Source organism: Saccopteryx bilineata, chromosome X, assembly GCF_036850765.1.
Source record: "Saccopteryx bilineata isolate mSacBil1 chromosome X, mSacBil1_pri_phased_curated, whole genome shotgun sequence".
Taxonomy (NCBI): Eukaryota; Metazoa; Chordata; class Mammalia; order Chiroptera; family Emballonuridae; genus Saccopteryx; species Saccopteryx bilineata.
In genome coordinates, this window is record NC_089502.1 from 97,386,250 (window position 1) to 97,458,338 (window position 72,089).

Here is a 72,089-nt window from a genome sequence, read left to right on the forward strand (position 1 = left end):
TAGAGCCATGATAATCAAACAGCATGATATTGGCATAAAAACAGACATAGCAACCATTGGAACAGATATGAGAGCCCAGAAATAAAACCCCATGTTCATTGCAGCATTGTTCACAGTGGCCAGGACATGGAAACAACCAAAAAGCCCATCAATAGATGACTGGATAAAGAAGATGTGGCACATATACACTATGGAATACTACTCAGCCATAAGAAATGATGACATTGGATCATTTACAGCAAAATGGTGGGATCTTGATAACATGATACAAAGTGAAATATGTAAATCAGAAAAAACCAGGAACTGCATTATTCCATACGTAGGTGGGACATAAAAGTGAAATTGAGAGACATTGATAAGAGTGTGGTGGTTACGGGGGGAGGGGGGAAAGGGAGAGGGAAAGGGGAAGGGGGAGGGGCACAAAGAAAACTAGATAGAAGGTGACAGAGGACAATCTGACTTTGGGTGATGGGTATGCAACATAATTGAACGACAAGATAACCTGGACTTGTTATCTTTGAATATATGTATCCTGATTTATTGATGTTGCCTCATTAAAAAAATAAAATTAAAAACAAAACAAAAAAACCCACATATATATGGACTCATCTTCAACAATGGAGCCAAAAACACGCAGTGGAGGAAAGAAAGCGTCTTCAATAAATGGTACTGGGAAAATTGGAAAACCACATGGCAAAGAAAAAAACTTGACTCTTGTCTCCCTGCACAAAAACTATTTGAAAATGGATCAAAGACCTAAATATAAGACCTGAAACTATAAATTACATAGAAGAAAACATAGATACTGAACTCATGGATCTTGACCATGGAGAATAATTTATGAATTTGAATCCAAAGACAAGGGAAGTAAAGGCAAAAATAAATGAATGAGACTATATCAAACTAAAAAGACTTCTGCATGGCAAAAGAAACTGACAACAAAACAAATAGGAAGCCAATTAAATAAGAGATGATATTTGTAAACAACAGCTTTTAAAGGGGTTAATTCCAAAATATATAATGAATCCACAAAGCTCAGCAACAATCAAACAATCCAATTTAAAAATGTGGAGAGGACCTGAACAGACACTTCTCCCAAGAAGAAATACAAATGGCCAATAGATATATGAAAAGATTCTCATCTTTATTAGCTATTAGAGAAATGCAAATCAAAACTATGATGAGATACCACCTCACACCTGTTAGATTGCCTATTATCAACAAAACAAATACAGTAATAACAAGTGTTGGAGAGGCTGTGGAGAAAAAGGAACCCTCATTCACTGCTGGTGGGAATGCAAATTAGTACAACCATTATGGAAGAAACTTTGGTGGTTCCTCAAAAAATTAAGAATAGAATTACCATATGACCCAGCAATTCCTCTACTGGGTATCTACCCCAAAAATTCAAAAATATTGTTATGTAAAGACACATGTACCCCCATGTTTATTCACAGTGGCCATGACATGTAAACAACCAAAATGTCCCTCAATAGAGGATTGGATAAAGAAGATATGGTACATATATACAATAGATTACTATTCAGCCATGAGAAATGATGACATATGACATTTACAACAATATGCCCGGACCTTGAGAACATTATACTGAGTGAAATAAGTAAATCAGAAAAAGCAAAGAACTATATGATTTCACACATAAGTGGGATATAAAACTGAGAATTATGGACATAGATAAAAGTGAAGTGTTTACCAGGGGCAAGGGAACATGGGGTAGGGGGTTGGGGTAAAGGTATAAAGAGGGACAAATATAGGGTGACAAAAACTGATTAGACTTTGGGTGATGTGTATACAACATAATCCACAGTTCAAATGCTATAGAGATGTTTACCTGAAACCTATGTACTCTTATTGATCAATGTCATCCTGTTAAAGTTAATTTTCTAAATAAAATTAAAAAAGAAAAATCAGCTTTACAGATAGGTGTTTGTTCTTTATGATCAAACGTTAACATTTTGCTTCCTTTTCTTGTGACTTGATAACATGGACACACATTCTTTTTCAAGCTCAGTTTGGACCAGCTTTTTTTCTAGGTTAAACTTTTAGGAAGATAAAGCCTTTAGGAAACCCTCTTCTACAATTAGGCAGTAGTATATTTGGGTGGTATTCTCAAATATCATCCTACCTTAAGGAAACTGAGGTTTTAGAAAATATTAAGCAAATGAAAGTATTTGTTTTAGATTAATATCTTATTGCTGTTGGGAAGACATGCAAACATTCTTAATTAGAACCCTAATGAAAATTACATGACTTTTATATGACTTATGCTAAATCTTACCACTGAAAAACTTTTCTAGAGACAATTGCAAATTAAAAAAAATATATCAAATGGTAAGCCCTTAACTGTTTTCTGAAAGACACTGTAGTCTAAGTGAAAACTTGATGCCCTCCCACCCCTCACAGAATTTGTTTTCCTTTTTTCAGTGAAAGGAGAGGAGGCATAGAAAGACTTCTTCATGTGCCCTGTGATCCACCATGCAAGCCCTCTAGGGGGCGGTGCTCTTCCTATTTGGGGCATTGCTCCATTGCTCTACAACCAAGCTCTTCTTAGCGCCTGAAGTGAAGGCAATAGAGCCATCTTCAGCACCTTGGTACAACTCACTCCAACCAAGCCATGGCTGCAGGAAGGGGAGAGAGAGAGAAGCAAGAGGGGGAAGGGTGGAGAAGCACATGGGCACTCCTCCTGTGAGCCCTGATCTGGAATTGAACCAGAGATAACCACATGCCAGACCGATGATCTACCACTAAGCCAACTAGCCAGGGCCCACAGAATTCTTACAGTGGAAAAAAATGTTTGAAGAATTTAAGTTGATTTAAAATATATTGAGAAATATTAACAGAGTCTCAAGAATCTACTGTTATGGAGATAAAATGCCAATTTATGTAATTCAAAATAGCTGATATGCCTGTATCCTTGATATTTGTTTCTGAAATATGCTATATATAATACATCATATAAAGCATTGTTGAAAAAAGTCAAACTTGAATATGGTAAAGTCTAGTTCAAAAATATTTTTCAGGATATACAGAGGACAAGAGAACATGTTAAATGGCAAATTAATTGCAAGAGAAAGATTTCTACATTTAAAAAGGCTTAAAAGCTGAATAACTAATTATTAATACAATGTGTGGACCTCATTTAGATCCTGATTAAAACAAACAAATAATTTGTACTATTCATGAGAAAATTGTAAAACTAAACACTTTAAGGAAATACGATGACATTAAGGAATTTTATTACCTTTTTAAAGTATAGTAATAATGGTATTATCGCTATATATACCTTTTTAACTCCTTACCCTTTAGAGGTACATGCTGAAGTAGTGATGGATTAAATAATACTATATAACATTTGAGATTTGTTTTAAAAATTATGGAAAGGAGATAAGTAGATGAGAACATAAATGAAACAAGATTGGCCATGAACTGCTAGTTGTTGAAGTTGATTGATTAGTATGTAAGGGGATTCATTACATTAGTCTGCCTTTTTTATATGTTTGGAATTCTCCATAATAAAGATTTTTAAAATAAATACTAAACTATATTCTATGATACTTTACACATCTAATTTTCATTTTTTAATCACCATTCATTAGGCTAAAACTTAAATGGTATCAGTAGGATAAAACTTAAATAGGATCATTTTCTTTTTCTTTTTTTTTTCTTTGTATTTTTCTGAAGCTAGAAACGGGGAGAGACAGTCAGACAGACTCCCGCATGCACCTGACCAGGATCCACCCGGCACGCCCACCAGGGGCGATGCTCTGCCCACCAGGGGACGATGCTCAGCCCCTCCGGGGCGTCGCTCTGCCGAGACCAGAGCCACTCTAGCGCCTGGGGCAGCGGCCAAGGAGCCATCCCCAGCGCCTGGCTATCTTTGCTCCAATGGAGCCTTGGCTGTGGGAGGGGAAGAGAGAGACAGAGAAGAAGGAGGGGGTGGGGGTGGAGAAGCAAATGAGCACTTCTCCTATGTGCCCTGGCCGGAAATCGAACCCGGGTCCCCCGCACGCCAGGCTGACGCTCTACCGCTGAGCCAACTGGCCAGGGCAATAGGATCATTTTCTACGGAAGTAGACAGTTGTTATGACTTTTGAGTAACAAGTGACACCAAAGTGTACTGGGGAAAAGCCTGCTTTTTCTTTTTCTTTTTTATTGTTGTTTTGAGGGGGATTTATTTGTTCTGACTGGAATAAAAACTCTTCTGTAGGTAAAAATCATATCTGGCCTTTTTCACTCCACTCCTAGAAATACCTAATGTTTTCAAATGTGCTTTATATTTTCTAATTTAATCTTTTCAAAAACAGATAGACTACTAAAGAGACCACAGAGGAGTGTCTCAAGGGAATTAGATGGGGAAGGAATAGCAAGAGGGCTTCTAATGTGCTTCAGATAAAACAACCTGAAAGAAAAATCCAGGCCTGACCAAGCAGTGGTGCAGTGGATAGAGCATTGAACTGGATGCAGAGGACCGAGGTTCAAAAACCCAAGGTAGCCAGCTTGAGTATGAGCTTATCTGGTTTGAGCAAGGCTCACCAGCTTGAGCCCAAGGTCGCTGGCTCGAGCAAGGGGTCACTTGGTCTGCTGTAGCCCCCCAGTCAAGGCACATAATAGAAAGCAATGAGCAGTTAAGGTGCCGCAACAAAGAATTGATGCTTCTCATCTCTCTCCCTTCCTGTCTGTCTGTCTCTATCTGTACCTTTCTCTGTCTCTGACACACACACACACACACACACACACACACACACACACACACAATCCAGGACAAGAAGCTGGACTGAAAACTATTACCCTCTGTTTAACACCAAAACCCAGGGTGGTTCCATTTTTCTTGTCAGCCTCCTCCTCCTTTTCCAGTTCACCCCATTTTTCTACCTCCTTTGGTGAGGAAAAGGAAGGAGCTAAGCATATTGAGTAAGCAAGGAAATTAAGCCTTTGAGAGCAAATCTGCCTGACTCTGATATAACAAGGGGAGAAACATGAGATAAAGTTATTCTTGCCTAAAGCCCAACATTCAGAAGTGGCTACTGGTGTCCAGAAAACAGAAGCAAAGGGTAACCACTAAAGTTGTAACTGAGGGTCCAGAAGAGAGGAAGAGAGGGAAAACATTTGGAACTAAGGGGCTGGATGAAAGGCATTTCCTGACAGCTTCTGCTAACAATAGCAAGGGTTTAACTTTTTCTCTTTTTTCTCTTGAGATAAGGAAGAAGAAAAGACTCCCCCAGAAGAAAGAAGCCAACACTGGCCCCCTGCCTTACCTCCCTCTGTGGCCCACATTTTAAAGCAGTGGTTCTCATACTTGGTGCATCTGCAGAGCTTGTCAAAACCTGCTGGGCCTAAAACCAGGGTATCTGACTCAGTAGGCCTGGATGTGACCCAAGAATTTGCATTTCTAACAAGTTCCTAGGAAATGCTGCTGCTGGCCTCAGCCACTAAGAATAGCTGCTCTGCAGGAGAGCTGATAAAAGACACAAGGAGGCCCCCAGTGGGTCAATGTGAGGCTGAGAGGCTTTCACTTGGGGCCCAGTTATGGGGTTTCCAAGTCCTGGGGTGGTTAGTGATAGTGGACCAGCAGCAAAGTGAAGCAAAATAGAATTTCATGGAATTTTGGTTTCCAAATGCTAACACCAAGTAAATGCTTTAAATTAAATTGGTGGATTGCTTCTTCTTTTTCTTTTCTTTTTTAGTGTATGATAATAAACATTTCTTGAGCATTTGTTATATGTCAGTACCTACTTCAGGCTCTTTAATATTAATTTTCATAGCAACAACTTCGTAAGGTAACATGATTACACCAGTTTTATAGATGAGGAAACTAGTTAATTAATCAATTGAGAGGTTAACTGAACTGCAACAAATGACTACGAAAACACTACTACTACTTGTCAGATGGTAAAAATCCTTACATGAGATGAGTAGAGAGCATTGGGTACACTGTCTTTCCAAGAGTGCTCTGGGGGACTGGGTTCAAGGAATGCGTGGTTTTCCAAAGCACAACCAGGATTAGGATTGCGATGACTAATGTGTCACTGGATGGTTTGTTATTTGCACAAAAAAGAGCCAGAAACAGAATTGTGACTTCTATGACACTGCAGAGAGGCTCTGGGCACAGGGGTTCATAAAAACTGTGGGCGTTAAAAAAGATAATACCTTTCCTTTCACCTTCTAAGTTCTTCCAGTGAGGATAATAATCAAATTGACAGAGACAAATTAACAGGGAAAAATTTAAAAATTAATACATGTGCATGGGAATTCACAAAAGCATAAAAAGTCCAAAGAGAGTGAGGCAAAATTGGATAGATTAGATATAGATAGATAGATAGATAGATAGATAGATAGATAGATGATAGATAGATAGATGCATATATATATATATATATATATATATATATATATATAAAATTTTGGACAAAGAAGAAAGGGGTGAGAAGGTCTGAGATTTCAAACCAAGTAGGCAATTTAATGCAGCTGAAGAAGAGGAAAATATACATAACAGGTAAATTTTTCTAGGCAACCTAGAAACAATGGGACAGGGTGGGAAGGAGGCCTAGTAAACAGGTTCCTGCTTGAAGTCATCCTACCTAAGGCTAAGGTGATTATGCTAACGTTCCTTTCTGAAGCAGATTTTTCTCTCTGAATCTCTTGGACAGGAAAGGGGAAAGGGTCAAATGTTCTTTCTGAGTCTTTTTTTAATAACCAACTTAAAAATCAATATCCCAAAAGGCAAAATTTGGTCCTGGCCAGTTGGCTCAATGGATAGTGTTGACCTGACATGCGGACATCCTGGGTTCAATCCCCTATCAGGGCACACATGAGAAGCGATCATCTGCTTCTCTTCCCCTCCCTCTCCTCCTTCTCTCTCTCTCTGCCTCTCAAAGCCTCAGGTGCTGAGGATAACTTGGTTGATTTGAGCACTGGCCCCTGACAGTGGTTACTGGGTATATCCCTATCAGGACACAGGCAGGAGTCTAACTCACGATCTTCCCTCCTCTCACTTAAAAAAAAAAGGCAGAACTTTTGGTTTTCTTCAAAACACTGCTCAAGAACTGAATGCTTCCTCTGCTCTTGCTTTCTCTTGCTCTTTGGTGCAAATTTCTTGAAGATACCAGAAAAGAGGGTAAAGGGAACCAAAATTCCTCCACCCTGAAACTGCCCTTTTGATTTTAAGCTGTTTTTTACGAAATAAGACTTACAGGGAAACTTTGAGTCTTCCTTCCTTTCCTACCCAAGATATTCAGGCAGAGAAATCTGCTCCAAGAAGGGAATCTTAGGATGGTCTCCTTGGCTTAATTTGAATTAACTCCAGTAAATAGGAGGGCTTTAGGAAGGGACTTGTGAGCTAGATAACCCCTCTGATCCACTGTTTCTGAGTTGCCTAGCAAGGAACTATTCCTCAATTACAATACCTGTATATCACCCATTTTCACTTCTGAAATCTAATACCACACACCCTCTTTCTCTTTTGTCCAAAATGTCTGGAGAGTGTCTAATCTTCTGCTAGTTTTGGAGAAAGGAGAGAAAGTAAGCTTGTCAGAGGTACTCATTCCATTTCCCGCTTGCTCCATAGCTGGTGATTGGAAGTCACTCTGCAGTAATGTTTTTTTTTTTTAATGTTTTATATACCCAATGTTGCCTTTCTTTGGCATTTTCACGCCTTTGTGAATTCCTCATGCACATATATTAATCTTTAATTTTATCTGTGAATCTATCTCTGTTAATTTGATTATTAGCCCAGGTAGAAAAATTTAGAATGTGGGAGGAAAAGTATTAAATTTTTTACCACCCACAAGAGTCTATCTTTTTTAGCATGTTGATTTCTGGAGAAAATACAAAATCCAAAACATTCTATCAATCAGTGGCCTCTAGCTAAAATAATCCCATAAAAGCCTGTATCCTGTGCTGCAACCAACACAAGCATAAATCACACTTTAATGTGATGCTGAGGAAGAAAAGCAAAGGTCCACCATTTCAAATAGTGATGTTCACTTTCTTCATTATTCATTGGCATGAATAAACTTAAAACTCATACTTTAGCTGACTGAAAGGTTACATTTGTTCTCCAAACAGCTAGTTTCTACATGTTCTATCAGATTTATTTGGAGTTTTGGTTTGTTCTGTTATTACTTTGATTCAAGTTATGTAATAATCATGCTCAGTCTGAGAGAAAGATGTAAGGAAATGCAAACCTTTCTAATCTAGGAAAGCAAATGTCATCAAGAACATAAAGGGAAATAATTAAATCTCAACATTTTCTCAAGCAAGGGTAATGCAGCAGGTTTAAAGTACTTCTTTGAGCATACACATAAACAATGTTTTATAACTCTGAATAAGACACAGATATTTTGCATTTTCAGCCACGACAACCTGCTTTAACATTATAGAGTTTCATGACTCATTGGTGAAACTGATATTTCTTGGAGCCTGGCATATGTCCACCCCATTCCAACCAGCATCTGCTCCTCAGATTGAGTCTGAAGTTGAGGCATCCATGCACCAGCTGCTAAATCTGCACCTGAGAATGGTGCTGGGAACCCATCTGCCCTTTATCTCTGGACCCACTCCTTTGAGAGGTAGTGCTGTCTCTGGTTTTCATTCATTGTGATGTTTCTTGGCTCAAAAAAAAAACTAACTAGATTAAGCATCTTGGAGGTAAAAAGTGATCAAATGTCAGCTATTTCATGTGGTTTAACCTAATAAAATGGAAGAGTGGGCTTTAGTTATCTAAGAAAAGGGAATTTGGGAAGAAGGGTGTTGGAAATATGGAGCAGATATTTCAATAAGAGGACTTTGGGATATTCCAGGATATGCAGCAAGGCTCCAGGTCACAAATTACACTAGCCCGTTGCATTTTTACTTTACAAACAGAGGAAGTGCTCTGACTCAGCCATTTCACATTTGCAATTGCCCCTATTCCAAAAGTAACTGTAATCCAAAAAGGTAAAATCCCTCCCAGTTTTTCTTTCTATGATGGGTTAACCAGCAGCACCCACTGCTAAGAAAACCCCTGAGCTATCACATGAATTTTGGTCTCTGGCCTCTGGGGAGAAAAGCAGAATGAAGGCTCTGATGATACATTCCCTCTGAGCCTGGCAATTTGTCAAAACATTGTCACAGTCACAAGGAAAGAGCAGTGCCTTCTTGCAGGCTCTTTTACATTATTACTTGAGAGTAGGATAATGTGTGGGCTTTTCATGGCAACGGCAATGTATACTGCTTACAAAAATTAGGGGGTATTTCAAAATGAATATGAAGCATGTAAGGCCAGTAGTTGCAGCAGTCGAGGCCTTGCACATGCAGGTTCTCATTAGATTAGGACAGATGGTAAAGAAAGAGTGGAGCCAAAAAATGGTGGGCCATGTCTTTATTAAAGTTTCACACCGGCCGACAAGCGAACACATTGGGGTCCCAAGCCACTGACTCGTTCTCCGGTTCCACAACCAGGAGAATCTTCTCCAGTTTCTCCTAGAATCAAAGGCCTCACCAGTTTTAGCAGAGCTCGTAAAGCCTCTCAGCTCTTGTTCCCCATCTGCACACCTTCTCTTTCCCTGCCAATATGGCTTCTCTGCACAAACTGGCTTTTTCCTCAGCACTCTGCATTCTCTTCATTCTTACTTTGCAAACATGGCTTCTCTCTCTTTCTCTGCCAACATGGTTTCTTTTTCAGCACTCTTTATCTTCTTCTCTCTTGCTCTCTCTTCTCAAAACTTTCTGGCATGAAAACCTCTCCTCCAGCAAACATTAGCAAAACAATGGCCCTTCCCAATCAAGAAAGTAATTTGCAATTTCACAGACCACATATACCTGATGCTGCCCATTCCCCAAAGCAAACTATAAGCAAGCAAATATTAAAATCATATTTTACAAACTTATTTGACTAACATTCCACCCCTTTTGCTCTCTTTGCAATCCACACCACAGGCATTTATGCGCAAGGAATGAGGTACATTATACAAACAAATTACAGTAACAGTAAAAGTCATACAATTTCAACAATTACAAAGGTACCCTTTATAATGTCTTCCTAAGCACTTTGCCCAAAGTGCAAAGTGTCCTTGGAGCTTCTCTCCAACTTGATGAAAGGCTTCCTGGTACAGGAGAGCCTCCACCAGAACTGCCCCCCACCAGAGTCTTTCATATTATCCAAAGCCACATGTCCATCCAACATGGAAGTTGGCGCCCCCTCTAGTCACAGTCCAAGAGTCAGTTCATGCACATGGGGCCTCAGGCCTCCCCTTTCATCTCTGCTATCCTGGCAGCTCTTAAGGCACTGCCCCAAGGAGGAGCACATGGCAATGGTGGCCAACATTTCCACCTTTGCTCCAGAGATCATGATGCCATCCACCCCTATTTCCCACAATTGCAAACCTACCAGGGGCTTAGTAAGTACTTTTTGCTGCTGAGCTTTTATCTTCTGAAGTTTATCTTCTGGCAGTTTCAGCCCAAGTCTCCTTATCTTCAGAAGACAAGCAGGAAATGCTTGCTTCCACCAACTCAGAATCACTCCATCAGCACGGCTCCATCTTAGGTTCCAGTAGCTGCCAGCTTTTGTGAAACTGAACCCACAGTTGTTCCTCCAACAACTACTTCTGCCAACATTCAACTTCCACGGTAAACTGCAACTCATGAATCTGTGCGGCCTCCTTCTACAGTGCTCACTCCAGGTCCAGGATCTATCTGCATTTCTTTCTCCCATGGCCATTCCACTCCTTCCATTACTGCTAGGTTTGCAGGCCTTAGGCTGCCTTTTGCATAGTGCTCTCGATTTTCTCTCACAGGGCTGTAAAAAACAGCCAGCCCACAGTCCCCAAAAGGACAGCCAAGGGGAATCATAACAACAACCAGTCATCTGGGTTGGTGGTAGTGGCTCCATACCGACCTGATCTGAATCCTGCCAACTATGCCAGATGTAAGGCCAGTAGTTGCAGCCATCAAGGCCATGCACATGCAAGTTCCCATTAGATTCAGGCAGATGGTAAACAAACAGTGAAACCAATATGTAGTGGACCATTCTTTTATGAAAGTCTTGCACTGGTCGATGAGCAAACACACAGGGCTTCCAAAGCCACTGATTTGGTCTCTGGTTCCACAACCAGGAGAATCTTCTCCAGTTTCTCCTAGAATCAAAGGCCTCACCAGTTTTAGCAGAGCTCGTAAAGCCCCTCAGCTCTTGTTCCCCATCTGCACACCTTCTCTTTCCCTGCCAACATGGCTTCTCTGCACAAACTGGCTTTTTCCTCAGCACTCCGCATTCTCTCCACTCTCATTTTGCAAACATGGCTTCTTTCTCTTTCTCAGCCAACATGGTTTCTTTTTCAGCACTCTATATCTTCTTCTCTCTTGCTCTCTCTTCTCAAAACTTTCTGGCATGAAAACCTCTCCTCCAGCAAACATTAGCAAAACAATGGCCTTTCCCAAGAAGAAAGGTAATTTACAATTTGACAGACCACATATACCTGGTGCTGCCCAGCCCCCAATGCAAACTATAAGCAAGCAAACATGAAAATCATATTTTACAAACTTATTGGACCAACTAAGCAATAAAAAAGAAGCACTTGATTTTTTTAAAAACATCAGAAAAGCAAATGACAACATTATGCAAATGTGATGCAAAACCAATTTTTATTTTATTGGTGAAAATGCACTATACAAAGGGCTGAAAGTGGCCCTGGCTGGTTGGCTCAGCGGTAGAGCGTCGGCCTGGCGTGCGGGGGACCCAGGTTTGATTCCCGGCCAGGGCACATAGGAGAAGTGCTCATTTGCTTCTCCACCCCCCCTTCCTCTCTGTCTCTCTCTCGTTGTAGCATGTGTCATAATTTCATTCTTTTTTAAAGCCAATCAATATTCTATTGTATGTATATATCACATTTTTCTTATTCATTTATTTATTTATTTATTTATTTTTAATGGGGTGACATCAGTAAATCAAGATACATATATTCAAAGATAACATGTCCAGGTTATCTTGTCGTTCAATTATGTTGCATACCCATCACCGAAAGTCAGATTGTCCTCTGTCACCCTCTATCTAGTTCTCTTTGTGCCCCTCCCCCTCCCCCTTCCCTCTCCCTCTCCCTTCTCCCCCCGTAACCACCACACTCTTATCAATGTCTCTTGGTTTCACTTTTATGTCCCATCTACGTATGGAATAATGCAGTTCCTGGTTTTTTCTTATTTACTTATTTTACTCCATATAATGTTGTCAAGATCCCACCATTTTGCTATAAATGATCCGATGTCATCATTTCTTATGGCTGAGTAGTATTCCATAGTGTATATGTGCCACATCTTCTTTATCCAGTCATCTATTGATGGGCTTTTTGGTTGTTTCCATGTCCTGGCCACTGTGAACAATGCTGCAATGAATATGGGGCTGCATGTGTCTTTACGAGTCAATGTTTCTGAGTTTTGGGGTATATACCCAGTAGAGGGATTGCTGGGTCATAAGGTAGTTCTATTTTCAGTTTTTTGAGGAACCACCATACTTTCTTCCATAATGGTTGTACTACTTTACATTCCCACCAACAGTGGATGAGGGTTCCTTTTTCTCCACAACCTCTCCAACATTTGCTATGACCTGTCTTGTTAATAATAGCTAATCTAACAGGTGTGAGGTGGTATCTCATTGCAGTTTTAATTTGCATTTCTCTATCTTATTCATTCATTAATCGATGGACACTTGGATTAGCTATTGTGGATAATGCTGCTATGAACAAGGGTGTACAAATATGTCTTTGAGACCTTGCTTTCAATTCTTTTGAATTTATATTGATTTTCTTGATTTAGTTTTATCATTAAAAATTGGGATCTTTTAATAAAATTTGGAAAGTTTTTAACCATTATTTATTTAAGTATTTTGTCTGCCCCTTACTCCCCTTCTTTTCTTTCCAGCACTCACATTAAGCATATGTTCGTGTGTTTAATGGCGTCTAAACTGTCTCTAAGTATTTATTTTCTTAATTTTTCTTTCTCTTCTTCATATTGCATAGTCTCTTTAGATTTATTTTTAATCTTTCTGATTGTTTTTTCTGCAAGCTCAGGTCTACTGTTGAGCCTCCCTGGTAACTTTTTTATTTCAGTTATTGAACTTTTCAACACTATATTTCGTCTTTGTATCTTTTTGAAACATTCATCTCATTATTGGCATTCTCTCTCTCTCTCTCTCTCTCTCTCTCTCTCTCTCTCTCTCTCTCTGTGTGTGTGTGTGTGTGTGTGTTTCTGAAGTGAGAAGCAAGAAGGCAGAGAGACAGACTGCTGCATGCACCCAACCAGGATCCACCTGGCAAGGCCACTAGGGGTGATGCTCTGCCCATCTGGGTCGTTGCTCTGCTGTAATCAGAGCCATTCTAGCACCTGAGGTGGAGGCCATGGAGTCATCCTCAGTGCCTGGGCCAACTTTGCTTCAGTGGGGCCTTGGCTGTGGAATGGAAGAGAGAGATAGAGAGAAAGGAGACGAGGAAGAGTGGAGAGACTGATGGGCATTTCTCCTGTGTGCCCTGGTCAGGAATCGAACCTGGAACTTCCACATGCCAGGCCGATGCTCTACCACTGAGCCAATTGGCCAGGGCCCATTTCTTTAAACATGCTTTCCTTTGTGTTTTTTGTTTTGGGGGGATTTTAAAAGATATTATTTATTGATTTTAGAGAGAGGAGAGAGAGAGACAGAGAAAGAGGTAGAGGAGGAGAGGGAAGCATCAACTTGTTGCTTCTTGTATGTTACTTGACGGAGGAAGCCCGGGATTTCAAACCAGCAACCTCAGTATTCTAGATCCATGATTTATCCACTGTGCCACCACAAGTCAGGTTTCTTTGGTTTTTGAACATATTTGTAATAGCTGCATTAAGTCTTTTCCTACTAAGTCCAATACCTTCACCCTCTCAATGGTAGTTTCTATCGCCTGGTTTGTTCTGTGCACGGATCACAGTTTTCTGGGTTTTGACTCTCTTACTATTTTTTGGAAAATTGGACATTGTATAGAATACATTATACTAACTCTTGGTTTTGGTTACTGTGTTCCACTTATCTCCTGGCTCCCCACCACCACCAAGTTTCTTGTTGTTGCTGCTGGTTTTATGTTGTTTGCTTATTTGTTTAGTGACTTGTTTGGGATAATTCTATGTGCAGGTTGTGATATGACTGCTTATTCTTTTTCCTTATTGTTATTTTTTTCAGTTGAATTGTTAAAAAATTAAATTTATTGAGGTGACATTGGTTAATAAGATTATGCAGTTTCCAAGTGTACAGTTCTTTGATACATCATCTGTATATTGCATTGTGTGCCCACCACCCAAAGTCAAATCTTCTTCCTTCATCATTTATCCCCTTTTTACCCTTTACTTCCCTCCTACCCCTTTCCCTCTCATAACCAGCATACTGTTGTCTGTGTTTATGAGTTTTTATTTGTTTGTTTTGTTTGCTCATTTGTTGCTTTCAGTTTTCAGTTTTATATCTCTCATTCAAAAGAATGAAACTGTTTGTTCCTATATACAAGAATTAACTCAAAATGGACCAAAGACCTAAATATAAGATCTGAAACAATAAATTCCATAAAAGGAAACATAGGTACTGAACTTATGGACCTTGGTCTTAAAGAGGAGTTTATGAATTTTACTTCAAAAGCAAAAAAATTAAAAATAAATAAATGAGAGTATATCAAACTAAAAATTTCTTCACAGTAATCATCTCATTCTTTTAAAAATTGATTTGAGAGAGAGAGGAGGGGAGAGACAGAGAGAGAAAGAGAGAGAGAGAGAGAGAGAGAGAGAGAGAGAGAGAGAGAGAAAGGAATATCGATCTGCTCCTGCATGTGCCCTGGTGCCCTGGCTGGGGATTGAATGGGCAACCTCTATGCCCTGGGATGATGGCCTAACAAACCAAGCTATCCAGCCAAGGTGAAATAATCTTATTCTTATTTTAAGCCTGGCATTTTAAGAGTCATTCCTGGTCAGCAGAGTTTATTGGTCAGTCAGTAATTGGCCAGCAATTGTGCATATGCCCTTTGAGCCAGTAAGCTATCCATCCTTTGATGTTGGATCTGTGTGTGTAGATTGGGGACTGCTTTCAAAGTGCAAAGACCATACAAGTATGTTCCACACTTATTCAGGGACTGGAAGATCACAAGTACTCTCCATGGATGCTCTAAGAGGGTACAGTCTTGCTTATACACACAGCTTTCTGAAGCATCAGGGGTAAGTATGATCTTTGACTGTCTCTTTTCCTGCATCTCCCTCTTAAATATCTGATTGGCCTGTCATTTTGTTTGCCTGTACTAGTCTCATGAAACTGTTAACAATCTCTAATTGTTAGCCAGTAAGATCACTGTTTTCAACAATAGTCTCAGGCATATCCTGCTCCAAATAAAGTCATCTCTCTTAGTCAGGGCCTCAGATCTGCCAAGCTTCAGAGTTTCCCATGCCCTCTTTTTTCTCTCCACCATAGAGAGAGTTGGAATAATATGGACATATAGAAACTACCGTTATTCATGTTCTGCTTTATCCTTCCCAAAGTTTGTATGCTTCCCAAAGAACCCTCTGTGCTACAGATCTGGTGTTATAAGAGGGATTTAGAGGGGAGAGCCACAAACCTTCATCTGCTGCCTCATCTAGAGTGAAACTTCTACACTATGAAACCAGAGCTGAAGGAGGATGGAAACTGATTGTCTTCATGGGCTGCCTTACCCACCCAGAATATATCTTTTACAACACAGAGCTACTGAGAATGGGAGCAGCTCCTGGCTCAAATGTCACAGGCTCTTATTGTTTTTACTGAGATTTAGTAGATTTTCTTGAATAAATGTTTCTTAGTTTGTTTTTGTTTTGACAGTTTTCTCCAGTGCCACTGTTTTTCTGGAGAGAGTATTTACTGAACTCCTTATTTAACCACTCTGGAAGTCTCATTTATCCCATGATGATTTGATAACAACAATTAAATTCTTTCTGTTCTGTGAAAGAATCAGATTCATAAAACTTCTGAGGAAAACATCAAAGTTAATATGGAAACCACTTACCTCTGGTTGTAGTCCCTTGTAAGGCTTGCTGTTTCAACCCTTTACTAAGGTAGATGGTTTTTGCCATACCCTGTAGGAGCCCAAGTGATCCTTTGCCTCGCTGTTACAAGTGTTTGTCAGAGTGGATAGAATTTGCGCATCTCTAGCTCAGGGAAGATTGACACTCTGATAACAAAAAACTGTTCATATCCTTTTATGTAGCTTGGTTAGGCTCCCCTGACTTTTGCATACACCTCTTACATGGTTCAGTAAGCATATATCCAGGTCATCTGTGGCCCAATTCCTTGTGTCTTCATCTCCTCCCACTTGCCTAGATTAATTACCCTAGATCAGTGGTCCCCAACCTTTTTTGGGCCATGGACCGATTTAATGTCAGAAAATGTTTTCATGGACCCACCTTTAGGGTGGGACAGATAAATGTATCACGTGACCGAGACAAGTGTCAAGAGTCTTAGACCGATGTAACAGAGGGAATCTGGTCATTTAAAAAAAATAAACCATCATTCAGATTTAAATATAAATAAAACGGAACTAATGTAAGTTATTTATTCTTTCTCTGCGGACCGGTACCAAATGACCCATGGACCGGTACCGGTCCACGGCCCGGGGGTTGGGGACCACTGCCCTGGATACCTTTGGTTCAGCAACATCACACAATAGATATTGCTATGAATTGTTTATGTCTCTGCTTTGCTTTTGCCAGACTTGCAACCTCTTTGAGGCAAAAAAATCTCATCTTATCCAAAAGAGTACTTGATACATTATTGAAGTGATAATATTTATAATAGTAATAACTAAATATTATAAAATAATATCTAAAACTAAGGGCTAACTATGTTCCAGGAAATATTCTACAGAATTTATATTATTAATTCACTATTAATAAAGCCTCAAAACAACCCTATGTGTTATTATTATCTCTGTTTCACAGATAAGAAAACTGAAGCACAGAGCATGTAAGTAACCTTTGTTAAACTGTATTTGCTAATAGAATAAAAATTTGAAATAAAGAAAATCAGTCAACTGCAGAAAAGATAGCCAAGTCACCTCCAGTCTGTGATATAATAAAGCTTAGGATTCCAGGGAGACTATGGATTTTGCTGATCTTGCTCTGATGTTGGGGAAAAAAATGATTTTGTGTCTCTAAGGCTTTGAAACAGTGCCATTTCTCAAGTGTGTCAGTCTGTGACTTTATCCAGAGAAATTGGGGTGATAATGGAATAGGGGTTTGAAGCGGTATCCTGCTGCTTCCTTCCAGAATTGTCAGGACAACTTTCTGAGGGTGGGCTGCCTCGGTCATGATCCTGCTCCTTGCAAGGACATGTGTGCTCTCAGGCCTGAAACCTTTTGTCATTTAAACTTTCATCTTGTTGGTGGATTGGGCATGTATTTTTGAAACTGCAGTTTTTTCTTTTTCTTTATTTAAAGTTAAAGCTAGAAACTTTTGACTATCCTGAAACTCTCTCTTTTATAATGTCTCGCTTTTAAAAAAAAAGTGAAAGAGTTGAACCTCGGTCAGACAGACTAAAATAGTCACATGGAGGGATGTAGAGGCAGACACTCACAGCAATGTGATTATTGTGTATCCTGGGCCAGGGTCCTGACATTACATTGACTTTTTATAGTTCAGTTTATGCATGATTATACACTGCTCACAAAAATTAGGAGATCAGGAAACATGCAGATACTCCAGTACTTTCAGCCCTTTGTTTGTTTGTTTGTTTGTTTGTTTATTTATTTATTTTGTATTTTTCTGAAGCTGGAAACGGGGAGAGACAGTCAGACAGACTCCCGCATGCGCCCGACCGGGGGATCCACCCGGCACACCCACCAGGGGCGATGCTCTGCCCACCAGGGGGCGATGCTCTGACCCTCCGGGCCATTTTTTGCTCCAATGGAGCCTTGGCTGCGAACCTTTAGAACCTAAGTGAGATAAACCAGTCACATAAAAAAAGACAAATATTGCATGATTCCACAAGTATAAAGTACTTAGAGTAGTCAAAATCATAAAGACAAAGTAAAATAGTGGTTTTGAGGGCCTGGGAGAGGGGTAATCGGGACTCATTTTTCAGTGAGTACAGACTTTCAGTTTTACAAGATAAGAATTTTGAAAATTGATGGTGGTGATGGTCATATAACATTGTGAATATATTTGATATCACCAAACTATATATACATTTACAAATATTTAAGATGGTAAATTTTATGTTACATGTATTTTATCATAATAAAATAAATTTTGGGGGGAAAATTATAGGATAGAAGTTTTGCTAAATATTTCTTAAGAGAAAGTGTATGATACAAATATTCCATGCCTGCCTCATGTGGCAAACAACTCCTCAAGACGTGGGCTGGCTGTCCTGAGGGACAATTTATTGGAGCACTTTGTTGGTCATTTTCCCACAGCTTCTCCCATTTGCTTCTCATTGGACTCTGCACAGTAGAAAGGGTAATAATTATGATCTGCACCATGACTGGCAACACTTGCATTTGGGAAGTTACATAACTTGTCTGTGATGAACTAAGACTGAAACTAGGGACAGGAAGGCTACTTCCACCGGCCACACTGTGCTTAGTCCACTTTCTGCTGGTCACAATGGCAGGCAAAGAGAGGTGCTCAGGACTGACTGCCTACACCAAGGTCAGCAAATTTTTCTATAAAGGGCCAATTAGTAAATAATTTAAGCTTTGTGGGCCAGATGGTCTCCGTCGGAACTATCCTGCCATTGTAGCAGAAAAGCAGCCATAGACATATGTGAACAAATGAGGGTGACTGTGATCTAATAAAACTTTATTTAAGAAACAGGTGGCAAACTGGATTTGGACCAAGGACCCTAGTTTGTTTATCCTGAGTCTATACTCTTAGGAATAGAGGCAGCCCCTCCAGGACTCTTACCACCGCAAATCAGCTCCTTGGTACAAAAATATCTTGGCTGTCAAGTTATGACAGGGTTGCCTCAGGCATAAATAACACTTGGCTGGCTGCATGGTAACCCAGCCGGATTCTGCTCAGTGCATCCACTGTTTTCTTGTCCTAGCTCCAGTTGCAGCCCAGCTCTTTTAGCTCTCTGATGGAGATTATTTTCTGACTCTTTAGGATTTTATTTTAGTCTGGATTGTTTTCCCACACTCCTTCCCACTGTGCTTCTCCAACCCTCAAATTATAAAATCATCTTCATGTAGTCCTTTTCTTTGGGTGGCAATCTAAAGCCATTTTGCCTTTCTTAATAAATTCTGATCAGCTAAGGTGGTCCTTTCCCACTGTTCACCATACCTCTTCTATCTGAGTAAAATGACTTGTTCCCTGAGCCTCAGTTTCTTTCAATATCTTCCCTTTCTCTCCATTTTAGTTCTAATAAGATCACCTAATTACATAAAAATTCTAGTCTATTATCAATTTTTTAAATCAAATTAGCATTCTTAAAGCTTTATTTATTCAGTCATGTCATCATTTCAACAAATAATTATTGAGTTCTTGCAATAGGATAAATGAAATAGGTATATCTTTGGCCCTTGTGAAATTTGCAATCCAGTTTAGGAAACAGGTCAATAAAATCACATTAGAGAGGATCCTGGGGAAATGTGTAGGAGGATTGCTTAACTTTATTTCTTAATCTGTTTTGCTCTGTGCAGCATAGGATAAAACAATGTAACTTCACTGACCTGGGGAAAGGCTTTATTTTATTTATTTATTTTTTTTAGTGAGCATTTTAACAGGAAGACACTGGACCTATCTTTCTGAACATATGGGAGTATTTTTGAACACATGGTAGGTTTTGTATTCCTCTGTGGTTTCTGCCAGCTCTGGTTGCCTCTTAACACTACTCATACCAGAAATGTGTAGATTCAGGGACCTTCCAGGTTCTGTGCCTGGTTGGCCAAATACTTGGCTATAGCCTTTCATAGGTGAAAAAGATATGTGCTCAGTTTTTAGACTGTGAATCTCAGCATATTCAGGGTGTGAAGAAGTGCCCCACAAGTTATTCACTGAAACCCATGCAAAGAAAAAGATACATTAGAAAATTTTCTGGGCCCTGGCCAATTGGCTCAGTGGTAGAGTGCTGACCCAGGGTATGGATGTCCTGAGTTCGATTTCCGGCCAGGGCACACAGAAGCACCCATCTGTTTCTCCATCCCTTCCCCTCTCACTTCTCCCCTCCCACACCTGCAATCATGGCTGTATTGGAGCGAGCTGGCCCCATGCACCAAGGATGGCTCCATGGCCTCCACCTCAGGTACTAAGAAGAGTTTGGTTGAACAATGGAGCAATGCCCTAGGTGGGCAGAACATCGTCCCCTAGTGGGCTTGCCTGGTGAATCCCTATCGGGGTGCGTGCAGGAGTCTGTCTCTGCTTTCCCCTTCTCACTGAATAAAAAGAAAAAGGGAAAATACCTTTCTGTTATGTAGGCTGGCTACCATGGTTAACAACAATTTCTTCCAGATACGGGCAATTTTAAATGCAAAGTCAGTTGAAAATCCATTTGTAATTGCAGGATACAAAGTTTCATGAAAGGTGGCAAGATGAAATGTGCTACAGATAAACCACACAGCTAATGTTGGTGTCTCCACTCATGAAATGTCCTACACATTGATTCTACCTTACTTGGTATATCAGGCAGCCCTTCAGTCATTTTTCACAACAGTATTTAAAAAAAGCAAAACAAAGTTTTTTCATACAGATAGTACAGGCTATCTCTCCACAAAAGATTTCCCTCAGATTCCAGAGCTCTGCCCCATGCTTGTATCCACTCATCAACAGGTTCATGAAAAATATGCCTGTCAATTATGGTAGAATCCTGGTACACTTCATGTTGGGTGGTATGTGTGTGTGGGTGGGGGGAGGAACTAGTAAACACTGGGTCTTTTCAAAGTTTCTTGCACTTTTTAAAATTCTTGTCTTAAATGTATTAAAATTTCAGTAGACAGAGAAGGACAAATACCATATGATCTCACTTATATGTGGAATCTAATAAACAAAATAATTTAACAAACAAAATGGAAACAGAAACATAGATACAGAGAGTAGACTGACAGCTGTCATAGGAGTGGGGGGGGGGCTAGAGAGCTGGGTGAAAAAAGGTGAAGGGATTAAGCCAAAAAGTTTTGTATATGAATATAACACATAGACACAGACAACAGTACGGTGATAGCCAGAAAAAAAGGGGGTTGGAGGAGGTAAAAGAAGGCAAAGGGGGGGGGGGTAAAGGAAGATGGAAAGAGACTTTATTTTGGGCTATGCCAGATGATGTTTTGCTGAATTGTTCACTTGAAACCTGTATGGTTTTGTTAACTAATGTCACCAATAAAATCAATTAAAAAATATTTTAGTGAACACAGCTGTCATAAAATATTCCTAAGACCCAGGGTCATGAATCAGGAATATACTAGGGTGGTCAAAAGTAGGTTTACAGTTGTTCATACAAAAATACTGCAATAATTAATAAATAATAATACAAGAATAAACTGTGTTTCACATATTCACAACTGTGACACTACTTTTGCCTACCCTGTACAGAAATGGGAAAATGTATAGGGTCTTCAAATAATCATGGTTGGAATATTTTCTTAAATGTCACACACTTGTTGATGGTTACAGATCATGGGCTCTAAATTGTACATACCTCTTAGAATAGTACAAAGATTCTGGAATCACGTTACTTAGTTCAAGTGAGGGCTCTTCTGTTACTGCTTATGTGATCTTGGACAAGCTATTTGGCTTATTTTGCTTTAGTTTATTTTTTTGCACCTACTTCATAAGGTGTGAGGAGTAAACACACAGCACCTATACATAAGGTAAGATACAGTACAATATGCCTTGCTTGGTAAATATAAATCCAAAGTTCTATGAGAGCAAAGAGGAGTCTCAACCACCCCTGAATGTTCTCTTCAATATCTTACTGGGATCTCAACTCCAGGGAGAAGAGAGAAACCTGGGACCAGAAGTCACCAATGGAAGAAGGAGAAAGGGAGCCGAAGAGAGCATAAGGGGAGCAACTTGCCACTAAACTGTGAGCAAAGGAAGGTGGAAACCAGGTCTGCTTTATGTTTGTGTCCCCTGGGCCCATCTGAGTACCTGAGCATTGTCGGTACTTAATGTCTGTGGAATTGAGTAGAAATCATTGAACTGAAAGGATTTGGAAGCTTCCCAGAACTGGAGTCAGCATGAGGAGAAACAACAATTCTGTTGCCAGAGAGCCAGACTGAGACTCAGAACATTTAGTTACAATCACAGGTGTTGTTGTGATCATTTATGAGGTGAGTCATAAGTAATTTGTTAACGCTAATATAAGTTTGGAAGATTCTGAACGATGTGCTCTTTCACAGATTCAAGGTTATCACTATAGCAATGATATATTTCAATATGCTCTGTTGAGTGGGTTTGCTCATGGGACTGTTGCACACATGTGCATGCTGATTGCAGCATAAGTCAATGCGAACAATAGAAATAATGTTTTTCTTAAAACTAATAAGAGTCACTGACTCAGACTGGAGGCAAGGTGTGCCCAATTTGATTTCCATTGTGAACAACAACAACAAAAATCAGTTTCTTTCTTCCATATCTTCCCCTAGAACCAGGGTAGATGATGCTGCCTTTACAGAAAACAGCAAAAAAAAAAGGCACTTAAAAAATCTCTTATTATTTATTCTCCTCTTACAAAAAGACACTTGGGACAAATAAATATAAAATGGTATGTGTCTTACTTAGCAATGGGCAAATGCAGGATTTTTTGTATTCTTTGCAGGAATAAACTCATGAAATTTTCAGAAGTATATTCTATTATGCACCACCCACGTTCTATTTTAAAAAAAGTCAATTCTTTTCATTCCCTACAATTTTGAACAATGGAGCAAAATAAGCAATTTAATACTGACTCAACGACAAAGACATCTGAATCAAATTTATATATATGATGGTGCCCAGAAACTTTGACTAATGAATATTCTAAAAAATAGAAAAGATATTTTTGAAAGGTTAATTTTAAGAATATAAAAACTGAAAGCATATCATTCATATTTGCTTAGCACTTTGGAGATTATAAATGCTTTTGTATATCCATTATCACTTGTGAGATGATCAACTTGGCTTAAATGATTGGCCTAAAGTTGAAGGCTATAACAGCAAGTAGTGTAAACTCTATGGAGGTGTTGTCTAAATAGTAACTGTGAGGTGAAGTTTTTATCCATGCAGTACACACCATTTTTGTGTTAGGAATTAGCCACACTCTACCAATATCCAGGCACATTTTCAAAAAAAGAAGAAAGGAAGGAGGGAAAGAAGAAAGGAAGGAAGGAAGGAAGGAAGGAAGGAAGGAAGGAAGGAAGGAAGGAAGGAAGGAAGGAAGGAAGGAAGGAAGGGAGGGAGGGAGGGAAGGAGGAAAAAAGGAAGGAAGGAAGGAAGGAAGGAAGGAAGGAAGGAAGGAAGGAAGGAAGGAAGGAAGGAGGAAGGAAGGGAGGGAGGGAGGGGGATGGGAGGAAGGGAGGGAGGGAGGGAGGGAGGGAGGGAGGGAGGGAGGGAGGAAAGAAAGCGAATATTTTTCTTATAGAAGGCTCGACAAGCAATTTTGAGTCATGGGTTATATCTTTTCGGTTCCAGTTTGCCCTCCAATCTCACAAAGCAGGTAAGAAGAGGCAAGAAGACTCAGGGTCATATCACTTTCTCTCTACAACCAAGGCTTTTTTTGTCTGTTCTTCCACCAAGATCCTTATGAACCACACTGTTGCCACACCAGCAGTGGTTGGTTCCAAATCCTCTGCCATTATGAGTTGTTTGTCATATCTATAATAGATAGGTTCTTGATTTCAAACAGTAACCTTTTGAGCTGGTTGCTCTACTTTGGTATTTCATTGCACAAACTATACATTTATGGATAAAAAGAAATGTGCCTCCATATGCAAACACTGAGTGAGGTAAATAGTTAGAAATCTCCATTCCCATTTTAGTGACTAGGATTTACTCTGATACCTCCATCTCATAACAGGTGTGTAAACACCTTGGGGTCATTGATCATATCTCATTGCATTCTTTACAATGCCTTGGCAAGTGTTAGACCCATAATAATAAAATACATGAATTCAAAATACTTAATAATCTATAAGAATATTGGCCTTGTTTGGTTTATTCACTTATTGCTAAGTTTTTACTGCTATTATTATTATTGTTCTTTAAAGCTATTCTTCTGCCTGAATGTTATTCTTTTATGGAGATACCCCTAAATGAAATTATACTGTGCCTACAGATTAAAAATATAAATTAGCAAAGTAAAATCGAGTGAGGCTATACTTAATGCTACTGAACTGTACACTTAAAAATAGTTAAGATGGTAAATTTTATGTTATGTGTTTTTTAGCACATTAATAATAATTTTTTTAAATCCCAGGCAGGCTAAAACCAGTTGTCTCACTTCTTGCCTATGCTAAAGGGTGGTACAGGGCACTGTTTGCAAGGGGTAGTTATGCGATTGTAACCCTCTTATCCAGTAATGTATATACAATGCATCTTTTGTAGCAACAGATCAAAGAACAGCTTTTATTGACCTATATCCATATTTGATTGTACAGCAAATCAGCACAAACACACGCCCAGAGACCAGCTTCAGTTTCTTTTTGCCCCACAGGCTTTCTAAAGAGAAAGGTATTTTCTGAGATAACAACAAGTTTTGCAAAGAACTTCTAGAAAATGAGCATTTGTAACTGATGTTAATAATATTCAACTTGAAAAATTACTTATTAGCTCATGAGAAAACATCTCTCTCATAAACTATGAGTGAGAGCTTGGAAGGTGGGGAGAAAAACAGTGGAAATATAGAAAGCATGATGAACAAAGCAAACGTAAATATACATATATATGTACATGTGCACTTTTGCACAAAACCTCCATTATTTTTATGATTTCATTTCTAAAGGTCCAGATAATGTCAGGTAAAATTGTAACTCGTGACTCAGTCAGGGCAATGCTTTTGTTTTCATAAATCAATGTTAGCTAAGTCAATTAGGGTGGGGTGGCAAAAAAATGATAAGCAGCAAATATAATTTGTTCAGCGGAAAGGCAGAATAAGTTAGCTCTCACTTTGAAGAGCTGAGTTGAGAGGTTTCAAAGGGCACACAGGAAATGCTCCAACAGCATAAACTGTGCCCTAAGCATCATTCCAGTAAACTTTGAGCCCTCCACATGGTTTTATCTGATTGAATGATTCTCTATCTCCAGATCCAAGGTACCCACAAAGAACAATGTCTTTGTGATAAAATCAGGAGCTCGGGGCTTTAATTACTTTTATGATCACTGGAGACTGGGAGGTGTAGAGATGACATTTTCAGATGGTCAGAATCTGGTGGGTTCTCCAATAACAGATTCTCAAGTTATTAGAATCTTAATTTTTTTGTTGGTTTCTAGTTCTGAAATCATTTATACATACATAGCAACTGTTTTTGTCACAGATATAACAAGTTGACTACCAAAAAACCCACAAAAAACATAGAGCTCTGTACCAGGCTTGTAAAACATTACAAACTCATCTCTGTTTCTTAAAAATATATACAAGGCAGTTTTTTGGTAATGATGGATGTACGCTGAGCCTCAGGTGTGCCTTGGGCCAAAAAAGAAAAACTGTCATTTAGAGTTTGCCATTTTGCTTTTTTAAGGTTTTTAAAAAGGCACCAATTGAAGTAGTTATAAATGAAATCTGGAAGATGAAATTGCGAATGCTATTCTTTCTCCAATACGAAATAGTATTCACTCAACAGAGAGGTGGAATTTGATGAAAAGTCCTCAAGGAGGTAAAGCAATGTTTCTTTTTCTCTACTATTCTGTGGTTCACCCAAAGTGTGAGATTTGGGGTTCATAGTTAGGGGAACAGAGCGTACACTTTGAGAATAATAGCAAAAACAGTTAGCATCAAAGACATTTTGTGACAAAAGAGAACAGATTAAATATATATCAAGTTTGGAATCAGGTACTGCAAGTTAACATGGAACAATTTCACAGAAAATTGTTTATGTCAGAGATGATGCCCAAGCTTTCAAATATCCTGGCTATATAAATATTTAGGAGAAATCAATATAGACATCACAGATAATTCACAGGAGGTAGTTTGTGATCATAATTAGACATTTTCACAAATGTTTTCCTGAGAAAAAGTAGAATTAGTCATAGGACAATATATAGCCCGCAGAAATGTTCCTTTTCCTCATATCACTTTAGCCTGTGAAAATTTCTCCTCTTTACAATTTATGTGTCAGGTATTGCAAAACTAAAAATATGCACTTTCACTAAAAAAGAAGAAGCTGTTGATAGCAATGCTGTGGTTTCTCACATGTTGCACAGAACCAGTGTGAATTTCCCTTTTTTGATTCATAGATAATTGCAAACATGACATTCAAACAATAATTATGGTTCCTCTCTGCTTTTTTCTGCTTGGTTTCCCTGAGAGTGTAGACTAGGGAGTACCTGAGTTTCTGTTATGAGCACTGCAGACATAGAATGGAGAAGTCATTTTTTTTTGATTGACCAAGACTTTATATTCCGGGGTCTATAGTCACTCTGTCTAAGTAGGTCCATGTGGGGAAAAAGAAAAATGAATTTTCCAAAATAATGAGACTGTCTTAACTCAGGGGATTTTCCTGGATTGCTGAGAGTCAGTAAAGCAGCACTGCAAAAGTACAAACCAGTGGTCTTTTAAGGAAGCACCCCTTGAAAACATAGTCATGAGGGTCTTAATTGTTGTAGTCCAGAATAAGCAACATGTTAGAGGAGCTTTTATGGAGATCTCTAATTGAGTCTTATCCAGGGCAATGTTAAACCCGTGTTTAATAGAAGTGGGGGTGAAGGGGAATCCAATACCTTTTCCTGAGGAGTTCAACAAAGTCATGCAAAACATGATGGTGGTGTAACAGAAGAAAAACTTCCTCTGCCCTTTTAGATTCAGTTACTGGGGCCTGTGAATTAAAATGACAAAAAACGAATTAACAGGAGAAAACACATAGGTTATTTTATTGATGTTAATATTTTTTATGTGCACAGAGACTTCACAGAAAAGAAACCCAAAGGTGGTAAAATCTTTTAAATAAGGGCAATAAATTGTAAAGAAGTGACTAGACAAAGGAAAAAAGGTAGTAAATTGTGAGAAGGTGACTAAGAAATGTATGATAGATAAGGGTTGTTTAGTAAGGTTTGTTCTGCAGACTCAAGTTGTTATCCTCTGATAAGAGACTTGTCCTCTTCCTGGTATGGGAGAGGGAGGCACTTTTACAAATTGAAATTTAAGTCACTTTTACAAAGGGAAATTTATGCCCTGCTTTTAGGCAGAAAGGGGGCGTTCTTCCTGAGTCTGCTGCTTTTCAGTTTTCTTCAGTTCAAAATACTCTTTATGCCAAAGTGGCATATTTTGGGGTGGCACATTCTTATCCTCTTCATTGGAGATTATATCTGTACCTACAAGGTAATAGGTTTCATCTTTCCTTTACAGAGGGTACAGAGAAACAGGACACAGTAAGGAACCAATAAGAAATTCCCAGGAACTTGAGGCACAAGGGCAGGTTCATATCACATTATTTCTTTCTCCATCTTCTTCACTCCCTCAGCCTCTTTTCAGGACATAAGATGCTAAACTTTGACTCTTTCTTCACCGTGCCTCCAAAATGTAACTTTGGGGCAGTAAGGGCAGCTGTGGCCTATGGGTAACTCTTGATCAAGAACCTTATTTCTCATCCCCTTCCTGTAACTCCCTCTCATCCCTGGCTCCCATCCCTGTTTTTGGCTTCCCAAGTATCTCAGTCCTGTCCTTAGATGGGGGAAGTTGGCCTCATGTTCCATGGCCTCTGGATCTCTGGGCCATGCTAGAAGTTCATTTCCTTATTCCAGTAGTACAAATATTTTAAAGCCCTGTGCAACATTTTGATGCCTTCTCACAGAAGGGGGTCAAAATATGATACCTCAAATTATGTAATTTTGGCATAAGGATTATTTTGAACTAAAGGCAATTAAGAAAAAGCAAACACAGGAAGAAGACTTCTTTGCCTAAAATCAGGGCATCCATTTCCCTTTTTTTCTTTTTTCCAGGTTATTTTGACAATTAATTATGTTGCATACAAATCACCCAAAGTTAAATTGTCTTCCGTCACCTTATATCTGGTTTTCTTTGTGCCACCCCTCCCACCACATCCTCCCACCCCTCCCTTCCCCCCAACCACCACGCTCTTGTTCATGTCTCTTAGTCTCATTTTTATGTCCCACCTATGTATGAAATCACACAGTTCTTACTTTTTTCTAATTTACTTATTTCACTCAGTATAATGGTATCAAGGTCCATCCATGTTGTTGTAAATGATCTGATGTCATCATTTCTTATGGCTGAGTAGTATTCCATAGTATATATGTACTACCTCTTCTTTATCCACTCATCTATTGAAGGTCTTTTTGGTTGTTTCCATGTCTAGGCCACTGTGAACAATGCTGCAATGAACATGGGGCTGCATTTGTTTTTACGTACCAGTGTTTTTGAGTTTTGGGGGCATATACACAGTAGAGGGATTGCTGGGTAATATGATAGTTGTATTTTTAGTTTTTTGAGGTACCACCATACTTTCTTCTATAATGGTTGTACTACTTTACATTCCCACCAACAGTGGATGAGGGTTCCTTTTTCTCCACAGCCTCTCCAACACTTGTTATTACCTGTCTTGTTGATAATAGCTAATCTAACAGGTGTGAGGTGGTATCTCATTGTAGTTTTGATTTGCATTTCTCTGATAGCTAATGAAGATGAGCATCTTTTCATATATCTGTTGGCCATTTGTATTTCTTCCTGGGAGAAGTGTCTGTTCATGTCCTCTTCCCATTTTTTAATTGGATTGTTTGTTTGTTGTTGAGTTTTATGAGTTCTTTGTATATTTTGGATATTAGGCCCTTATCTGAACTGTTGTTTGACAATATCATCTCCCATTTAGTTGGCTGTCTGTTCTGTTGTCAGTTTTTCTTGCTGTGCAAAAACTTCTTAGTCAGATGTGGTCCCATTCAGTTATCTTTGCCTTCACTTCCCTTGCCTTTAAAGTCAAATTCATAAAGTGCTCTTTATAACCAAGGTCCATGAGTTTAGTACCTATGTCTTCTTCTATGTACTTTATTGTTTCAGGTCTTATATTTAGGTCTTTGATGCATTTTGAATTAATTTTAGTACAAGGGGACAAACTGTAGTCGAGTTTCATTCTTTTGCATGTGGCTTTCCAGTTTTCCCAGCACCATTTGTTGAAGAGGCTTTCTTTTCTCCAATGTGTGTTGTTGGCCCCTTTATTGAAAATTATTTGATCATATATATGGGGCTTTATTTCTGGGATTTCTATTCTGTTCCATTGGTCTGAGTGTCTATTTTTCTGCCAATACCATGCTGTTTTGATTATCGTGGCTCTATCATGTATTTTTTTTTGTATTTTTCTGAAGCTGGAAATGGGAGAGACAGTCAGACAGACTCCCGGATCCACCCGGCACGCCCACCAGGGGGCGACACTCTGCCCCTCCGGGGGGGTCGCTCTATTGTGACCAGAGCCACTCTAGTGCCTGGGGCAAAGGCCAAGGAGCCATCCCCAGCACCTGGGCCATCTTTGCTCCAATGGAGCCTTGCTGCAGAAGAGAGACAGAGAGGAAGGAGAGGGGGAGGGGTGGAGAAGCAGATGGGTGCTTCTCCTGTGTGCCCTGGCTGGGAATCGAACCCAAGACTTCTGCATGCCAGGCTGACACTCTACCACTGAGCCAACCGGCCAGGGCCTATCATGTAATTTGAAGTCAGGTATTGTAATGCCCCCAGCCTTGTTCTTTTTCCTTAGGATTGCTTTGGCTATTCGAGGTTTTTTATAGTTCCATATAAATCTGATGATTTTTTGTTCCATTTCTTTAAAAAATGCCATTGGAATTTTGATGGGAATTGCATTGAATTTGTACATTGCTTTGGGTAATATGGTCATTTTGATTATATTTATTCTTCCTATCCAAGAACAAGAAATATTTTTCCATCTCATTGTATCTTTTTCGATTTCCCTTAACCATGCTTTGTAGTTTTCATTATATAGGTCCTTTACATTCTTTGTTATGTTTATTCCTAGGTATTTTTTTGTTGTTGTTGGAACCATGAAGGGAATTATTTTTTTGAGTTCGTTTTCTGATGTTTTATTGTTAGCATATAGGAAGGCAATGGACTTTTGTATATTAATTTTGTATCCTGAGACCTTACTGTATTGGTTTATTGTTTCTAGTAATCTTTTTGTGGAGTCTTTGGGGTTTTTGATGTATAGTATCATATCATCTGCAAAAAGTGAAACCTTTACTTCCTCTTTTCCAATATGAATGCCTTTTATTTCTTTTTCTTGTCTGATTTCTCTGGCTAGAACTTCCAGCACCATGTTAAATAAAAGTGGAGAGAGTGGACAACCTTTGTTTGTTCCTGATTTAAGGGGAAAAGTCCTCAGTTTTATGCCATTTAATATGATGGTAGCTGATGGTTTATCATAAATGGCCTTTATTATGTTGAGATATTTTCCTTCTATACCCATTTTGTTGAGTGTTTTAAACAAAAAATTGTGTGGTATTTTATCGAATGTCTTTTCTGCAGATCTATTAAGATCATGTGGTTTTTGTTCTTTGTTTCTTTTATATGGTGTATTAAATTAACCGTTTTACGTATGTTGAAAAATCCATGTAATTCTGGGATGAATCCCACCTGATCATGATGTATTATTTTTTTAATATGTTGTTGTATTCGATTTGCTAGTTATTTGTTTAGTATTTTAGCATCTGTATTCATTAGAGATATCGGTTTGTATTTTTCTTTTATTGTGCCGTCCTTGACAGGTTTCGGTATGAGGGTTATGTTGGCCTCATAAAATGTGTTTGGAAGTATTGCTTCCTCTTCAATTTATTGGAAGACTGAGTAGAATAGGAACCAAGTCTTCTTTGAATGTTTGACAGAATTCACTAGTATAGCCCTCTGGCCTTGGACTTTTATTGTTGGGGATGTTTTTAATAGTTTTTCTATTTCCTCCCTGATTATGGGTCTGTTTAGGCTTTCTGCTTCTTCATGAATCAGTCTAGGAAGATTGTATTGTTCTAGGAATTTATCCATTTCTTCTATATTGTTAAATTTGGTGGCATATAGTTTTTCATAGTATTCTACAATAATTCTTTGTATATCTATGATATCCGTGGTGATTTTTCCTCTTTCATTTTGGATTTTGTTTATATGAGTCCTTTCTCTTTTTTCCTTGGTGAGTCTTCCCAAGGGTTTGTCAATTTTGATCTTTTCAAAGAACCAGCTCCTTGTTTTATAAATTTTTTCTATAGTTTTTCTGTTATCTATTTCATTTATTTCTACTCTGATGTTTATTATTTCCTTTCTTCTGCAGGTTTTGGGTTGCCTTTGTTCTTTTTCTAGTTCCTAAGATGTGATATTAAGTGGTTTACTTGGGCTCTCTCTTGTTTTTTCATATAGGTCTGTAGGGATATAAACTTCCCTCTTATTACTGCTTTTGCTGCATCCCAGAGATTCTGGTATGTCATATTGTTATTTCCATTTGTCTGTATGTATCTTTTGATCTTCGCACTTATTTCTTTTTGACCCACTCATTTTTTAAAATATGTTGTTTAGTTTCCACATTTTTGTGGGGTTTTTTTCCTCTTTTTTTGCAGTTGAATTCTAGTTTCAAGGCTTTATGATCAGAAAATATGCTTGGTATAAATTCATATTTTCTGAATTTGCTGATGTTATTTTTGTGGTCCAACATATGGTCAATTCTTGAGAATGTTCCATGTACACTAGAGAAAAAAATGTATACTCTGGCACTTTGGGATGAAATGTCCTATAGATGTCTATCATATCCAATTGTTCTAGTATTTTATTTAAGGCCAATATTTCTTTATTGATTCTCTGTTTGGATGACTGATCTAGAGCTGTCAGCGGTGTATTGAGGTCTCCAAGTATGATTGTATTTTTGTCACTTTTTGTTTTTAGGTCAGTCAATAGCTGTCTTATTTATTTTGGTGCTTCTTGGTTTGGTGCATATATATTAAGAAGTGTTATGCATTCTTGATTCAGTGTCCCCTTAATCATTATGAAATGACCATTTTTGTCTCTAATTACCTTTGCTGTCTTGTAGTCAGCATTGTTTGATATGAGTATTGCTACATCTGCTTTTTTTGGATGTTATTTGCTTGGAGTATTGTTTTCTAGCCTTTCACTTTTAATTTGTTTTTATCCTTGTTGCTTAGATGACTTTCTTGTAGGCAGCATACAGTTGAATTTTCTTTTTTAATCCATTCTGCTACTCTGTATTTTTATTGGTGAGTTCAATTTATTTACATTTAGTGTAATTATTGACACTTGAGCATTTTCTATCGCTATTTTATATATTGCTTTCTGTTAGTTTTGTATCTTGTTTGATTCTTATATTTTGTTTTTCTATCATGTGTTTTTGTTTGGTTGTAATCCATACTTCTTTCCTCTGTTACTTCTTTTTTCAAGTCATGTGCTTCTGTGGTGGTTTTTTCAAGGGTGGTTACCATTAAGTAATGAAAAGGGTACCTACCATGTTCATTGTAGTACACTATCTTATGAGTGCTTCTGCACTCCATCCTCCTTTGTTACTGTTAATCTTACTCCTCTCTCCTTTTTGTTTTTGTTGTCACAGTTTAAATTTGATTTTATTGTGTTCTTGGTGGAGCTTTTACTTGTGGTTTTGTTTTGTTTTGTTGTTTGTATCTGGTTGGAAAATCCCCTTTAGTATTTCATGAAGTGGGAGTTTTCTGGTGATAAATTTCCTCATCTTTTCTGTATCTGTAAATGTTTTTATTTCTCCTTCATATTTGAAGGATAGCTTTGATGGGTATAGTATTCTTGGCTGGAAGTTTCTCTCTTTGAGAACTTTAAATATTGGGGTCCACTCTCTTCTAGCTTGTAGAGTTTCTGCTGAGAAATCCTATGATAATCTAATAGGCCTTCCTTTATATGTTGTATTCTTCTTTTCCCTGGCTGCCTTAAAATTTTTTTCTTTGTCATTGGTTTGTGCCAATTTTATTATGATGTGCCTTGGAGTAGGTTTGTTGAGGTTAAGAAAACTCGATGTTCTGTTTGCTTCTTGAATTTGAGGCTTTAGTTCTTCCATAGGCTTGGGAAGTTCTCAGCTATTATTCATTTGAATATGTTCTCCATTCCATTTTCTCTCTCTTCTCCTTCTGATATATCTGTTATTGTTATATTGTTCTTTTTGATGGAGTCAGACAATTCCTTTGGGCTTTCTCATTTTTTTGAATTCATGAGTCTCTCTCTTATTCTTTCTTGTGCCTCTAGTTGCTTGTCTCTATGTTACTAATTCTCTCTTCTATCTGGTCTGTTCTATTAGCTAAGCTTGTTACCTTGTTTTTCAGTTCATGTATTGAGTTTTTCATCTCTGTTGGATTCATTTTCATAGTTTCAATTTCCTTGGTAATATATTCTTTCTGTTCATTGAGTTGTTTTTTGAGCTCCCTATATTGCCTTTCCGTGCTTTCTTGTATATTTCCATTTTTAGGATTTCTATTTTAAATTCTCTGTCATTAACTCCAATGTTTCCAATCCATTCAACTTTTTTCTATAGATTTTTTCCTCATCTATCTGTGCTACATCTCTGTCTTTTGTATCCATGATATTCAATTTCCCTTTCCTTAATGGCATCTGAAAGTGGTTCTGTTAATAACACTAATAAGAATTAATAAAGAATAAAAAATTTAAATAAATTATTATTAATTCTTTATTTTGAGAAAATACCATGAAAAACTGAGAATTATATTTTTCTAAATGTAAGAAAAACTACCTAGAACAGGGGGCTTGAGTTCAGAGAAGTGACAAAGGGGCTACAAATGAGGTAAAGACCCACAAAATGCTACAATGAAAAAATTTGATCAAGAATAAAATAATTTGCTTGTAAATGACAGTCAAATGAGTGATATAGTGAAAGAGACAAGAAGAAAACAAGAAAAAGAAAACAATACTATTGTATTAAGGGGAACACAAACTACATAGAATGGAGAGCTAGGGTTGAGGGGAATGCTAATGAGTTAAAAAGCAAAGTAAAAAGCACACAAAATGCCACAAACAAAAAATTTGAATCCAAAATAAAATAATTTGTTTGTGGATGAGAATTGAATGAGAGAAAAAGTGAATAAGAAAAAAAGAAACCAAGAGAGAGGGAAAAAATTAAAAAGAAAAAAAGAGTTAAGGGTTTTGGAATGTAACCCTCATAGACAGAAAGAAAAAAGAAAACAGAAAAAAAAAAAGAATGGAAAATGTAACACCTATGGGTAATGAATTTCAAGATGAAGAGAAAAGAATAACACAGAAAGAGGATAAAAGGACCAAGTTGGAAGAAAAAAAAGATTAAAAAATGAAATAAATAAAAGTGGAAAATGTTATAAAACTGAATTATTTTTGATTTTGAGAGGTTATCTTCTTCCTTTTTCCTTCTTTCTCTTTTTGGTTGGTGGCATTGTACCCCAGGATCTTCCCCTGTGGTACACTTAGGTAGAGATTTGCAGTTGATATGTTGCTATGGTGATGACATATACTCGGCCTCAGTCTCGTTGGTAGTCGAGGCTTGTTAGCGTTTGCAGGCTCCAACAATGGGAGAGTTCATTTTCCCGGAGCCTCTCTATAAGTCTCTCCTTTTTGAATCAGCAACCTGGTGACCCAGCTGTGAAGTTTCCCCTGCCACTGGCTGGAGAGTAAGAAGCCCTAAGAGCTGCCAAATCCCCACTCAGTGCAGGACTCTGTGTAAGGCTTTGCCAGCCAGAGCCACCAGCAAAATCAGGCAGGGCTGAGAGCCAATTGCTCTTAAAGTTTCTTTCTATGAGCTTCCAGGCCTGTCTAGTATGCCTCAGCACTCGGCGGGACCACTCTTCCCAGGCTTTTTGTACTTTGTAACCTGTATTGGCTAGTAGGAAGATGCCCTAGTCACTGCCTGCAGAACAAAAAGTCTTAAAAGCTGCCAAGTCCCTCCTCCTGGTTTTTTTAGAGCACAGCCCTGAGTATAAGAGCTCTGCCAACCAGAGTCACCAGCTTAAGCAGGTAGGGGGGCAAGTTGACTTCTGTTCAGACTCCTTTCTAAGGTTCCCCAGGTATATATAATTTAATTTGCCTCAGCATTCCATGGGATTGCTCTCTGTAGGCTTCTCCCTTGTTAAAAAGCCTGCAGCCTAGCCTGCCCAACTTCTGCAGTGTTCTCTGAGGTCTGTTCCGTAGGAATGTGTTTTTCACCCTGTATCACTGGCAGGAAGTTGCCCCAGCTACTGCGTGCAGAGCAAGAGGACCTTAAATATATCACGTCTCTCCATTGAGTTTTCTTAGATCGCTGACCTGAGAAAGAAGACCTTGTCAGCCAGAGCCGCTGCCGACGTAAGCCAGCTGGGCAGTGAGCAGACTGTGAGTTAAGCTATTTTTAGTTATTAGATCCACAGATCTGCTCCAGAAACTGTCTGCAAGCTTCCTGAGCACCCCTCCCCCTAGCACTTCTGTATATTTTCTTCCCCGGAAATGTGCTTTGTTAGCCTATATGGCTGGCGGAGGTGCCTCGCCTGCTCAGAGAGGTCCGGGTGTAGGGAAGTCGGCTTTCAAGCACTACCCCGTGCGCTGTTGTTTGGATTATACCGACACTCTGGTCACAGCCCACGCAGAAGGCTACTGCTGACAGTCTCCGACTCTGCCCCTCTGTCAGAGAATGCGGGTGCCCACTCCTGGGACACTAGGAGGAAGCACTCGCACACTGTGTGTGCTCGCTGACCAGGATATCGGGAATAAACAAAGCAACTGCTCACCCACATCTTCCGAGTACACCGCTGACATTAGCTCACATGGGCTGAGCCGCCATGGGCATACTCTCTCCTCAGCTTGAACGTCTCTGCCCCAGCCCAGCTCTTTCCACACCCCCAGCCCTCATTTTCTCTCAATTCTAATTGAAAGTAGCCCTTGCTCAGGTCAGTGAGGAAGGCGGAGTGCTCCGTTCTCCATCTTATTTCCTTCAGGGTCAATATATATTTAGCTACCATTTTGCCCAATCATACCTTTGTTCAGTGTATGTGTATTTCAGATGCTCCTGGGATCGTTTTTCTGTCTCTAGTTGTCAAACTTGTTGAAATTTCGGGGAAAGGTAACGGGAGCCCTCCTCATGGTGCCATTTCTCTGACATCACCTCCCCATTTCCCTTTTGAAGGCAATCTCCCTCTCCCATACCAAGAAGAGGAGAACAGCACTTATCACTGAAGACAGAAAACGTACCAAGTTGTAGTTATATAAATCAACCTTATTAAGTAACTACCATTAACTGCTACCATTAATTTCTCCCATATATTTCCTTGTCACTTTCCCACAACTTATAGCCCTTAAAAGCCCAAATTATCTTCTCTGTATCTAGTCACTTCTCCATAACTATCACCCTTTTTAAAAATGGTATACAAGCACCCAGGCCTAATCATTCCTTTGGGTTTTTATTTCTTTTCTCTGAAACCTTGTGAATGTAAAAAGCATTAACATCAATTTATTTTGTCAATCTATTGTGTGTCCATTTAATTTGCAACCCCCAGTTATAGAACATAAGAGATTAGAGTAAAAGTTCTCTTCCCCTACATCACTGTCTATCTGATTAATAAATATGTATTGACTGCCAACTTTCAGAAGAATTTACATGTACCAGGGCTGGTGACAGGGAACAGCTCTCAGCTTAGAAGCAGCTGTGCCATATTCATTTAACAGAGCTTGGCAGTGTCTTAACAACCAGCTACAAAAGGAAAGTGCAAAGGGGCACAGCTTCTCTTTGGAAAACACCAAGATGCCATCAATCTCTGACCCAGTCCAGAGAAAGCTGGAAAAAGTGCCTCAAGCACTACAGAGGGGAAAGCACAGAGTCAGAATGGGTAATGAGTCAGAAAGGAATGTTTGATAACCCACACCAATATACCTGCATGCCAGCAAGAAGAGAGCTCTGTAAATTCCTTTACACATACCAGGGTCTTACACACACTTCTGAGAGCAATTTTTAAACGAGAGAATCTTCCCTGTGCATTACAGAACAGTATGTAGATCGCTTACTTGCTTTTGGATGAAACTCTGCCAAAGTGTGCTGTCACTGTGATATCTTTTTTCCTCTCAGGCTTTCTCAGAATTACCAGCCTTGGTTTTGTTCATTAAATAATAGAGTGAAAGTCATGCACTAGCCCCATAATTACTGCTCCAGAGGAAAATGAGGGGAGGGATGCTCAAAAAAGCCTGGGCTACTGGTTTTAATATTTTTATTTGTTTGTCTTTAAAGAAACAAACCTAGAATAAGATTTCCTGAATTCACAAATGGATGCTTGTTAGAATACTTTTTTTCTGTAACAATATAAATATAAATTAAATCCAAGAATAAAAAATAATTTTCCAACATAATTTTGTTTTGAATTTCCACCTCTTCACTTAAATGCAGTTAGAAGGGAAAGAGCTCCACCTAAAAAATCCCAAATTTCCATCTGTTACTTTAGCTATCACGTCAGAGTTAGTACTTTTAGAAAGACCTCTTTGATGTAACATGGGAAAAAAACGTACTCTCTAAGCAATAAAATTCAGGTGTAAACCAAAATTAATTTTAGACTGTAACAAAGAGTAAAAAACATTCATTGGAGCAAAAGGAACTGCACCCTGAGAGACTGTGTTCCACTGAGACCAAGGGGAGGCCATCTTTTATAGGAAAAGTTTCTGCCCCAGTTCTCAATTTTATGCAAATGAGGTTACCAAATCGTGCAGTTCTATTTCTAATTGGTTATATAAAACAGTTATGATTTGTAGGCATAGATACAAGTGAAGATACAATTTGGTTGGATGGAGCAGGTCTCAATCCATTGGTAGAAGGACAAAACCAAGGCTTCATTGCAGTGGTTGACCCACGCTGCACAAACAAGCACGACATGGTGCAGGAAGCCCAGAGTTCAAGCTAACGTTCTTTCTTGTATACAGAGTTCATGATGAGCTTCTGTCAGCAAAAGGCCATAGACTATTTATTTATTTATTTATTTATTTATGTATGTATGTATGTATGTATTTATTTTTTCTTGTGGGAGAGACAGAGAGAGTCAGAGAGAGGGATAGATAGGGACAGACAGACAGGAAGGGAGAGAGAAGAGAAATATCAATTCTTCGTTGCAGTTCCTTAGTTGTTCATTGATTGATTTCTCATATGTGCCTTGACTGGGGGGCTACAGCACACCAAATGACCCCTTGCTCGAGCCAGTGACCTTGGGCTCAAGCTCGTGAGCCTTGCTCAATCCAGATGAGCTCATGCTCAAGCTGGCTATCTCGGGGTCTCAAACCTGGGTCCTCCACATCCCAGTCGCCTTGTCAGACCATAGACTTATTATTCATAAATTTTGCTCCCTTGATTAACCATGGGAAGTCCATTTCAGCAGATAACTTCCTTCTAAGGGTTCACAAAGACATCCCTGCACCTTGTTTCTATGGTGCAATGTGTCACTTTGAAGGCTTTCAGAAAAATGAGCCCAGGATGGCCATCAAGATTAGGGTATTTGCTGGCCAAAACAGCTACAGAGCAAGTGGAGTCTCATCCTAAATTCTCAATCTCCTCATGTTTCTTGGTTAGTCAAAGCAATATCTTTGTCATCCTTCTCACTTTACCAAAGAGCAGCCCAACCAAAATTGTGTGCATTTTTATGTGACAGGGAAATAAAGTGAGGTAGGAAATCGTGGAAGTTGAGAATCAAATTTGGTAAAAGATTCTCAATCCTACCTCACTCTCTACGGTTTAAAAAATAGTATGTATTGGTTGGGAAGGGGCAGGGTAGAGTTGAGAGGTAAGTGGATACAGGAGACATTTCTTTTAAGGCAATATTTGTAAAGCAAAATTTTTTGCCCCAATAGAGAAAATGTATACAATGGAAAATTATTTATTGCCTATAGTACTTGCTTCTGCTACAAGAGCTATTTTATAACTCTGTAAATTGTAGGTAAAGGATAGAACATGCAAATTCTGTCCTTTCTGGTTTAATTGATTTAATTCTCCCTTGTGTGTGGGGGGGGAGTAGGGGGAACAGTTCACTTCCATTTGCCATTCATTTCATTTACTCTATATGAATCTAGGCTGCTTTTTAAAAAAATCAGTTATAACACGTGTCTGTTTCCCTCAGTTATTATAAATAAAATAAAATCTTTAACATATGTTCATTTTTATATTGCTGTGAAGGTCACAATTTTACCTTTTTTTCTGAAATTGTTTTGTAACATCCTTGTAATACCTCTTTCTGAGTTAGCAGCAGAAGGAATCATGATGACTGTGGCTTACAGGTAAGGGGCAGATGCCTCCCACAGAGCTGCACTCTACATAGAGAGTAACTTGGCTATTTGCAGAGGACTTGCCCTTTCTCTCCTCTATTTTCAGGTTAATGCCACCATCTAAAAATGAATTTGGTTACCTTTCAGGAGCAGAAATCCTTCTCATTTTGGAAGGCATTACTTCTGGGTCCTCTCTCAACTTTCAGGTTTCCCATGCTCTCCACTAGCAGATCCCTGCATGGGAGAGCTGCAGTCTCTCACCCAGTGGGCAGGGTTGTTTTTCTGTTGGCTTGGCTGCAACCCCCTGAGCTCTGCCAACACACAAGGATCAGTGGCATTCTTGAAATTCCTGACATAGCAGAGAAGCCAGGCTTGGCCTCACAAATGCCCTTGAACTGAGGTTCTGACCCTAATGGAGCATTTATCTTTTATTCACAGCCAAAGGTTAGGACCTATTTATGTAAATCCTCTGCCAAGGGTCAATCCATCTTGACCTCCTGGTTTTCATTTCTCTAATTGTCTCAGGTATTTTTTAGACCCCTTTGGAAATGCTTCATTCAGTGAAAAGCTTTGAGGTCAGTAAGAATTTGGTTACAAAAGGAACGGGTAGGGGGCTGGAATTGTTGAGAAGGCTTCCTTTGAAGAGTTCTAAGAAGCTTTCAGAGGCCACCCAGTTTACAAAGTAAAAACAGCAATGACCTCATGCACCCCATTTTATTCACAGAAAATAAGCTTTCTTAAAATGGTATCTTCACCTAAGAAGTTTCTTAGAGCACACATTGTGCAATTTCAGTTTCCTAGGGCGTGTATAGTCCCATCTCAGCGGTGGTAAGGGGTTGGGAAAGGAACTATTAGAATTGAAGGCCTTTGGGCGGGTGTTGGCTCCTTAGGCAATTGTTCCCAGTTAATAGGCCCAGAATCCACCCAGCTTTGCATTTTAAAAAGGGGCCTCAGAATAGTGAGAAAAGGCTTGATTCTTAAGAACTAACTCAGGTTACAGGAATTTCAGGCCACATAGGAAGCCAGCAGGGGAGATATTTAGAGGTCAGCAGGTCTTCTGGAGGCCCTCAAATCATTCTTGATTAAGAGCCTTGTGTTCTAGTCTTTAATGCACAGTAATAAAGACTTTGAGTGAACGAATCCCTAGGAAACCAGCACAACTGCTTAACAATCCTGACAAGGAATTTCTCTTTTTTACTAAATTTTCCCTCCTTTACCTTAAGCTTGTTAGATTATTTTCATGCTCCATTTTCAGCGGAAAGGTGGACATACTATTCTCTTTAAAAAACAAGCAAAAACACATTTTCTTCATTTGTTATCATCTTTTTATTGTGAAAAAATTTTAAACATACAAGAAAGTTGAAAGAATAATACAATAAGTATCCTATATCACCACCATTTAAATTCAACAAATGCTAACCGTTTGGTATATTTTCTTTATATACACAACTATATATACAAATTTGCTTCATGCATGTATATATGTACTTTTTTGCTAATTTCTTTAAAACTAAATCAAAGATGTGACACTTCACCCCAAATACTTCAACCTGCGTATTGTAAATTTTTATTTATTTATTATTTTTAGAGGGAGAGGATGGGAGAGAGTGAGAGATAAAGAGACAGGAACATAGATAGCTCTGTTCCTGTATGTGCCCTGACCAAGGATCGAACCAGCAACATCTCTGCTTCAGGACGATGCTCTAACCAACTGAGCTATCCGGCCAGGTACAGTTTGCATATCTTAACATAAGTGCATTCTCTTATAACGTTTAACACCCTTAAGAAAATTAACAGTAATTTCCCAATACCATTTAACTCTCCCAATCTCAGTCCATCTTCAAATCTTCCTAATTTCCATTATAATGCTTGCAACAGTTTCTTTTTTTAAACCAGGATCCAATCACAGTTTATACGTTTGGTTTCTTTAGTCATCTTGGAAGTCTCCCTACTACATCTTCTTTTATTTATTTATTTATTTATTGTTTGTTTGTTTGTTTTTTGTTTAATGACATTAACTCTTTGAAGAAACTTTGTATAAAGTCTTACATTCTGGGTTTATCTGAACAAGTTAAAAAACTTGTTCTTCTATCTCTTTGATTTCATGTTGTTATGAGTTGAATTGTGTCTGTCCCCCAAAGTATATTGACGTCCTTACCCCCAATGCTTCAGATTATGACCTTATTTGAAAGTAAGGTGGTTGCAGATATAGTTAGTTAAGATGAGGTTATGCAGGAGTAGGGTGAGTCCCTAATCCCAAATGACTGGTGTCCTTATAAAAGAACATGTAGACATAGACACACAAGGAAAACACCATGTGAACATGAAGGCAGAGATTATGCTTCTACATATAAAGAAACTTCAGAATGCCAGCAAACCACCAGAAGTTAGGAGGCATGGAATAGATACTTTTTCATAACCCTCATAAGGGTTATGAACCAACTCTGCCCACACCTTAATTTCATACCTCTAGCCTTCAGAACTATGATACAATAAATTTCTGTTGTTTAAGCCCACCCAGTTTGTAATAATTTGTTATGACAGCTTTAGCAAACTAATATACCTGTACATTTATTTGATCTTAAGTCTAAAGTCTTAATTAGAATCAGGTTAAGCAGTTTTGGTAAAAATACTACATAGGTGATGCTGTGCACGTCATATTATATCACATATCATCAAGTTCTCTCACGATAAGTGATATTAAGTGTCATCACTGGGTTAAGATTATGACAAACAAGCTAAGTTTTTCAATTTGCAATTATAAAGTAATTTGTGGGGTGATACTTTGTCACTACATATGTATGCTGCCTCTATCAATCTGTCAGCCAGTTGCTTTAGCATACATTAATGATCCTTACCTGAATGGATTATATTCCTGGAGGATGAAAAAATGAAGCTGTTGTAAAATGTATTTGTAATTGTGTGCTGCCATTCTTCAAAAAGGAAGAATGAAATAGAGACGAGCTTCAGTTTTACTTAGAGTTAGGATAAATGCTTGACTTTTTCTTTCAGTTTCTAATTTTCAGAATAAAGTTGTCAGTATAATAGTCATTATCAACTGTTAATGAGTATTTTCTCTTATTTGAGAATCACAATGGACACATAGTTTTAATTTATTCAAGTGTTACAATCATCTGCATTCATTATTCTTCTTAATGCTCACATGTCCTAAATTTGGAGCCAAGTGGGAACCCCTTTAAGCTGGTTCCGTGTTCTTTTGACACACCTTATTGTTTTGTTTTGTTTTTGTTGCTCTCTTGATTTCTGGCATAAGAACTCCCAGTCTCAACTTAAATTTTGTCTGTACCAAGCCAGGAATGAGCTATTTCTCCAAGGAACACTGTTTTCATTTATTATGTAATGTTATTTAGAAACCAAGATCTGGTTTCAGTGTAAGATTATTGTTACTGGGATGGGGATGTCATTCCTTCTAGGCCAGAGCAGTGAGCAACAATAGGAAATAGCAAGACCAGCTTAATGAGCAAGCTCCTTGCATAGCCATACAGGTATTCATGCTCAGAAAAGTCTTATACTTGGGTTTTAATGCTTTATAATCACTGCTTTGAAATTCTTTGCAATTTTATCTTTATATTTGTGTTTGGTGAATGGAGTCCAATAGGATAATGGAACATGCACCAAAGGCTTGGAGCTTCAGTTCATTCATGGTTTCCTAAGACAGATTCTTGGATGTCACTCCCTAACCCCTGATGCCATAGGCCCTGCCCAGTCTCCCTATCTCCAACACTTCTTAGAAACTAGTGTTTACCTTTGTCTCCAGTGGAGGTCTGGCTGTGAGTACAAGGAAGATAGGGTTGAATGTATTTGCCCTACTACATCTTAAGATCAGGCATAGTAGTGTTGTCCCCAACCCAGGTTGGCAATGCCACACCAAATTTAGCAGGTAACTAAACAAGGGTAACTTTTCACCCATTACCAGTTCAGGTCCCTAGTGCATTCAAGCACTGAGGTTGTAATATACTTGGAGGTCTCCCATCAAGCTGTTGGTTTGGAACAGCAAGACTGTGGAAAGGAGAAATGCCTGGCTTGACTTGTTGCCTCTAACCCAGAGGACACATCACATTACATTAATGAAGAGACTGATAGGAATGGGAAACTGGCAACCATCAGGTTAGAGTGCTTTCAAGCTCCATATCATAGGGAAGGGTCTCTGGGTGCCTATGAGCCTATGCACTTGCCCCTTGAGTGTTCCGTAGAAACTGAGTATCCTGTACATAGAGATACCTCTTCTTCTTCCTTCCTACCTTCTTGAATCTGTTTTGTGTTAGTTTCTTCTGCCCAATTCAAGGCAGTCTCTAGGACAAGTCACAAAATACATATTAGAAATTTTTAATTATTCCACATGCAAATTAAATGCTCTTACATTTGCTTTTTTTTAAAAATTATTTCTCTGAAGTTGGAAACGGGGAGGCAGTCAGACAGATTCCCACATACACCCGACCGGGATCCACCCGGCATGCCCACCAGGGGGCGATGCTCTGCCCATCTGGGGCGTTGCTCTGCTGCAATCTGAGCCATTCTAGCGCCTGAGGCAGAGGCCACAGAGCCATCCTCAGCGCCCGGGCAAACGCTGCTCCAATGGAGCCTTGGCTGCAGGACGGGAAGAGCGAGACAGAGAGGAAGGAGAGGGGGAGGGGTAGAGAAGCAGATGGGTGCTTCTCCTGTGTGCCCTGGCCGGGAATCAAACCCAGGACTCCTGCACACCAGACCGACGCTCTACCACTGAGCCAACTGGCCAGGGACATACATTTGCTTTTAAAACAATCACTGCACAATGTAAAGATGAAAGGTAAAATTCATGCTAATAATTTAACATTTTAATTTTTCTTTACTTAGAACAACACTAAATAACAAATAAACGCTATGACAAATTGAGTGAGTAAAAAAACTGGAAAAAAAGAAAAAATTTTATATTTATTTTAACAATGTTTTTTTTCTTGCTTTTTGAGCAAGTGGTCCAACATTTTATTGTACACTGGCTACACTAATTATGTCTCTGCTCTTATATATATAAATAAGTATATATGTGCATGTATATATATACAGTCATACCTCACCATATCATGGTTCACTTTTTGCAATCTCACTGTATCGTGGATTTTTAAATTGTATATATCTAATTTTGTATTGCAGATTTTTTGCTATATTGTGGAATTTTGTGGTATATAAGTATTTTTTATTATTTTAACTAGTTTTGCAGTAATATAAGCATTTTCTAGCCTAAAAATTTGAAAGCGATATAAAATATTAATTAAAACATATTAATTAATATTTTTTAAATCATCATCATCTTCATCATTCAAGTTGTAGTATATTCATTGGTGAGTACCCATATAGAATTTTTTTTATAGAATTTTATATGTTGTTAAAATTACATAGGTTTAAGAGTGTAGAAAGTATTTAAGAGCATAAGAAATGTTTATAAGAGTGTGGGAAAGGTTAATAACAGTGTGGGAAAGGTTTATAAGATTTTGGAGAGGGTTTACAAAGCCTTAAGATATATATAAATAATAAAACAAATATAAGGTTGTTACTTCATGGATTTTTGCCTATCGCGGGAGTTTCTGGAACCTAACCCTCACAATAGACGAGGGACCACTGTATATATATATATATGATATATATTATACATTAATCATGTAATTAAAGTTTTTCATTCAAATTTAACATCATAAGGTTTTCCTAAACATTTATTTTATACATGTATTTATGTTCTATTAAACTAAAATTTTTGGTTCAAACTATAGTTAACATAATTACTTATTTGCTTTATCTATAATACATACACCTACATAAAGTTCAAATTTTCAGTACCATGTTACTACTAACAATAAAATGACTAAATAATGTTTAAGGTTTCTCTTTACTTCTTTTTTACTTGAGTACAATTTATGTATTACGTTTATTAGTCATTTGAAATTTTGTTTCTGTGAGATTGCTACTTTTGATATACAGTTAAGCTCATTTATCTGTTTCCAATTGCAGACTTTGCTTTGTCTTCTTTTTTATTTTTATATTTCAAACGTCAAACTACATAAAAAGACATCCTCAGAAATTTCTCTCCCATTCCTACTCTCTCTGTCTCAGCCCTTCTGCAAGTCCACTTAGTAACCATTTTTATTACATTTTGGTTACTCTTATAGCATTTGGGGGGGGGGGGAAGAAGCAAATAAATTCCCTTTTCTCACCTGACCAGGCGATGGTGCAGTGGATAGAGCATTGAACTAGGATGCAGAGGACCCAGGTTCAAGACCCTGAGGTCACCAGCTTGAGTGCGGGCTCATCTGGTTTGAGCAAAAGCTCACCAGCTTGGACCCAAGGTCGCTGGCTTGAGCAAGGGGTTACTGGGTCTGCTGAAGGCCCGCAGTCAAGGCACATATGAGAAAGCAATCAATGAACAACTAAGGTGTCACAACAAAAAACTGATGATTGATGCTTTTTATCTCTCTACGTTCCTGTCTGTTTATCCCTATCTGTCTCTCTCTCTAACTCTCTCTGTCCCTGTAAAAAAACAAATTCCCTCCTCTCATATACAAAAGACAAAACACTATATACAAGCTCTGCACATTTTTTGTTAGCATAATAACCTCCATTTCAGTTCATAGACTTGTTTTTCTTTTTATAAAACTGTATAGTACTTCTTTATAAGGCTATACCTTCAATAATTCAACAGTATTTTATTGATGGACATTTCAAATAGTTACAGTCTTCTCTATTAGAACTAAGGCCACAATAAATAACCTTATGCACTTTTTATTTAATAATTATAGAAGTCTACCTTCAGGGTAAGTTCCTAGATGTGAGATTTCTAAGTCAAGAGGTAAATGTAATTTTTTTAGATATTGCCCAGTTCTCTTTCCTGAGAAGATGTTAACCATGGTACATTCTCACCAGCAGTGTATTAGACTGTTCACTTCTCTGCAGGTCTGACAGCAATGTTTTTTTTTTCAAACTTTGAGATGTTGGCCAGTGTGATTTGGGTAAAATGGTAATAGTGTTGTTTTAATTGGCATTTCTAATTTTGTGAGTGAAAAGTGAGCATCTTTTCAAGTGTGAACTTATACTTCTTTGTAAGCTCTGCCTTTTGTTGATTTTCTCTATCAAAATTTTCATCTCTTCTCAATTGTTAAGATCTCTTTATGTATTAAGGAGGTTAATCTTTTTTCTGTCATATATAGGTCAAGTATTTCTTCAGTTTTTCCCCCTTTTTTCCAAGTGAGAGGAGAGTAGACAGTGATGCAGACTCCCAAATGTGCCCCAACCAAGATCCACCCAACAATTTCATCTGGGGCTGATGCTTGTGTACCAAGGTATCCTCAGTTCCTGAAGCTGACAGACACACTTGGACCAAAAACTATCCTCAGAGCCTGGAGAGGACACTCGAACCAATCAAGCCACCAGCTGCGAGAGGGAAGAGAATAAGAAGGGGGAAAGAGGGAGAGAAACAGATGGTCATTTCTCCCGTGTGCCCTGATCTGCAATCGAACTCAGGACATCCACACATGGGGCTGATGCTCTATCAACTGAGCTAACCGGCCAGAGCCAGTTTTATTTTAAATTTGATTATGACTTTGTGTTTTAATGTAAACAAATGTATTAATCTTTCATTTATTTATTCTAAACTTTAAGTCATTGCTCAAAAAACTTATTCTCATATTAAAAAGAAAAATAAAGGACTTTTAGCCCAGGCCAAGATAGGGTGCCCCATTTTTCTTAGGACCTTCACCTAACAACTAAGAAACCCTGGACATCACACAGCAAAGAAGCATAAGAAGACTTTGAAAGGTGGAAAGATCTTATATGGAACTAAAAAAACCCCGAATAGCCAAAGCAATCCTAAAGAAAAAGAATGAAGCTGGGGGCATTACAATACCTGACTTCAAACTCTATTATAGGGCCACAACAATCAAAACAGCATGGTATTGGCAGAAAAATAGACACTCAGACCAATGGAACAGAATAGAAAGTCCAGAAATAAAACCACATATATATAGTCAAATAATTTTTGATAAAGGGGCCAACAACACACAATGGAGAAAAGAAAGCCTCTTCAATAAATGGTGCTGGGAAAACTGGAAAGACACATGCAAAAGAATGTAACTGAACTACAGTTTGTCCCCCTGTACTAAAATTAACTCAAAATGGATCAAAGATCTAAACATAAGACCTGAAACAATTAAGTGCATAGAAGAAGACATAGGTACTAAACTCATGGACCTGGGTTTTAAAGAGCATTTTATGAATTTGACTGCAAAGGCAAGAGAAGTGAAGGCAAAAATTAATGAATGGGACTACATCAGACTAAGAAGTTTTTGCTCAGCAAGAGAAACTGATAACAAAATAAACAGAAAGCCAACTAAATGGGAAATGATATTTTCAAACAACTGCTCAGATAAGGGCTCAGATAAGAGCCTAATATCCAAAATATACAAAGAACTCATAAAACTCAACAACAAACAATCCAATAAAAAAATGGGAAGAGGACATGAACAGACACTTCTCCCAGGAAGAAATACAAACGGCCCACAGATATATGAAAAGATGCTCAGCTTCATTAGTTATTAGAGAAATGCAAATCAAAACTGCAGTGAGATACCACCTCACACTTGTTAGATTAGCTATTATTAACAAGACAGGTAATAACAAATGTTGGAGAAGCTGTGGAGAAAAAGGAACCCTCATACACTGTTGGTGGGAATGTAAAGTAGTACAACCATTATGGAAGAAAGTATGGTGGTTCCTCAAAAAACTGAAAATAGAAATACCTTATAACCCAGCAATCCCTCTACTGGGTATATACCCCAAAAACTCAAAAACATTGATACGTAAAGACACATGCAGCCCCATGTTCATTGTAGCATTGTTCACAGTGGCTAGGACATGGAAACAACCAAAAAGCCCGTCAATAGATGACTGGGTAAAGAAGATGTGGCACATATACACTATGGAATACTACTCAGCCATAAGAAATGATGACATCGGATCATTTACAGCAAAATGGTGGGATCTTGATAACATTATAGGAAGTGAAATAAGTAAATCAGAAAAAACCAGGAACTGCATTATTCCATATGTAGGTGGGACATAAAAGTGAAACTAAGAGACATTGATAAGAGTGTGATGGTTATGGGGGGAGGGAGGAGAGGGAGAGGGAAAGGGGGAGGGGGAGGGGCACAAAGAGAACTAGATAGAAGGTGACAGAGGACAATCTGACTTTGGGTGATGGGTATGCAACATAAGTGAACGACAAGATAACCTGGAGTTGTTATCTTTGAATATATGCATCCTGATTTATTGATGTCGCCCCATTAAAAATAAAATTATTAAAAAAAAAGAAAGGTGGAAAGAAGATAAACTGTCTAAGGACCTCAGATTTAACAACACAAGGGGATTCCCTGGTTTTCCTTATTGCCTTCCTTATATATCAGACAGTACTCTACAAAAACCTCCAACCCAGAACTGCCAACTAGCACAGACAAAAAATAAAATAAACAAACAAAATCCAAGAAAAAATTGATATCTTTAGCCAAGGACCAGGAAAAGAATGGCATAACAACAGAAAATGTTTTGTGCAATACCAGTATAACTCCAACCATACACCAATGATCTTCCAATCCCCACTGGCAGGAATAGGTGATGTTTGATTACCTTGCAGCAGTACTAATGGTGCTGGGCAGAAAGCTGAGCTTCTATCTCTGTGCAGAAAAGCAGTCAGTGCTCTGATTCCTACATAGAATAGTGTCAGCAGATTCAGCAGTGAGCTGAGCTCCTACCCTCTCTGGACAGTTATGGGAATTGAAGCAGAGAGAAACAAGGCTAGTCAGTACTCTGCTATCTTTCTTTCCCAAGTAGTAGCAGGGTCCAGCAGTGTGGAAACTATAAGTATCAATCTCCACCTGGAATCAACCACACTGAACAAGATGGTGTCAGTCTTGTCCAATCTGTACTCTAATATCACTATTCCCTGTCTCTGGTGTCAGCAAGTCCCAGTAGGGAGCTGAATCTCCTCCATGACCACCCAATAGCCAGAAGATCAAATAAGCTAGTGTGAAATAAGATTAATAACTACTCCTCTTTCTCCTGCCACCCCAGCCAGTTTCAGTAAAAAGCTTAGTCTCCAGCACTGCTCAACATTAACGAGGCACAATGAAGTGGTACAAGGTGGGTTCATCTAAACTTTGCTTCTTCCAATCTCGTATCAGAGGGCCCATTTGGGAGATAAACCTTTATCCCCACCATGCATCAACAGGGAAGAAGGAGGTGGTGAAAGATACTTTTGTTGTCACTCCACTTTATTTTTCCCCTCCTTTTGTCTCTGGGAGGCCCAGTGCAAAGCTCAGCTACTGCTCCAACTCTGTAGGAAAAAAGCAAAGTAAGTTAATCGTCACTAAAGTTAGTAGGGACCAGTGGGAAGATGACATTACATACTGACTAAGAGGCAGTGAGTAAGAGTCAGTGCCTCATTTTCACTGAGAAGGTGCTAATGAAGCCAAAAGGGTAGCTGAACTTCTACCCCATGTATCTATAATGAAGCACTGGGAGTCAATGTTTGCTTTTGTAGAGGTAATATCATCAGGGGCCAGAAGGATGCTGAATATATATTCTCATTCAGCTCTCCTGCTACATCTCAAACCAGAAAACTGTCTGTTAAAAAAAAGAATTAATAGGATCCAGAGTTTAATAATATAATGTCCAAATCTTCAGGATATAATCAATCGTCACTTATACCAAGAAGTAGGAAAATTACAACATATATGAGAAAAGACAATCAACAGACACAAACACAGAAATAAATCAGATTATGGAACTATTTGACAAAGATTTAGGCCTTGGCTGGTGGCTCATTGGATAGAGCACTGACCCAGTGTATGAACATCCCAGATTAAATTCCTAGTCAGAGCACACAGGAGAAACGACCATCTGCTTCTTGCCCCTCCCACCCCCTTCTCTCCCTTTTCCCCTTCTGCAGCCAGTGGCTTAATTGGTTTGAGTGTGGCCCCAGGTGCTGAGGATAACTTGGTTGGTCCAAGCAGGTCAGCCTCAGGAGCTAAAAATAGCTTGGTACTTGAGCATAGGCCCTAGACAGAGGTTGTTAAGTGGATCCTGGTCAGGGTACATGTGGGAGTCTGCCTCACTATTGCCCCTCCTCTCACCTAAAAAACAATTTAAAAGCAACCATCATAAAAATACTTCAACAGGCAATTACAAGTTCTCTTTAAACAAATGAAAAAATATAGAAAATTTCAACAAGAAAATTGAAGTTATATGAGAAAACTAAATAGAAATTAAACAACTAAAAAAATAAAAGAACCTAAATAGTGAAGATGACAGAAGATAAAATCTGTGACTTTGAGAATACATTAATTTTTTCAATCTGAACAAGAAAAAAATGAAGTGTCTCAGGGACTGATGGGATAATAACAAAAGATCTAATATTTGTATCACTGAATACCAGAAAGGAGAAAGAATGGGGCTGAAAACATATTTAAAAAAATAATGGCTGAAAAGTTCCCAAATTTGGTAAATTTAAGAAGATGCAAAGAGCTAAGTGAACGCCAAATAGGATAAACATTAAGAAATGTATGCTAAGAATAAAAATATCTAAGTTCTGATAAACTAATGAGGCAAAAAAAAAAAATTATGAAAGCAGCCAAAGGAAAATAATGCATTACTTATAGAGGAAAACCAATTTGGCTTTTTAAAAAAGATTTAATTGAATTTATTTGGGTAACACTGGTTAACACAATTATACAGGATTCAGGTGCCCAATTCTACAACACATCGCTGTACACCATATTGTGTGTTCACCTCCTCTCATCAAGTCTTCATCCATCACCATTTATCCCCTCCATCCCCTCCATCCCCCACAATCACCTCACTATGGTCCCTGTACATGTTTTTTTCCCTTTTTTTTTTTTTTTGGTCCTTTTCTGCTCAATTCTTCCAACTCACTCACTCAGTCCCATCCCCCTAATACTATCAGCCTGATTGATGTCTATGAGTCTGTCTCTGTTTTGTTTGTTAGTTCATTTTGATCATTAGATTCCACATATCAGGGAAGTCATATGGTACTTGTCTTTTTCTGACTGGCTTGTTTCACTTAGCAAAATGCTGTCCAAGTCTAACCATGCTGTCACAAATAGTAAGATTTACGTGTATTTTATAGCCATGTCAGTATTCCATTGTGTACCAGAGCTTTTTTTCCACTCATCTACAGATAGGCACTTGGGCTGTTTACAGATCTTGGCTATTGTAAATAACACTGCAACGAATATAAGGGTGCATGTATTCTTTTCAATCAGTGTTTCAGGATTCTTATGATATATTCCCAGAGGTGGAATTGCTGGGTCAAGAGGAAGTTCCATTTTTAATTTTTTGAGGTAACTCCATACTGCTTTTCACAGTGACTGTACAAATCTGCATTTACACCAAGAGTGTGAAAGGGTTCTCTTTTCTTCAGTCCTTTACCAGCACTTGTTGTTTGTTGTTTTGGTGATGATAGCCATTATAACAGGTATAAGGTGATAGCTCATTTTAGTTTTATTTGCATTTCTCTGATGATTACTGATGTTGAGAATATTTTCATATGTGTATTGTGTATCTGTATATCCTCTTTAGAAAAGTGTCTCAGGTCTTTTGCCCATTTTTTATTAGGATTGTTTGATTTTTTGGTGTTGAGTTCTATACTTTTTTTCATAAATTTTAATTATTAATCCCTTATCAGATGTACAGCAAATATGTTCTCCCATTCAATGAGTTGTCTTTTCATTTTGATGATAGTTTTCTTTCTTTGTTGTACAAAAACTTTTTTAGTATGATGTAGCACCCTTTGTTTATTGTTTTGTTTGCTTCTGTTGCCCAAGGAACTGTATCAGAAAAATATTTCTAAGAGAAATGTCCATGATTTTACTGCCTGTGTCTTTTTCTAAAATGTTTATGGTTTCAATTCTAACACTTAAGGCTTTAATCCCTTTTGAAAAAGCTTATTCTTGTGTATGGTGCAAGAACGTGGCCTAGTTTTATTTATTTTTTGCATGTATGTGTCAATTTTCCTAACATGATTTATTGACCATATTGTCTTACCCCATTGTATATTCTTACTTCCTTTGTCAAATATTAATTGATTACATAGGCATGGGTTGATTTCTGTGTTCTCTATTCTGTTCCACTGGTCTATATGTTTGTTTTATACCCATACCATGCTATTTTATTACTATGGCCTTGTAGCATAGTTTGATTTCAGATAGCTTGATTCTTCCAACTTTGTTCTTCTTTCTGAAGATTGTTGTGGCTATTCAGAGTCTTTTGTGCTTTAATATACACTTTTGGAATATTTGTCCTAGATCTGTAAAACACACCATTGATATCTTAATTAGAATCATGTTGAATCTATAGATTGCTTTGGGAATAATGGACTCTTTAATGATATTAATTCTAACTATCTATAAACATGGTATATGCTTCCACTTATTTGTATCTTCTTCAATTTCTTTCATCAATGTCTTATAATTTTTTGAGTACAAGCTTTTTACATCTTGATTAAATATTTTTCGTTTTTTTATTTCTTCTGAAGCAACTGTAAATGAGATTGTTTACTTAGTTTCCACTTCTGATAGACCATTATTGGTATATAAAAATGCAACTGATTTCTGATTATTTAATTTTGTATCTTGCTACTTTACTGAATACATGTATCAGTTCTAGTAGTTATCTGCAAATAATGCAGTTTTACTTCTTCTTTTTCATCTTTTGTATGTCCTTTATTTCTTCTTCTTCTCTGATTGCTGTGGATAGAACTTCCAGTATTATATTAAATAAGAGTGGAGATAGCAGACATTCCTGTCTTGTTCCTGATCTTAAGGGAAATGCTTGTATTTTTTGCTCTTTGAGTATATCAGCTGTGGGTTTGTCACAGATGGTCTTTATCATATTAAGGCATGTTCTTTTTATGCCTACTTTGCTGAGAGTTTTTATCCTAAATTGGTGCTGGATATTATTAAATGTTTTTTTCTGCATCTATTGATATAATCATGTGATTTTTATCCTGCAATTTTTATGTGGTGTATCACGCTTATTGATTGCAGATATTGTACCAGCCTTGCCTCCTCAGAATAAATCGCACTTGATCGTGGTGTTATGATCTTTTTGATGTATTGCTGGATCTGGTTAGCTAACATTTTGTTGAGTATTTTAGCATCTTTGTTCATCATGAATATTGGCCTATACTGTATATATTTTTTGTAATGTCTTTATCTGGTTTTGGATTTAGGATAATGCTTGCCTCATAAAATGAGCTTATGAGTTTTCCCTACTCTTGAATTTTTTGGAATAATTTCAGAAGAATAGGTGTTAATTCTTTTGTAAATGTTTCGTAAAATTCACTGGTAAAGCCATCCAGTCCAGGACTTTTATTTGTTGGGAATTTTTTTGATTACTGCTTCAATTTCACTAGCTGTAATCTGTCTCTTCAGATACTCTAATTTTTCCTGATTCAGTTTTTCAAGAATGTGTGTTTCTAGGAATTTATTCATTTTATACAGATTGTCTAATTTGTTGCCATATAGCTATTTGTAATATTTTCATACAATCTTTTTTTTTTCAAGAGAGAGACAAGCAGGAAGGAAAACAATCCTTTGTATATATTTCTTTATTTATTTTGGTCCTCTATTTTTTCCTTTTTTTTGTTAAAGAAAAGACTTTTAACATTTTTTTTTAGTTTAATAATTTTTTTCTAGAGAGAAAGAAAAGGAAAGAAAAGAAGAAGGAGACAGAACATCAATCAATTCCTATAAATGCCTTGACTGTGAATCAAACGGGCAACCTCTGCACTTTGGGATGATGCTCTAACCAACTGAGCCATCCAGCCAGGGTTACCTCTCTTTTTTTCCTGATGAGTCTGGTTAAATTTTTTTCAATCTTTTTTACCTTTTCAAAGAACCAGCTGTTAGTTTCATTAGGCTTTTGTATCATTTCTTTAGACTCTGTTTTGTTTATTTCTGTTCTGATCTTTATTACTTCCTTCCTTCTACTCACTTTGGGCTATGTTTGTTGTACTCTTTCAAGATCTGTTAAGGTAAAGTTAGACTGTATTTTAGATTTTTCTTATTTTTTGAGGTAGGCCTGCATTGCTATGAATATTCCTCTTAGGACTGCTTTTGTTGTGTCTGACAGTTTTGGCGTTGTTGTGTTCTCATTTTCATTGATTTCAAGGTATCTTTTGATTTTTTTTCTTTGGTCTCATTGTTAACCTGTTCATTTTTTAGTAACATGTTGTTAGCCTCCATGTGTTTGTGTTTTTTTATTTTCTTTTGATTGTTTTCTAGTTTTCTACCATTATGGTCAGAGAAGATGCTTGATTTGATTTCAGTCTTCTTAAATTTAATGAGACTTGTTTTGTATCTTAAATTGTGGTCTATCCTAGAAAATGTTTAATGTGCACCTGAAAGAAATGTATATTCTGCTGCTTTGGGTCAAATGCTCTGAAGATGTCAATTAAACCAAGCTGACCTGTATATCATTTAAGGTCACCATTCCTTTATTGATTTTCTGTAGGGAGGACCTAACCAATGATGTCATTCAGGTGTTAAAATCCCCCAATATGAACTGCATTGCTGTTGATTTCTCTCTTTATGTCCACCAATATTTACTCTACAGATTTATGTGCTCTTACATTGGGTGCATACATGTTTACAAGGGTTATATCATTATGTAGATGGTTTCCTTTATCATTATGTAGTGTCATTCTTTATCTCTTATAACCTTTGTTTCAAAGTCTATTTTATAAGATTTAAGTATTGCTACCCCAGCTTTTTTTTAAATTTCTAATTATATGAAATATTTTTTCCATCCCTTTATTTGTAGTTCATGTGATCTCTAATAGACAGCATATATCATATATGGGTCATGTTCTCTTATCCACTTAGCTACCCTTTGTCTTTTGATTAGAGCATTTCAGTCATTGACATTTTAAGTAATTATTGATAGGTATGTATTTATTGCCAGTTTATGCTTTAAACTATGTTTCTTTTATAAAATTCTTCTTCTTCTCCTTAACGCAGGCCCTTTAATACCTCTTGGATTACTGATTTAGTGGTAACAAATTCCTTTACCTTATTCTTGTCTGGGAAGTTCTTTATTTCTCCTTTAATTTTAAATGATAGCCTTGCTGGGTAACATAGTCTTTGTTGTAGGTCCTTGCTTTGCATCAGTTTGAATATTTTATACCAATCCCTTCTGGCCTGAAACAATCAGTTGAAAAATCAGCTTATGGAAGCTGCCTTATAAGTAAGTAACTGCTTTTCCCTTTTCGCTTTTATGATTCTCTCTTTGTGTTTATTTTTCACCATTTTAATATGATGTGTCTTGGTGTGGGCCTCTTTGGGTCCATTTTATTTAGGACTGTCTGTGCTTCCTGGACTTGTGTGTCTTTTTTCCTTTACCAGGTTAGGGAAATTTTATTATTTTTCAGAAAGGTTCTCAATCCTTTGCTCTTTCTCTCTTCTCCTTTTGAAGGAAAGACAGAAATTGCAAGAGCCATAAAATAAATACAAAACACTAATAAACATCAACTACAATGATAGCAAGAAAAACTACAATGATTTACTGACTTCTAGGAGTTTTAAGCAATTATATTATTTAATTTTTTATCAACATTAGAGGAAAGATTTACTAGTGTGACTTTATTAATGAGAAAATATAATCTTGGAGAGGTTAGATACCTCAGCCAAAATCATGTCTTTATTAAAATGATGGAATGGCTATAAGAATATAAGTACATTTGGCATTAGAGCTTATGCGCTGTCCTCTGTGAAGAACTGAATTGAATCCAGGAACTCTCACTTAGAAAGAAGCAAGACATTCACTTGGCCTAGGTCTTTTTTTGTCCCAGGACCTAAAAATAAAATATCAGATTCTAGTTCTGTATTAATTTGTTAGGGCTGCCATAACAAAATGCCACAAACTGAGTGTCTTATAACAGAAAGTTTATTTTCTCAAAGCTCTGGAGGCTCAAAGTCTAAGATCAAGGTGTTTGTAGATTTGATTTTTCCTGAGGTCTCTTTTCTTGGTTTACATTTCCTCCTTCTCCCATTGTTCTCACATGGTATCTCCTCTGTGAATAAATGTCCCAGATGTCTCTTTATCTGTTAAAATTTTCCTCTGACACCAGCCAGATTAGATTAGGGCCCACCCTAATGGCCTTATTTTAACTTAATCACCTCTCCTTAATGGCCCTATCTCCAAATTCAGTCACATTCTGAGGTACTGGAGAGTAAAGATTTAATATATAAATTTTTGGAGTGGGAACACAATTCAGACCATAACGAACCCAGAAACTTGGAAAAAATAGTTTTTAACCAAGATAAACACCTCCACAAAATCATATGTGATTCAAGTAGGTACAATCCTTTTGCTCACTTGTATTTCATCTCATCCAGTGTCTTTCAAACTTTTTTGACCACCCAGCCCATGAAAAAAGAAATTTTTTAAAATCTTATTTATTTATTTATTTATTTATTTATTTATTTATTTACAGAGACAGAGAGAGAGTCAGAGAGAGTGATAGATAGGGACAGACAGACAGGAACGAAGAAAGATGAGAAGCATCAATCATTAGTGTTTCGTTGCGACACCTTAGTTGTTTATTGATTGCCCTCTCATATGTGCCTTGACCGTGGGGCTACAGCAGACCTAGTAACCCCTTGCTCAAGCCAGTGACCTTGGGTCCAAGCTGGTGAGTTTTGCTCAAACCAAATGAGCCCGTGTTTAAGCTGGTGAGCTCGGGGTCTCAAACCTGGGTCCTCCATATCCCAGTTCGACGATCTATCCACTGCACCACTGCCTGGTCAGGCAAAAAAAGAAATTTTAAATACGTTTTGCGTTATGGTTCAGTATATACATAAACATTGTAGAAAAAAAAGCTGTAGTTAGGCTTGCTTGCCTTTTTCCCAACTGTAAGCATTTTGCATGATTAGTGCATGAGCACGTGGGAGAAAGCCACGTGTGTGTGTGTGTGTGTGTGTGTGTGTGTGTGTGTGTGTGTGTTTAACCTATATAAGGCTACACATACTTCCACTTGGGAGTAGTTTTCCTAATCACTTGCCTGCCGCCACAAGGGACAATTTTCCTGTTTGCTCACCAGCCACCACAAGAAGTGATTTGCCTCTGCCTGGTCACTCGTCCACCTCAGTGAGAATCCAATAAATCGGAATGGCCCAATGCCTGTCACCTCCATGATTCTTCTATGGTCTGCCTGATGTGAACCTGCCTGGCCTCGACCACCAGCATTACATATATTTTTGTAAAATCAAACAAGATTCACAAATTAATTCTGATCCTACTATGTGAAATGCATTCTGACATTTTTTATTCTGTAAGATGTCCCTCAAAGCATTGGTTTTAGGAACTACTCTTCTTTATGATGGGCTGTTTGAAAAATAATGTTCTAATTTGTGCTATTAGCTGTGATTGTCAATTTTTTGGTTCAATTGCTGTTCTCAGAATTCTGATCCCCTTCTCCCACTGCCCCACACATGTAATAGATCAATTTGGATTTTGTGCTTTTCAGAGTTTTACACACATTCATTAGTTTCTGTCCACTGCCCAGAAAACTGTGGCCCTATTTTATTTCCTCTGTATGAAATGGAAAACTGCCATCTAATGGTGGAAAAGAGGCAATGCAGGCCTACATTTCTTATCCTTTCCCCCAATTCTTTCTCTGTTCGCCTCCATCCTCTTTTTTTGATGAAATTTTCACAAACACTTAACAGCATTTTAGCAGGAACTCTGTCCTTTTAGGGACCTTTAATAAATCTTCCTGAAGTGATATTGCATTCTGTAAATTTAGCTGCTCGCACAGAAGTTTGAGGATCTGGGTGTTAAATGCAGCTCTGTCCTATACTGGCTGTGTAACCTTGAACATACCACCTACCTTAGTTGTCTTACCACAAAATGAACATGATAAAACCTGCCTTGACAGCTTTCTTGTATGTTCTTGTGGTTCAGCAAAGAAAATACAGCTTGCTTCTGTTCTTCTTCCCTTCTGTCTATTCTCAACTCACCAGCCAGATCCTGTTAAAACTAAACCAGATCATGTAACTCCTCACTCAAAACTCTCCACTGGTTTCTCAGAGTAAAAACCCAAGTCTTTGCAATCACCAAAAAGGTCCTACATAATATAGCCTGCTCAATTCCCTGACACCATAGGCAGGGACATTGGAGTACCACTGTCAACTTCCACTGGGGTCTGGGGTAGGGTTAGGTGGAAGGTGAGCATCATGCTTGGCCCCATTGCAGCCATGGGGGCAGTGATGTGGTTGGTTGGAGTAAGGTGGGTATTTTCAATTTTTTTTTCTGCCACATAAGGCCACCTTTTTTATGTGTTTCTTTCACTAGGGTAAGCAGGGCTTTCTTGAGGCATTTTGTTTTTTTTCTATCTGCGCTTGTTGACAGTTCCAGGTTGGAGGCTTCTGTAGTCTCTCTTTTTTTTTTAAACTTATTTTTGTAGATAACTTTTTTTTAACTTTTTTTTATTTTATTTATTCATTTTAGAGAGGGGGGTAGAGAGAGAGAGAAAGAGAGAGAGAAGGGGGAGGAGCAGGAAGCATCAACTCCCATATGTGCCTTGACCAGGCAAGCCAGGGTTTTGAACCGGCAACCTCAGAGTTTCCAGGTTGACGCTTTATCCACTGCGCCACCACAGGTCAGGCATTCTGTAGTCTCTTTTCCAAGATACATGGGCAGCAATAAGAAAGGTGAGTAACTTTACTACCATGTTGTTTGTCAAGTTCTGAGGTCCTTAGGCAGTCTGCATTCTCTTCCTACCTTTCAGAGTCTTCTATTCATATTTCTGTGTTATTTCTAGGTTGTTTTGTTTCTGGGTTTTTTTTTTTTTAATTTTAAAAGGTAAGACTAGGAGGAATGGGGATACTCCATCTTGCATAGAACTGAAAGTGATTTGAGAGCCTCTTTGAAAAACCTGGATATTAAAAACAAAGTTTTTATGTGCTGCCTTTAAGGACCCTTTCCACATAGCACTGAAGAACAACCTTCTCTAAGGAGGGCAGAAGAACTCCTGTGTACTTATATTGAAGAAGCACAAAAAAAAAGAAAGAAAGAAAAAGTAGGGCCACCAGCTAAACTTGTGGAGGATTTACCCTGAACAAAGGCACCCCACTGAGATAATGTAGAGGGCTGAAATTCAGTCACATTCCCCTTTCAGAATTCTGTGCCTTGGTTTGGGCAAATTCATAGGGAAGTTGTACCATTTTGTAAATAATTTACTAACAAGGGACACTATTATCTATGCACAAAGATGCTGTATGAACTAGGAAACACTGAATATACAAGTTATGTCTTCACTAGAATACCTCTTTATTACAATAATGACCCTATTTTTTCTCTCTGTGCTTGTGAACTGAGTTTGGTCTTCAGGTTTCTGGAGAAAAAAGCGGTCTCCTCCAGACAGCTCTCCTCTTTTGGTTTTCACATCAATAGGAAATTTTCCAATTTTTATCTTCCAAAATTCAATTAAAATGTTTGATCCACTGCTGGAACCTTAATTTTTTCAGAACTTTTTTGAATATCTTTTAAAACATCTATTTGAGCAGTTCACTAGGATGTGAAAGAAAGACAAGGCAAATACAAATGTTGGTTTCTCATCTTATACTTGAAATCTGATGACCTTTGAAAAACTTGTCCATCAGGTCTATGATCTATCAATCATAAAATACTAAAAGATACAATGTAATGAAGTAAAAAATACAATTTAATTGAATTCTAAACAATACTGATATTAGATGTTTAGAAAAGAGAAAATAATAGAAAAAAGACTTTACCTCTCATCCCATTCCTCCTAGCAACCAAAATGGAACAGGAAACCAAACTCAGGAATGACTGTAATGAAATCTGGAAAATATTTCTAAATGTATTATTACTATAATTTCAGTCTGTCCTTACACACACACACACACACACACACACACACACACACACACCACAGTACTACTATATTTTAGTGAAAAAGTAACTATTTCTGTTTATAGAAAAAAAGCCTCAGTTTTCTGAATGCAAACTGATAAAATGGATTAAAAAATACTAAGTTTTTTTTATCTGTTAACCTTTTTTAAACTGTTAACCTTATTTAAAAAGAGATCTGGCTAGTGTCCCTGGCTCCTGGAAGATAATGTCTGAGTTCTTAGTATGGCCACATGAGATAATCAAACAATGTGATTTATGGTTGGGCCTTTGTCGTAGTTTCATCTCCACATATAGGCAGTCAACCATGTCTATGTGATTGAGCCACAATAAAATCTCTGGACACTAAGGTTCAGGTGAACTTCCTCAGCTGAAAATAATCCGTGTGTTTTGTTACACACCATGGCTAGAGGAGTTAGCTCTGTTCATGATTTGGCTGGAAGAGGACAGCTAGAAGATTCTCACTTAAAATAGCCATGGACCCTGCCCTATGCACCTCTGCCATAGATTGATTTTAATCAATCTATATCCTTTACTATAATAAACTATAACCATGAGTATTAAGTTCTGAGTTCTTATAGTGAATTATTGAACCTAAGGGTGGTCTTAAGGACCTCCTTGACAATAATACCAAATATTATAAAGGGTACAGAATAAGAGGAATCTCATTTATTGCTGATGAAGATATAAATAGTATGGGCACCTTGAAAGACAATTTTGGGGAAAAAAGACAATTTGGCAGTTTCTTTCTTTCTTTCTCTCTTTCTTTTATTTAGTGACAGGCAGGGAAAGAGAGACAGAAAGACAGGAACATTGAGTTGCCCTGACCGGGGATCAAACAGCAGTTTTTATTAATGTAAACATATATAATAGACATATCATACAACTCAGTAATCCTGCTCCTAGGTATTTACACAAATGAATTATATCAACACACACACATAAAACCTGTATACTAATATTTAAAGTGGTTTTATTTATAATTATTCCAAACTGGAAACAGCCAAAATGTCTGTCAAACAGATAATTGTCAAAAAAGAACTAAGTTCTATATATACAATGGAATACTACCTGGCAATGAAAGAAACACACTTGATTAATGTAACAAAATAAATGAATCACAAATGCATTTTAACAAGTGAAAGAAGCCAGATCCAAAAAGCTACATATTACCTGATTCTATCTGTAGGACTTTCTGCAAAAGATAAAACTGTAAGGATGGAACACAGATAAGTAGTTGCCAGAGGACTAGTTAACTACTGATGGATTGAACAGGAGAATTTTTATATGATGTGACTGACTATTCAGTATGGTACTGAGGTGGTGGATACATGATTCTATGCATTTATAAAATTGTATAACACAAAGAATCAACTTGAATGTATGTAAGGTTTAAAAAAATCAACCAATATATCAGAATATTTCAAGATGAACAGAACCTGTAACAAATGAATTTCATTATATTACAAATGTATGACATAATCTCACTGAAAGTTGTGAAGAAAAAAGGAGTTGACCTAATAAACTTAAATTTTTTAAATTTTTATTTATTGATTTTAGTGAGAGAGAAAAAGGGAGAGAGGGAGGTAAGAGAGAGAAAGAGAGAGAAACATTAATCTGTTATTTCATGTGCCCAGGGATCAAACCAGCAACCTCTATACTTCCAGACAATACTCTAACCAACTTAGCTATCCGGACAGGGCAACCTTTTTAAAATCTAACTTATTTTGATTTACAGAAAAGTTATAAAAATAATACAGAGAGTTCCTATATACCCTTCACTTAATTTTTTCTGTTGTTACATTAACATCTTTCATATCCATGGTACATTTGTCAGCAAGGAAATCAATATTAGTACATTACTATTAACCTAACTTCAGAATTTATTTAGATATCACCAGTTTTTCCATTAATGTTATCATTTATATTCCAGGATTAAATCAAGGGTGCTACATTGCATATAGTTGTTATATCTCCCTAGTCTCTTCTGGTCTATGACAGTTTCTCAGTCTTTTGTTGTTTTTCATGACCTTGAAATTCTTAAGGAATGTTGGCTCTATATCCTATAGAAAGTTTCTCAATCTGGGTTTGTCTTATGTTCTTCTCAGAATTATACTGCTGTAATGAGTTTTGGGGAAGAATACCACAGAGATGAAGTACCCTTCTTGTTACTTCATATCAGGTGGCATATATGATCAACATCACTTATTACTGATGATGTTAACTTTCATTACTTGGTTAACACAGTGTTTGTTAAGTCCCTCTCCACTGTAATGCCATTATATGTCCTTTTCTTTATTCTACTGTGGATATGAGTCACAAATTTAGCCTTCTTTAGGAAAAGGAAGATTAAACTTCAGCCCCTAGAGTAGAAAATGTCTACATATATTATTTAGAATTCTTTTGTAAGCAAGATTTTCTTTTTGGTATTTTTCTGAAGTTAGAAGTGGGGTGGCAGAGAGACAGACTCTCACATGCACCCAACTGGGATCCACCCAGTAAGCTAACTAGGAGGCAATGCTCTGCCTATCTGGGGCATTGCTCTATTGCAACCAGAGCCATTCTAGCACCTGAGGTGGAGGCTATGTAGCCATCCTCAGCGCCCTGGCCAACTTTGCTCCAATGGAGCCTTGGCTGCAGGAGTGTCGGGCAGATAAAATATATTATGCTCACTGTTGGGAAGATAAAATATATTATGCTCAGTTTGTTAAAGATGGCGCTGCCCACGTGGAGGCCCGTTGCCCAAGTGATATTAATGTGTGTTGGGGGCGGGCTGTAGGCAGGCAGGATCCTTGTAGCCTGGGACTTGGTTTTAGGACTAAGCCTTTCCCACCCTTTTGGTGTGGGGTGGTGCAATCCCATCATGCCTCAGATAAGTGGCTTTGTATTAGAGACTTCCCTGTTTTGTATGTTGGATTAAAGGTTTTGATTTCTGCACTATAAAGTGGGGCAGACCGGGAGCTTCCTCTCTCAGTTCCCAAGATTATCATTAGAGAGGAGCGAAGAGAAAGGCCATGTGGAGGAGGCCAGGAGAAGCAGCCAAGATGGCAGACTGTTGAAGAAGAAGCCAGTTTGTGCAGAGTTTGTGCAGAGAGAAGGAGATAGGGAACAGACACTCACTTTGTTAAAGATGGTGCTGCCCACATGGAAGCTGGTTGCCTAGGTGATGGATGTGATTATATTAATATGTTTTGGAGGAGGGCTTTCATGCCAAAAGGTTTTAAAAAGAAGAGAGATCACATTGTTCCGGAGAAGAGTGATTACATTCTAGGAGGAGCCTATGCTGTAGGAGAGAGCAGAGAAAGGCCATGTGGAAGAGAGGAGAGCAGAAAAAGGTGACATGGAGGAGGCCAGGAGAAGCAGCCAAGATGGTGGAGTGCTGAGGGAGAAGCCAGTTTGTGCAGAGTTTGTGCAGAGAGAAGGAGATGGGGAACAGAGGTGAATAAATCTGGTGAGCTAGAAACCTTTGATTCTAGGAAACTCAGAGAAGTCAGTAGCTTTGTGAACACTGAATGAGTGGGTTTTGAAGTCCAGTGTGTGTTTTTTACTTGCCTGCTGCATGCAAGCTAGGATTAGAGGTAATGGCCCACCAGTTCTTGGCTCCATTGTTTCATTACCAACTGTCCAACAATCAAATGCAAACCTGCACTGGCCAGGCAGCTGTGATGGTGGCCATGGCTGCTGGCTTTACAGGGAGAGAAGAGAGAGACAGAGAGAAAGGAGAGGGGATAAGGAGGAGAAGAAGATGGACATTTCTCCTATGTGCCCTGGCCGGAATTGAACCTGAGACTTCCACACACTGGGCCAATGCTCTACCACTGAGCCAAGTGGCCATGGTCGCAAGATTTGTCTTTTTTTCCACATTTACTTATTTATTCAAGTATTTCTGGTTAACTTGTGAAACAAGGTTTTGTCTAGATAGTCTAAGGTTAATTACAAAATAATTGTATGAGAACACTACATTCTAGTTGATAAATTTGTTTCTCAGATTCCAAGAGGGCAACAGAGTAGAGGGATGTTCAAACTGCCACCTCCCAAGACCTAATTGAATTACAACTTAAGTTAATGACAATCATCTTGAAAAACCAACTTGGGACTAAAGAAAGAAAAGTCTATAACCAAGGATCACAGAAGCCAAAAAAAAAGACTGGTAGGAAGGGTAGAGATGTGGGAAGGGCTGCCCCGCTCGAGGAGCAAGCTGTGGTGGAGGGTCCAGAGGGACTTTCACTGAAAGGAATTTCACCCTGAGAATTGAGGTTCCTAAGCCCCAGGCCCAGCACCCCAGACTAGAGCCTCAGAGCCAAGAAGAGGCACCCACATAGCATTTGGTGGTGAAAAAAGTCGAGATATCTGTTTCTGAAAAAGAGAGGGAGCTCTAGCAGAGGAAAGCTTCATCTTAAAGGGTGAGCACAAAAAATCTCAGTCACAGCTCCTTACCTGTGGCTCTGGCAGAAGGAGTGTCATGAACCAGGTCCAGTCCTCAGTGAGAACACTATGGGATTAAGAAATAAACACAGAGAGAATTCTATCAAACATTCAAAGAAGACGTGGTTCCTATTCTACTCAAAGTCTTCCAAAAAATTGAAGAAGAAGCAATGCTTTCAAACACATTTTATGAGGCCAACATAACCCTCATACCAAAACCTGGCAAGGATGGCACAAAGAAAGAAAACTACAGACCAATATCTCTAATGAATACAGATGCTAAAATACTAAACAAAATACTGGCAAACCGAATACAACAACATATTAAAAAAATAATACATCATGATCAAGTGGGATTCATCCCAGAATCTCAAGGATGGTTCAACATACGCAAAACGGTTAACGTAATACACCATATCAACAAAACAAAGAACAAAAACCACATGATCTTATCAATAGATGCAGAAAAGGCTTTTGATAAAATACAACACAATTTTATGTTTAAGACTCTCAACAAAATGGGTATAGAAGGAAAATATCTCAACATGATAAAGGCCATATATGATAAACCATCAGCCAACATCCTATTAAACGGCATAAAACTGAGGACTTTCTACCTTAAATCAGGAACAAGACAGGGTTGTCCACTCTCTCCACTCTTATTCAACGTGGTGCTAGAAGTTCTGGCCAGAGCAATCAGACAAGACAAAGAAATAAAAGGCATCCATATCGGAAAAGAAGAAGTAAAGCTATCACTTTTTGCTGATGATATGATCCTATACATCGAAAACCCGAAGGACTCCACAAAAAGATTATTAGAAACAATAAAGCAATACAGTAAGGTCGCAGGATACAAAATTAACATACAAAAGTCCATAGCCTTTCTATATGCCAACAATGAAATATTAGAAAACGAACTCAAAAAAATAATCCCCTTCACGATTGCAACAAAAAAAATAAAATACCTAGGAATAAACATAACAAAGAACGTAAAGGACCTATATAATGAAAATTACAAAGCATTGTTAAGGGAAATCGAAAAAGATACAATGAGATGGAAAAATATTCCTTGTTCTTGGATAGGAAGAATAAATATAATCAAAATGGCCATATTACCCAAAGCAATATACAAATTTAATGCAATTCCCATCAAAATCCCTATGAGATTTTTTAAAGAAATGGAACAAAAAATCATCAGATTTATATGGAACTATAAAAAACCCCGAATAGCCAAAACAATCCTAAGGAAAAAGAATGAAGCTGGGGGCATTACAATACCTGACTTTAAACTATATTATAGGGCCACGATAATCAAAACAGCATGGTATTGGCAAAAAAATAGACACTCAGACCAATGGAACAGAATAGAAAGCCCAGAAATAAAACCACATATATATGGTCAAATAATCTTTGATAAAGGGGCCAACAACACACAATGGAGAAAAGAAAGCCTCTTCAACAAATGGTGTTGGGAAAACTGGAAAGCCACATGCAAAAGAATGAAACTCGACTACAGCCTGTCCCCGTGTACTAAAATTAATTCAAAATGGATCAAAGACCTAAATATAAGACCTGAAACAATAAAGTACATAGAAGAAGACATAGGTACTAAAATCATGGACCTGGGTTTTAAAGAACATTTTATGAACTTGACTCCAATGGCAAGAGAAGTGAAGGCAAAGATAAATGAATGGGACTACATCAGAATTAAAAGTTTTTGCTCAGCAAGAGAAACTGATATCAAAATAAACAGACAGCCAACTATATGGGAACTGATATTTTCAAACGACAGCTCAGATAAGGGCCTAATATCCAAAATTTACAAAGAACTCATAAAACTCAACAACAAACAAACAAACAATCCAATAAAAAAATGGGAAGAGGACATGAACAGACACTTCTCCCAGGAAGAGATACAAATGGCCAACAGATATATGAAAAGATGCTCAGCTTCATTAGTTATTAGAGAAATGCAAATCAAAACTACAATGAGATACCATCTCACTCCTGTTAGATTAGCTATTATCAACAAGACGGGTAATAGCAAATGTTGGAGAGGCTGTGGAGAAAAAGGAACCCTCATTCACTGTTGGTGGGACTGTAAAGTAGTACAACCATTATGGAGGAAAGTATGGTGGTTCCTCAAAAAACTGCAAATAGAACTACCATATGACCCAGCAATCCCTCTACTGGGTATATACCCCAAAACCTCAGAAACATTGATACGTGAAGACACATGTAGCCCCATGTTCATTGCAGCACTGTTCACAGTGGCCAAGACATGGAAACAACCAAAAAGCCCTTCAATAGAAGACTGGATAAAGAAGATGTGGCACATATACACTATGGAATACTACTCAGCCATAAGAAATGATGACATCAGATCATTTACAGCAAAATGGTGGGATCTTGATAACATTATACGGAGTGAAATAAGTAAATCAGAAAAAAACAAGAACTACATGATTCCATACATTGGTGGAACATAAAAATGAGACTAAGAGACATGGACAAGAGTGTGGTGGTTACCATGGGTGGGGGGGGGGAGGGAGGACATGGGAGGGAGGGAGGGAGAGAGTTAGGGGGAGGGGGAGGGGCACAGAGAACTAGATAGAGGGTGACGGAGGACAATCTGACTTTGGGCGAGGGGTTTGCAACATAATTTGATGACAAAATAACCTAGACATGTTTTCTTTGAATATATGTACCCTGATTTATTAATGTCATCCCATTACCATTAATAAAAATTTATTAAAAATAAAAAAAAGAAATAAACACAGAGAGAAAAAGAATGGTATCAGAAGGATCTTGCAGGCATGCTAATGAACTACCAAAGGCCCAGACACTCACAAACAACTTTATTTTAAGATGCAGAGAACAAAACAACTTACCGCTTGGGTATTCCCATGAACTTTAGCAAGGAAGTCTCTGACACAAAGTTATGCGTAACATCTTAAATAGCAGTTCTAACCAAGGGTTAAAGGAAAGGAATATAGATTGCCTTTAGCAAGGAATGTGGGGGAGGGCTGTGAGGACTTTTTCAGTTACAGCCTGTTCCCCACAGAGAGGTCTGAGAGAACTAGAGTTGCATGAGGAGAGTGTGAAGTTGATAACCCAGGAAAAGACACCATGGGGACAGTCACTGGAAACACTGTGCTGAGTCATTCTTTAATACTGCAAACTCCATCTTTCTTGGGTGGAGCAATCCCCTCCCTGGGGCATCAGCCAAAGGGAAAGCAACTTCCCCACCCACAGGAATCCCTCTTCTCCCATCCTGGCCATTCTGAGAAGCCAGGAAGCAGGGAGGCATCAGTGACTCAGTTTTCTGGCTTGTGGCCAGAGCTTTCTCCACACGTTCCCGAGTCTATGACTGGTGCTTCTACCTCATGGGAGACTCAGTAGAAATGGTCCTGAGAGCCGGCAGACCACATCTCTGAGTTTCAGAGGCCACACCCAACAAACTCCTGGTGACCACACCCTATGGCAGTCTGTGATAAAAATCTGAACAGACTGAGACCTGGGTCCATAGGGTGGAGCTATACCCACCACCCTTCTTAATCCCTGGATTGCTGCAGGCTCTAGACCAGTGGTTCTCAGCCTTTCTAATGTCGTGACCCTGCAATACAGTTCCTCAGGTTGTGGTGACCCCAAACCAAAAAATAATTTTGGTGGCTACTTCATAACTGTAATTTTGCTACAGTTATGATTCGGAATGTAAATACCTGATATGCATTATGTATTCTCATTGCTACAAATCAAACATAATTTAAACATAGTGATTAATCACAAAAACAATATTTAATTATATATTGAAAAATATTTATTACTAATGGACCTCCTTACCTAGTGTATTGGGGCTATCATTCCGTAAATAACTGCTTAACTAATGGATCTGTTTTTTCCAGATTAGTGGCAAGTTTTCTATATAGAACAGTGTGAACTACGTCATAGGATACACTGCAGTTTCTGCACAGCATGTATCTTTCAGGGCTCTTTCACACTATAAAGCAGTGGTTTCTGCGGTGGAATCCACATCTCATTTACTTCAATGGGAGACCCGTGGATTCCGCAGAAGAGAGATCCCCTGTACGGCAGAAATGCAGTTCTGACACATTTCTTCCTCTCCTATTCAAGTCAATGGGAGGCCGCAGCAGATTCCACTCAAATATAGAGCATGTTGCTTAATTTTTTCCACGCTAGAACTTTTCCTAGAGCTGAAAAATTCCAAAGGTGGAATCCACCACCCCAAATAGACTTCTATAGGAGGCAGATCTTTTACACTGCAGAATCCGCACAGCAGATTTCTCAGTGTGAGGCCTCTTTCAGTCTATTGGGGGTGGCAGATTCCACCTTTGGAATTTTTCTGCTCTAGGAAAAGTTCTAGCGTGAAAAAAATTAAGCAACATGCTCTATATTTGAGTGGAATCTGCTGCAGCCTCCTATTGACTTGAATAGGAGAGGAAGAAATGTGTTGGAAACTGTCATTTCTCCGCCTCTTATTGAAATCAAAAGGAGGCTGCAGCGGATTGTGTGGTAACCCGAGATTCTCAGGAGCTCCCTTCCACAAAATCCGCCACACTCCCAGTGAAATCAATAGGAGGCGGATTCAATGCAGGAAACTGCTGATTTCCTCATTCAGAATATGGGAAAATAGTGGGAGATATGGGAGATAATTATACATTGGGGAACAGTGTGAACTACATCTTATAGTGGTCTCTTATAGTATAAGACCGATGTAGTTCACACTGTGTAAATGTATGGTGCTTTGTGTAAGTGTAAGCTGCTTTGTGTACTGTGTAATGATTATACACAAAGCGCCTTACACTTACACAGTATTGTGTGTATGGTGTGTGTACTGTTTTTACATTATTAACCTTTTTTACACCAGCAGGCTGTCTTGCAGGCTCTCTGCCTCTTGCCTCTCCGCCTCCTAGGCTTCTGTCTTCTGGCGCTTGCTGCACCCTCCCACTGATGATGTCAGCAAGCGCCGGACACATGTAATGCGCTGCTATGGACCAGTAGCCGCGCTGCTATGGACTGTGGAGCGTTCCCCTCACTTCCCCCCTCTCCTTCGGCCCCGGACAGATGATGATATCACGTCTGCGCATGACCGCAGGCATTCAGTTTGGAATGTATGTCCATAACGGCGTGCATTCAAGCTGAATTGTGCTGTTGTGGACGGTAGCGTGGCTTCTCAGCGGCTAAAGCCATCAGAAATATGTATTTTCCGATGGCTTCAGGTGACCCCTGTGTTTTGGTCATTCAACCCCTGCTGGGGTCATGACCCACAGGTTAAGAACCGCTGCTCTAGATTCTACCAGTGGTTTTTTCAGTGGTCCAGACAAATAAGAATTCAGCAGACAGAGGTTGCAGGAGGCAGGGCGTAGGGAACATTGGCCTCTTGTGGACTTTCCCCCAGGCCCAGAGTGGGTAAAATCCAACCTGAATGTGCTGCCTAGTATTTGCATGTGCACCTGAATAAAGAAAAGGCAGCCACAACCTCTGGTTTATTTATAGCTCCAAGAAAGTTGCTGAAGGTCAGTCACAGCCACTGTCAATGCTGGGTTTCCTCAAGGGAAGCCTAGAGTTGGCACATCCAGTGGTCATCTGTGGAAAGCATCAGTTTAGGTCTGTAAAGCCAGTTGCTGTGGCCACCATCACAGCCGCCTGGCCCATGCAGGTTCGCATTTGATTCAGACAGATGGTAATGAAACAACTAAGCCAAGAACTGGTAGGCCATTAGCTTTAATCCTAGTTCACACCTGGAGGGCGAGAAATACACACAGTAAGAAAACACTTCCCTTTCTATTCAGGGCTCCCAAAGCCACTGACTCATCCAAGTTTCCTAGAATCAAAGGTTTCTACCTCACTAGCCTTATTCACCTCTGTTCCCCATCTCCTTCTCTCTGCACAAACTGGCTTCTCCTTCAGCACTCCGCCATCTTGGTTACCTCTCCTATGCAATGCTAATTTCAGGAACCGAGAGAGTGAGCTGCCGGCCTACCCCATTTTATAGTGTAAAAATCAAAACCTTTAAGCCAATATACAAATAAGGAAGTCTCTGATACAAAGTCACTTATCTAAGGCATAAATTAGATTCCTCATAAGAGTGCACCACCCCACATCATGCAACAGTCAAGGGTGTGGGGAAAAGCTTAGTTTTGAAAAGATCTTAGTATTAAAACAGCAGGAAAGGCATAATCTTAAAACTAAGCCTTAGGCTATAAGGACTTTGCTGGCTTACAGCCTGTCCCCCACACCCAATGCAAACTATAAGCGAGCAAACATATATATCATATTTACAAACTTATTTGACCCACAAAGTCCTAACAACCATGGCTGACTACATGTCCGCAGGGAGGGTTCATCGGACACCACAGCCAGCTAGGCAAGTTCCGCTCTCTGTGCTGAAAAGCAGCACAGGGGTTCATGTGCATTGAAAAGGTAGAGCTTCACAGTCAACTGGCATGGGTACTAGATATCCTGCCCTGCTGGGCTAGGTTTTGTAAGTAGAAGGGAGAAATAGAAAGAATTGGAGCATGAATATTTAAAGTGTGGGTCACTGAGAGCCTATTACTAGGTCTGGTGGAGGGACTTAGCCACTTTTTGGGGCAGCACAATCAGGCCCAGGGGAGGACTCTCTCAGTCTTCCTCCCTGAAACCAGGGACTCATCAGCTTGAAAAACTGCAAAAGGCAATGTTGGCCTACCCAATTTAAACCTGTTGTTCATCTCACTGGGGAGAAATAGAATTGGAGTATCCAGCAGTGTCTGAGGGCTTAAATTCTGGAGTAGGGAACACTTTCCCTTTACTGTGCTCCTGACCAAGAGACCTATGAAGTAGGGGATCACACTACCATTGTATTTCTAATCTCAGCTGCCCTAACCCATCAAGCTTGCAACATGTAGAGGGTTCCAAGATGTCAGGTAGGCCTGAGCCCACACCAGTCTTTCTAGAAAAGACTCTGTGGGAAAACCACACAACTGCAAGAGGATGTGGAACAGCTGAAAAGTGGAGACAAAGCTTGTGTAGCCTGAGGCTCCTATGGAGCTGCTGTCATCTCTAAGCAGGAGGAAGTTTGTCCTTATATAAAAGTTGGCCCATCCCAGACAACCTAGGCACAGAAAAGGCAGACACAAACAGCATAAAAAGCAGTAGATCTATACAGGTAGCCCACAGATGGTTACAAACAACTGCTGATGCCAACCCAAGAAGACCCAGAACCCACACAACCAGTAGTGGGTGGCAATCAACAGCAATGCTAGACTCAGCTACCTACACAAACAGCATGCCCAAAGGAAGAGTCTAGTGGGCACCAGACACT

At 38.5% G+C, this 72,089-nt stretch overlaps 1 long non-coding RNA gene and 1 other non-coding gene across 2 annotated transcripts; both read left to right on the plus strand.

The window, feature by feature from the left end:
- The first annotated feature begins 7,472 nt into the window (after positions 1 to 7,472).
- LOC136318022 (small nucleolar RNA SNORA7) lies at positions 7,473 to 7,615 on the plus strand. The gene has a single exon (XR_010727993.1). It is a non-coding gene; the product is annotated as a small nucleolar RNA SNORA7 (small nucleolar RNA).
- A 14,328-nt stretch (positions 7,616 to 21,943) lies between these two features.
- LOC136317536 (uncharacterized) lies at positions 21,944 to 46,670 on the plus strand. The gene is made up of 4 exons (XR_010727890.1): positions 21,944 to 22,277; positions 25,662 to 25,796; positions 40,938 to 41,077; positions 46,546 to 46,670. It is a non-coding gene; the product is annotated as an uncharacterized lncRNA (long non-coding RNA).
- Positions 46,671 to 72,089: the final 25,419 nt, after the last annotated feature.